This window comes from Heloderma suspectum, chromosome 4, assembly GCF_057233095.1.
Source record: "Heloderma suspectum isolate Gila_16-S chromosome 4, 16-S_ref, whole genome shotgun sequence".
Taxonomy (NCBI): domain Eukaryota; kingdom Metazoa; phylum Chordata; class Lepidosauria; order Squamata; family Helodermatidae; genus Heloderma; species Heloderma suspectum.
In genome coordinates, this window is record NC_139461.1 from 311,357,746 (window position 1) to 311,426,959 (window position 69,214).

The window sequence follows — 69,214 nt, forward strand, 5'->3', positions numbered from 1 at the left end:
ATGTGGCAGGATTGAGCCTGCTTGAATTTTTGCAGGAAATAAATGCAATAAAATAAACACCCCTCTCACATTTAGGGCGGGAACGGGGTTGTGCCCTGCAGCCAGGCAAACTGGCCAGGGTCCTAGCCCCACTTGCCAAACACAGGGCTGGGAGGGGGCGGTCAGCACACGTGCCGTGTCCAAAGCAGGCAGCTGGGCCAGCACTTGCTCTGTGGTTTCCGTGCCAGGGATGTTCCGCTGAGTGCCCCTCAAGCAGCCCTCTTGATGGGTTGGGCTACAAGGCCCATCATCCAATGGCCGTGAAGGAGAGTTTTCCTTCATGGCATCCTCCCCGTTCCTGGCACCCTCCAATTGTGCTGGACTACAAGTCCCAGCATCCCCAGCCAGCATGGCTGGCTGGGGATGCTGGAGCGTGTAGTCCCAACACATTTAGAAGGTGCCAGGCATGGCGAGGCTGCCAGATGGGGCAGCGAGCCCATGTTAACAGCTGATCTGAGCTGCGACCTGCACTTTCAGTTTCTGCTGCCCTAGACAGGTTCGGCCTTTTGTGGACTGGATTAGCTTCTATTTATGCTGCAGGCTCGGGTCATCCGAAGTTCATTCTCACCTGTTTTAAGTCTCTGTGTTAACAAATTATTGGCCAACTCTTCATTCTCGCCGCCGTTTGCGCAACCCTTTTTTGCTTTGGTTGCTTCCACCTGCCTTGTCCCTCCCTTCTGCAAAGAACTCCGAGCCAAGCTGCAGAAGAGAGGGGCCGGAACGGCAGGAGGGTCTCCGATGGAGCCGGCTTCAGCAGCACGCTCGGGATTCCACCACCTTCCTTCAGTAAGACCCTGCCTGGGGGCATCTTAAGCAGTGTGTGTGTGTGGGGGGAGAGGCTGGAAATACAAGTGGGAACTGTAGAAGTCGCTGCTAGGTGGGAGCTATGCCAAACTGTGTCAAGGGGGAGGGTCCCTATGCCAACTTGGCCCCTCCCTCCTTTTGTGTTATGGGGCAACTTCCATACCCCAGGTTCACATCTTTTGCAGTACCTTTCCATCTAGTCACCACTTTTTCCCTCCTCCCCATTTCCCCTGCCCCCCAACCTGCCTTTTACCACATCTCACCTGAACAAGAGACCTGGGGAATTCGAAAGCTTGCACAACCATCTTTTGGTTGGCCATTACAAAGCTATTACAGCAACATAGAATCATAGAATAGCAGGGTTGGAAGGGGCCTACAAGACCATCGAGTCCAACCCCCTGCTCAGTGCAGGAATCCAAGTCAGAGCATCCCGGACAGATGGCTGTCCAGCCTCGACTTGATGCTTCCAGTGTGGGAGAGCCCACCACCTCCCTAGGTAATTGGTCCCATTGTCGTATTGCTGACAGTCAGGAAGTTTGTCCAGATGTTCAGCCGGAATCTGGCTTCCTCATGTCCTGCACTCTGGGATGATCGAGAAGAGATGCTGGCCTTCCTCTCTGTGACAACCTTTCAAGTACTTGAAGAGCACTATCATACCGCCCCTCAGTCTTCTCAAGGCTAAACATGCCCAGTTCTTTCAGTCTCTCCCCACAGGGCTTTGTTTCCAGTCCCCTGATCATCTTTGTTGCCCTCCTCTGAACCCTCTCCAGTTTGTCTGCATCCTTCTTAAAGTGTGGCACCCAGAACTGGACACAGTACTCCAGATGAGGCCTAACCAGTGCTGAGTAAAGGGGAACTAGTACTTCCTGGGATTTGGAAGCTATGCTTCTATTAATGCAGACCAAAAGAGCATTGGCCTTTTTTGCAGCCACATCACATTGTTGGCTCATATTCAGCTTGTGATCGGCAACAATTCCAAGATCCATCTTGCTTGTAGTGTTGTTGAGCCACGTATCCCCCGTCTTGTAACTGCGGATTTGGTTTCTTTTTCCTAGTTGCAGAACTTGGCATTTATCCCTATTAAATGTCATTCTGCTATTTTCTGCCCAGAGCTCCAGTCTGTCAAGATCACTTTTAATTTTGTTTCTGTCTTCCAAAGAATTAGCTATCCCGCCCAATTTTGTGTCATCTGCAAATTTGATCATCATTCCCTGCACCTCCTCCTCCAAACATGGATTTTGGAGGCTAATAGTTCCCTGACCTTTTCCAATATTGCCATGGGCACCACGGTACAAAGAGGGCCAACAGTTGCCACACACAGTTTGCTTTATGTGGATGCAAAATTAGTAGGATGACAAATCAGGGGAACAACTTACTCCAAAGCAATGTTAATAACTGGAACAAATGGTTACCTCAGTGCTGTTTCTGCTTACAGGACTTACCTGGACTTGTTTGACTAGCTTGGCCTGATGTCGCTTATCTGCAGGCTTTGGGTTCATTCACAGTTCACTTTTACCTGTCCAGGTATCCCTGGTAACAAACTGATGGCCATTTACACCTCCTGCTTCTGCAAGATATCCTTTTGTTAATGCTTTTGTTTCCAGGCTGCAAGGTCATCTCATCCCTGCCTTTTGCAAGGAAATCTTAGATTTCACATGCCTCACCTCTGACTCCCCCCAGCCCTTTGCAAATGAATATAGGCTTACATGACCCCCAACCCTTCTTGGTGAAAGCCTGTAGGAGCAACAGTAGACCAGCGGTTTCTGTTTCAACAGTCAGGATTGGTGGAACCCATTCCCTGTTCTCAATAACCCCCCCCCCCCGGGAATTCGAGCTGGATACACTATGCAGGGGGTGGGTTGCTTGCTGCATTCTGTGCCATGGTGATGTGGGGCTGCTGTTGGCCGGTTTCAGTGCCAGAAGGACTGGGTTCATTTCTGTGTATGCATCCAGCAGTTGTGCATGTCCCCAGTGAGTTTTGTGGGGTAATTTTGTATCCCATGATAACAAAAAGGTTATGATTTAAAGGCTGGGTATCTTTCTAGAAAGGGCAGGGCGGGGGGAGATGACACATTTTTTGGCCTGAGGGCTGAATTGGTTGGGGGCCACATGCTTGAATGGACCATCCTAAGATTGGTATGTGGCCCCACAACGTGACTGTGCCTCCCCCCGCGCACGCCTCCATTGTTATCTATAGAAGCTTTTAAAAAGTCTGATGGGGGGGTTGAGGGGGGTTGCATTGTTGGAATGGGGATCATTAGCCCTTCCCTCCCCAGCCACCACCCCTCAAAAGTGCCCCCCTGCAATGAGGCTTTTTTTTTTTTTTTTTTAAGCCTCTGCTGGCACCATTCTGGAATGTGGGTGGGGAAACTTCTTAATGTCAAGGGCAGCGTTCCCGTGGGAGCTGCATACCAGGGTAATGGGGCCTGGAGGTGGCAGCAGGCAGGGCTGAAGCCAAAAGTGGGTGGCCCAGAGCTGGCAATGGGCCACTTACTCCCTATCTGCCACCCCATCTCTCTTTTCCTCCCCTTCCCTCCCCATCAAAAATCTGTCCCATATTAGGATTCCAAAAAGTGTTTTTAAGCCTAACTGCTGTGTGTGTGTGTGGGGGGGGGGAGTGAATGGGAAGATGGTTAAATCTTCCCTCACCAGCTGCCACTCATCTGAAACTCATCCCCACCCCCAGCATGCAATTAAGCTTAGAAAAAGGTCCCATTTTTGCAAATGGGACCTTTTGGGGTGTGGGGGGGAGACTAATAGCCACACAGGGGCAGGATTTTCAGTGGGGAGGGAAGGAGAGATGAGAGTGGCAGAAAGAAAATGGGAGAGGGGTGGGGGGGTTGTAAAAAGCTAAATTGCTACATGGCCCCACATGGGGTGGGGCCACGGAGGGAAAGCTGTGGGACAGATCCAAAGGTGCCATGGGCTGGTAGTTTGCCACCCCTAATCTAGAACCAATAGGTGGGAAGTGCAGGGAAACAGACTTTGGCTACGCATTAGGAGAAATGTCCTAAAGGGAAGAGGTGTTCAACAGTAGAACAGTCTGCCTTGGGAGGTGGTGGGTTCTCCTTTACTGCAGGTATGTAACCAGAAGCTGGATGGCCACCTGTCAGAGATGCTGTAGATTTCTGCATTGATCAGAGGGTTGGATTAGATGACCTCCAAGGACCCTTTCAACTCTATCATTCTATGCTGCATTTTTAATAATTATTTTCAAAAGTGGCTCCCACCTCTCTAAGTATCCAGCAGCAATCAAGGCAGTCTTTTCTTCTTTCTCTGTCCTGCAATCCAGGGTGACAAGCAAGGGTCTGTTTAAGTCATTGATAACTGAAGATGACTGTGACCCTGCCAGTGATGAGCACTTGTCCAAAGGCAGTCAAGATGGGGGGTTTGTCCCAAATGTGGGAATTTCTTCTGAAAGAGAAGATCATCTTCCTCAGGAGAGTTCATCCAGCTCAGATGAAGAGGTGCTGGTGCCAAGGATGGAAGAGATGACAGGAGATCATCCCGAAGCCATTGTGGAAGAGGTGGGAACCTCAGGGCTACACAGTCAATAGAATGGTTGCCCCGACCCCCAGAGAACATTCTAGATGCTAATGCCATGAGAAGTAAAAATGGCAGAAGATGGCAAAAAATATCCACTGAGAATTCACCATTGGAGCAAAGCCGCCCTTGGAGATGCCAGGCAACTCGCAAAAGCAGAACAGTGTGGGAGGAAATTTCAGCTTCCATGTCTCAAAAAATATTCTGTCCACTGTCATACAGGAAACAGAGAGGCAGCAGAATGAGAGCAATCCTGCTGATGCCAAGCCATGGAAGCAACTCCATGAAACCAAGCTGAAAATACATTGGCTTCCTACTTCTGAGTGGCTTGTATCATGGGAATGGTGAAGCACGGGAGGAATTGTGGGATCAGCACCCGGGGTTTCTGTGTGACTGTGAGCCTGGAGAGATTTAATCAGATCTCATGTTTTGGCAAATCTCAGATTTGCTGATAAAGTCTTGCTTGAGGGACGGAGAGGAATGGAGAAGCTTGCTGATGTTCATGATGTTTGGATGCTGTTCGTGGGGCAGCTGCAGAACTGGTATGTTCCTGGGATGACCCTAACTGTAGATGAGCAACTTGTTCTGTTCAGGGGTTGTTGCCCTTTCAGACAGTATATGGCCAGCAAGCCTGCACAATATGGCATGAAGGTTTGGTGGTGCTCTCATGCAGCAACATCATATTCGCTGAACGGAGATAGCTACCTGGGCAACCAACCAATTTTGTGGTTTTGATTTTTGTGAACCGCCCAGAAAGCTGTAGCTATTGGACAGTATAGAAATGTAATAAATAAACCTGAAGTGCCACAAAAAACGTGTTGAAAAATTCCTGACTGTTAGAGCAATATGACAATGGAACCAATTCCCTAGGGAGGTGGTGGGCTCTCCCATACTGGAGGCATTCATGACGAGGCTGGACAGCCACCTGTCAGGGATGCTTAGACTTGGATTCCTGCACTGAGCAGGGAGTAGGACTTGATGCCCTTATAGGCCCCTTCCAACCCTACTATTCTATGATTCTGTGATACTTGTACAGTAGAACAACTGGTTTGATCATGGTACAAGTCTGGAGGGAACATAATTAGTGACAACTTCTTTACCAGTACAGAACTGGCAGAAAGGTTGCTAAGTCAAGATTTGACATATGAGAAAATGAGGCTGATGTTCCCAAAGAAATGCAACCAAACCCTGAGAAAGAAAAATGACCACCCATGTTTGGTTTTGAGGGGGGATGCACCTTGGTTTCCTACGTTCCCAAGAGGTCCACAGCACTACTACTGTAATGTGTCAGTGGGTGGAGAGCATGAGAAACTAGATATTGTTATCAATTGTAACGAAAACAAAGCTGGAGTAATCTGGAAGGCGACCTGCAGATAGGAAGTCAATAGATGGGCAGCGCTGTACCAACTCCATCTGATACGGCAGCTGCGCCCCTACCTTCCCGACCATCTGTTCCCATTGGTAGTACATGCCCTGGTCTCCTCTCGTCTAGACTGCCGTAATGCACTCTACGTGGGGTTACCCTTGAAGATGGTTTGGAAGCTGCAGCTGGTGCAGAATGCGGCAGCTCGCCTGATTAAAGGCAGCCACCGGCATGATCACATCACTCGAATGCTGAAGGAGTTGCACTGGCTACCAGTTGTTTTCCGAGCCAAATTCAAGGTGTTGGGTTTGATCTTTAAAACCCTATATGGTTCCAGCCCAGCCTCGCCTATCTCAAGGGGCACCTCTAGCAACACCAGACAGGCCGCTCAAGAAGATCAGCCTTGGATGGCCTTCTCTCTGTCCCATCAGCTAGGGTAGCTAGGCTGGTGAGGACAAGGGAGAGGGCCTTCTCTGTGGTGGCCCCCACCTTGTGGAACTCCGCTATGCCCCCTCTCTAATGAGCTTCCACCATGCACTGAAAACCTGGTTGCTCAGGCAGGCATTTGGGGTGGGTTAGGGTATTTTAGAATATAATGTTTTAATGTGTAATTTTAATGTTTATCTTGTGTACATTGCCCGGAGTGGCTGGATGACTGGCCAGATGGGAGATTAAGAAATGTAACAAACAAACAAACTGGACAGCCAATGACACCGTTCTTCAACATGCTTGATGTTGCCTTCATTGCTAGTTTCATTGTGTGGTTTGGCCACACCCCGAACTGGGAGCACACGTCTCCTTATAAGGGCTGGTGTTTGGTCTTGGCTGATGTAGGTGCATCACTAATTGATGAACAAATCGAATGAAGGATGCAAGAATTCTGTTGTTTCAAGAGGGCAGTCAAAGTAGCGATGATTTTCCTGAGCTACCAAGTCCCACAACCTAGCACAGTAGAGAAGGCAGCAAGCATGGATGGCCATTGTGCTGTTTGCCCAAGATCAGCTGACCGGAAAACTCACAAATGCTGTGATGCGTGCTGGTGATCCACTTGCCCAGAGCACACAGTGGGTCTGTGCTGCTCCGTCTAGATGGCGCTGACATTTATCGACAGGAAAACAACAACACCGATTTGAACAGCTGGATTTCTTTGTGTACAAAGTTTGTTTGTTTGTTACATAATATCTTAAGTTAAAGACATCATAAATACTATTTCCCAGCTGTAACCTTTATGTTTCACAGGGGTATTGGGATTTGCCGGGGGATCGGTAAGTGGGTGGCGCTATTAATATTGTCACTGGTTTCTGGCTATGCAGGCCAGCTGGGATACAAAGTTATCCCATGATGGCAACAGTGTGGTTTTATGAGGTGCAGAATTACCCTATAACAAAACGGAGCCTTGCCTTCCTTACGCCAAGGCAACCCCTCAGTCCATCCAGCCCCACATTGTCCACATGGGTGCCAGCAGCTCTCCTAAGTTTCCGGCAGAGTCTTTCCTGGAGATGCTGGGGCTGAACCTGGGACCTTCCGCAGGCAACGCAGGCGCTGGTGCCCTTTCCAAAACCATCATTCTAATTGTATTGCCTGTTGCATTAGAACTGCAAAACAGGCTGTGTTTTGGGAAGTGTCATAGAAATTGAGAGCCGTATATGTTGGTGGCATACATTTGTGATCAGAGGCTACTTTGTACATAGAGCCACGCCACCGGATCCTGTGCCTATTTCCTTGGAAGTAAGTCCTCCTGCGTGCAATGGGGCTTTCTCTCCCAAGTAAGCATGCATAGTACAGAAGCCTAAAGGGAGGTTCTTCAGTAAGGGCCCCTGCCTATGGGTGGTTCTGCTCCAAGTGGGCAGCCCCAGTGCAAGCTCTCCTGCATCCGGCCCCGGGCTGCGCATTCACGCCTTCCTGCTGCTGCATTGTGCCTCCACCGCATTGTGACAGAGGGCTCCCTGGAGAGTTGCACTGACCAGAGGACATGGCCAGCATGGCTCTCCAGGGAGCCAGCCGAAATGCCTGGCTCTGAGGGGGTCCTCCCTCAGAGCCAGGCATGGGAGGGGTGTCCCAGGAGATTGCTTGTATCACCGATCTCCTGGGTCCCCCCACCCACAATACCAGGCTCTGAGAATGGCTCTCCAGAGCGCCCACCCTCTGGCTGATGCTGAGATTCTCAGCGCGAGCCAGAGGGCGGGGGACTGAGGGCAGTTGCCTGTCCTCTGTTTCACTCTGAGGATCCCCCCAGAGCAAAACGCAGGAGGGTGGCTACTCTGGAATGCCCCACCGGCTGCTCTCTCACGGCTGCGCTTTCTGAAGCACCACTCCATCGCCAAGCGGGCAGCTGCACTGGAGAGCCCTGCCAGACCTGCTTTCCCACTGCAGCCAGTGCCACAGCATGAGAGCAGCTGGCAGGACTTTCTGGAGCACCCACTGGAGGTGGCAGCCTGCGGTGCGGAGGCAGGAAGAGTGGCACAACTCACTGCTCCTCCAGCTCCACCGCCCAAGTCAGGGACTTCATCCCACCTCATGGGAGGGCCGGCCCTGTAAGTAGGTATTAGAAGCTGGACAGCTCACTGACTATCAGGAATGTTGTAGTTGCAAGCAAGAGGTTGGATTAGATGCCCTCCAAGGACTCTTCCAACTTTAACGTTCTATGTTTCTAAGGCTGGGAGTAAGCTCCATTGAATTCGATGGGGCTTACTTCTAAATAATGGAGGATTACGCTGTGAATGCCTTCAAGACATGATGGCTATACATGACCTCCATCGCCAGAGGCAGGATACCTCTCGGTTCCAGTTGCTGGGCATCGTGAGCGGGGGGATGCTGAAGTGCGCTTGTGGCCTGCTTGGGGGTTTCTCATTTGGGGCACCCGGCTGGCCACTGTGGGAACAGAATGGTGGACGAGATGGGCCGTTGGTCTGATCCAGCACGGTGCTTCTTGCAAGTAGACATCTGTAACACAGCTGTGTCAGTCTTCCATTAGAGTGAGATAGGGACTGAGATGAAGGCTATGCTCAAGCACGCTCCCCCGCCCCTCCCGATGTACACTGTTCTTTTGCAGCAGTAGACAGTGGAAAGTGTGAAGTGGGGCTGCACATTCATCCGCCTGTGGAGATGCCTCTTCTCCTGCCACTTGGAAAATCAAAACACAGATTCTGCATCCCTGATTAAAGGCTGGGTTCAGAATGTAAAGCATGCAAACAGAAAATATGTGAATACAGCCGTGTGAGCTGCCTCCTCTTTTAAGCAGGTAATGTGAGTTTTTCTTGGTACAGAATCTAAGAGAGGATTTTCAAGACACCAGTGGAGGCTGGTGGCTCCGATGTCAGTGGGGCTGTGAATCTGCTCCAGGTTAGAGTTCTGACTGAAACCCAGAGTGGATTCACTGCCTCACTGACATCGGAGCCACCAGCCTCCTCCGCATGATGCTGTTTTTATAAATTTATAGTCAGACCGTTTGATCCATTTTGCCCAGTACTGCCTACACTGGCTGGCACCAGATGTACAGGGTCTTGGGCAGAGAAGGGTCTTTCCCATTATCCTTTTAAGTAGAGGCAGCAGGGATTGCACTCTGGATTTTCCACATGCAAAGCAGGTGTGTTACCACTGAGCTTTGCCCCTCCCATAGTTACAGGCTGAAGCTTTGTTTTCCGGCGGATTGGGCCCAAACTGTGATTGGCTTTGGGTTAGCTTTGTTAGCACAATTCTAGGTTGCTCCTCCAGGGGTAGAAATTTACCTTGCCTGTAATGGAATTTGAGTGGGACAGACAGTGTCAAAATCTAAAGAAAAGGTGCCATCTTTTTTATTATAATTTTAATCCATCCCTGCTCATCTGCCATTAACAGGCACTTGATCAACAGACATTCATGTTTTATCACCTGTTGCCTCCGTGTCGTAAATAACCCCAGGAGCAGATTGGGCCATTTTTTTCTAGTCAGGTGGCAACCCTAAAGAACATAACGTAAGAACATAAGAGCCCTGCTGGATCAGACCGAGGGTCCATCTAGTCCAGCCTTCTGTTCACACAGCGGCCAACCAGCTGCCCATGGGAAACCCACAAGCAGGACAAGAGTGCAATAGCACTCCTGCCCATGTTCCCCAGCAACTGGTACACATAGGCATACTGCCTCTGATAGTGGAAGTAGCGTTTAGCCATCAGGGCTAGAAGTCATCTATAGCCTTCTCCTCCTCCATGAATTTGTCCAATCCCCTTTTAAAACCATCTAAAGTGGTGGCCGTCACTACATCTTATGGGAGAGAATTCCATAGTTTAACTATGCCCTAAAAAGGAAGGATGTGTTTGGGTTTCCAATATATCGACACTGGAATTGGTGAATTATCTAAAATTCCACACATTCTACTCTCTAGCAACTTCTGTGTGCTCTTCCTAAGGGAAGATCCAGAGGTAGCCATCTCAGGAGAACCTGTGTTAAAATAGACACTGGTGTGAGTTCTTGGATTTAGAGAGACTCCTTCTGTCCTTGCTAAATCCAGCAATACCTCTATTCCCAGTGTACACGAGAGTATGGGATAGCCAGTCATTCCCAGCATGAATTGCAGGAAACTGTACACGGGTAGTAATTTACTACAAGGGTAATTACAATGAGCAGAAGAAATAGCCAAGTAGCTACCATGGAAGCTACTGCAGAGGCAGAATTGGATGTAATTACTCAGGGGAGAGTGAAGGAGGAATGGGTGGACATGCGTCCTATGAGTGGATGGCTGGTAAATGACAGATGGCAGAGGTATTACTGTAATGGTTCCTGGGCTTTGCTCTGAATAGTCTGGGCAGAAACCCTATCCTCTGCATGTTGTATGTGTTTCAAAGTTAAACGGTAAAGGTAATTTTAAAAATTATTGTTACGAATCTGCTATGCTTATAAATGCTATGCCAGGCATATCTCACTCAACTTGCTAGGGAAATGAGCTCAACTTCACTTGGAAGACCTACATCTGAGCTTAAGCAGCAGCTCAGGTTTAGCCCAGTTCATCTTGTCTTTCCAAGGAGCTGAGACCTTGCAAGGAGCTCCCAATCTGAGTGACCACCCCTCTGGTTCTACAGCGTTTCTTTTCATGAAAAAAGGAGCTGAACCACCTTGCAAGGTGCTTTAATTTTGCAAGCTCTGTCTTGCAAAGAATGTTTAGCTTTATTGCTGATTGATACACACACACACACACACACACACACGCGCGCGAAGCAAATATCATTGAAACTAGTCAGGACAAAGGCAGAGTCTGGAGTTCTGCTTTCAAAGCACGAGCGCGGGCACATCTGTGCCTACAGGGAGACAGAGCTGCGGGGACGGGCTGGTGAGCGAGGGCTCAGTCTCCCAGAAGGGCCCTGCATGCCTTGTGTGGTCTCTCCAGAAACCTTGTTCTGAAGTGCCTATACAACTCCAGGCCTTTGATATCCACCGCTGCTGGGCAACCTCTGCGCAGGCCAGAGGCGGCGGGAGGGAGCTGCCAGCAATTCCCGGCTTAGCTCAGGGCGAGTGCCATATGGCTGGGGATGCTGGTCCCGCAGACCTCTCCTGTTTCCCAGAATTCACATGGTAATGAAGCTGTTCCCCTTGCACGGGGACCTGGGTCGATGTTGCCCAAGATGCTGGGAGGGAAAGTGCTGCTCCTCTGCAGCCGTTCTGCGCTGTCAATGGCCTTTAAACCACCTGTTTGATTTTCCCACCGTGGGGCATAATGGGGAGAAAGGGGGCTCTGCACAGCCTTCCCTTCCACTTGGCTCTTCTTTTCCTCCCCCCATCTGTCTTGCTCTGCAAGGCCATTCTGCTGACTCCGTTTTCTGCCCAGCCGCTTCACAACAACACGACTTATCCATTTCGGCAGCATTCGCCAGCACTTTTCATGTCACTGTCTCAGCGATCCTCGCCAGCGGAGGCTGGTGGCTCCGATGTCAGTGGGGCGGGGAATCCGCTCCAGGTTTCAGTCAGAGCCAGTCAGAATTCTAAAGGAACTCTCCAAGGTGCTTCGCAAGGTGCTTAGTCTTAGTCTGTCACGCTTCACACCTTAGATGGTTCCTTTACAGTTCTGATAGGTTTTCATGGAAAGTGGAGCAGATTCACTACCCCACTGACAACGGAGCCAGCACCCTCCACTGATCCTTACACCAAGGGTGCAGTAGTCTTCGGGGGAACCCTCAGGCAGGGTTCCCCGGAAGACCAGGCATCCTTTCCCCAGAATGCTCAACATCTGGAGGTTTCCTGGCTGTTGTGCATAGAGAGAGTTCTCTTCCCAGCTCTGCAAACTGAGATCCCTTTTGTTTGAGATGTTGGGGATTTTAAACCTGGAGGTTTCCATTATCACTTTCAGTGTTGGCAGCAACAGTCTTGCAGCAGAATTCTCTTCCCTGGGAGGCTTACAAAGCTCATTTGCTTCTCTCTTGTGCATTTAGACTCCGGTCAAACTATTGTTACTCCCCAAACTTTGGGCCTGCATAGGGGAAAGCTTTGACTTTCGTATCTGCCATCTGCTGTCTTTAAATCATGGCTTGTGATGAACAAGAAGATACATCTGGTTAAGAACATAGGAAGCTGCATTATACTGAGTCAGAGACTTTGGCCCATCTAGCCCAGTACTGTTGACACTGACTGGCAGCAGCAGCTCTCCAGAGTTCCAGGCTGGATTCTTCCCAGCCCTACCTGGAGATGCTGCTGGGGATTGAACCTGGGACCTCCTGCATGCAAAGCAGGGGCTATACCACTGAGCTATGGCCCCTCCCATAACTCAGTGGTAGAGAAGTGGCGTAGACCTTCAATAAGTGTGATGTGATAAAGCGAAGGGAGAGCCCTTCTAAGCATGCGCAGAGAGTCTTTTCCTCCTCCTGAGCCACCACTGCCACGCTACAGCATCAGGATTTATGAAGGATCCCCAAGGCAGAAATGAGAAGGGACCCTCAAAGCTCAAGGAACAAGGAACCCTCAAGGCACGTTTGAGCCCTGATAGCTCCCAATCTCAAAAATCAAAAACAGGATATGCCCCCTCCTCACATTTTAATGGCTAATTAGAGGAGTTCCAGGAAACAGGCCGAAAAGCTGCACTAGCTGACTAGGGGAGGCAGGGCATGAACTGCCCCATCATAGATTTATGACCACTCATTGGAATGCCTTGGTAGTGCAGGAGAAATGCTCTGAACATGCTCAGAGGCACTGATGTTATTACTCTGCCACATATTCTAGGACTGAGTATTGCTTCTAAGAAAAGGTTCCAGAGCTAAGCCCCAAGGAACTCTGGCTTCTTATTAAGCCACATCGAGTAGAGGTTAGTTCCCTGTGTATGTATCCCATCATTCCTCCAAGGAGTTCAAGGACTGCATGCATGGTTCACCCTGGCTTTTTACCCACACAACAGCCCTGCAAGGCATGTTTATCTGCGAGACTGGTGCCTGACTCAAGGTTTACCCAGTGGGTTTCTTAACTGAGTAGGGATTTGAACACACCTCTCCCTGGTTTTACTGTAGCACCCTGCCCACTGTACCAGACTGCCTCTCTCTAAGGCAGCTTTAGTATGCACTTTACAGGTTTTACCAATGTAGTCCCCCTGCCCCTGAGAATCTGAACCCATTTGCAATGATCTTCTCTGTCCAGCTTAAAACTCTCCGGATGCCCTTAGCACTCTGCATGTGCTCTGAGGCACGGCTTGCAAGGCTTGCATGCTGGGCAATTCATCCCTTGGTCTGCTCCATGAGAGAAGCGGCCTTCCGCCGTTGCCTCTTGGGCTCAGTCAGGCTTATCTCGCAGGCGAGCTGGGTCAGCGCCGGGTCTCTGCCTGCAACCCCAATGGCTACTGCCTCTGCAGTGGCTTCAGCGCCGTGGCCTCTGACCCCAGGAGACCTGAGCTTTGACATCGGGCTAATCGGCACAGAGAGCCAAGCCACAGATATAAGCGGAGGCAGCCGAGGCTGGGGGGGCGCGGGGGCATCGGGGGGCCCCTCAGATTGTTCTACAGAGCTCCGGCTGCGCAGCCTGCCAAGAGAAAGGCATTCCAGCACACACAGCCCCCCGCCCCAGCCTCTCAATAGAGCCTCACATGCCACCGGTGGCGGCGAGGGGGAGATGAAGGGGGGCGCCAGCAGCAGATGGGGGCTAATTAGCTGCTTTGATAGCCCGTGTGGGAACAGGGCGTCCACAAGGCGCTCCTCTGGGGGTGGGGGCCTGAATGGAGGAGCCAACCTGCAGCCAGGGCCCACCCTGGGAAAACTTTCATCTGACGGAAAGCAGTGGCAGCCACAGCCGAGGAGGCAGCGATCAGGGTGAGCGCAGGCGCGGAGAGAGAGCCCAGCATTGCCAGCTGCGCGTGGGTGGGGGCCCTCCTCCACCTCTGGCCCAGCGGCCCCCACTCGATGTGAGCCACAGTTCCCAGTCCCTGGATGAGGCTGCTGCAAGAAATCAATGTCATGACATGACTCCTGGTTCTTCTGCGCCCAAAATACTCACCTCTGTGGAGGAGGCTACCTGTTGTCTCTCTGTGTGGTGCCCCACTCTACATGCTCACTGTCCATTCTAGTCGGGCTCTGTTGGGATTCTGTGGCATCTCTGCATCAAGCAGGGCCAGATAGTTCCATTGCTCTTGATGCAGCAGAACAGCCTTCCTTGGGGAAGGTTATCCGCTGAGTCTGTGAATGCACCGCTTTTCTGGGTTTGGCTTCTTCCAGTTGGAAAACTGGTCCAGATCAGTAATGTGCAAAACCCGGGGGGGGCACTTGGGGGAGTGGGCTCCTCTGAGGTTAACACCCTCTCTCTCTCTCCCCCTCTCTAATACCAAACACAAGTGGTGAGTGCTGACAGAAATGGGACCACTGGGAAAGAAGAGGGGGGCGCTAGCATACTCAGGTGAGCCCCAAGGTAACTGCAGAATTACAAATAATGGTTTTAAAAACAAACAAACAAACAAAAAACACCCCAGACCGTCCAATGAGGGGACTGAACACACTCAGTGCTCACAGAATGCCAAATGTCATGTCGGTTGGGAAAGAGAAACAGAAGCCCAGCGGGGTTGTAATTTCTTACCATCATGGCCTCTGAAGGTCAATATTTTTCCATTACAAGAATGAAGCCTCCAAATTTCATTTGGAAGGAAAAAGGGTCCCCAACTCTCAGAGTTTTGAACTGAAAAACTGACTTGGAGATCAACACACTGCAGGTCCAGACATGTTGGCCCCAAAAGAGGTCTCCTGAATACGTGCAGAACATAATTCACATCCGATTTGGTGACCACAGTGTTGGGCTTCCAGAGCATCTGGCTTCCCTGATGTCTGAGGCTGGGTACCTCCCTCCTTTCCAACTGGAAGGCCCTCCCTTCTGCTCTGCCTGGTCACCATTTCGATTGAACCAGCACATTCAAAGGGAACTGGCTTTGCACAAGGGGGCAATTAGCTCTTTAAAAGCTGGCCGCAGCTGCATCACATCCATCTTGCTGCCTTCTCTTGGGATGCTGCAGTCTGGGGGCTAAACTTGGCCAGCACAAGGTGTGTTGGCTGCTTCCCGACGGCTGCCCCCGTCCTGGAGACGATTCCCACCACAGCTGTGCTCATCACGCCAAGGACATCTCCTGTGCGTGCCACGGGCCCTCTCATCTCCATCCGGCTGGCTGATAGGCATCGGTCAGCCAGCAGCAGGTGTGCGAGCTGAGGGGGCTCAGGTGTGAGACTGTGGGAAAACTCTGCCGCTTGTCACGGAGCCAGCAAAGGGCCGAGAGTTTGGGAAACAGCCCCGTGGGGCCGACTGATTCATCTCTCGGCCACAGGACTTTTTTGTTGGTGAAAGCGAGCGGGGTACAATCAGGGGTGGAACTCTGTGGCGCATCAGGTTTTGTGCTGGTACAGGAGCACCCTGAAAAGTCATGTGCGTTAGAAGTTCAAAAAGATGTTACTGCAGCCCTCTGATCAGCCGGGGTGGGGGGGCATTGCAGCTCCATTTATATAATAACAACCAACGACATACTTCACATCCCTTATTCTAAGCCGGGGTGGGCGACCTTTTTGCCCCCAAGGGCCCCATGTTGTGATGGGCAGTGACTTGAGGGCTGCACCTCCACGTGTATGTTATGCACGCACACACACTTGTGCTGGTAGATGAGGGGCGGGCAATCTTTTTTATGTTGAGGGTAATCTGTCGGGGGCTGCATGTTGGCAGTGGGGGGGGGGCAAAGCCAAGAAAGTGGGTATGTCACCCTCTTTCTCTTTCTTCCACCCTGTTTTCTCTCTTTCCCCTCCTCCCCCCATTTCTTCCTTCCCACCCTGTGAGCGGCCAGGGAATGCACAGGCTGTTCTTGCCAGACATCTACATTGATCTCTTGCAGAGGGCTTTTAGAATTAGGCTGAAGGCTGCTGGTTGCTCACATTTCTTCTAAGCAGCCCTTACAATATCCCTGTAAGGTAGATCAGTATTAGCTGAGGCTGAAAGATGATTGGGACCAAAAGCCACCCACTGACTTCACTGCAGAAGTGAGATTTAAACAAAGGAGACCGGTCGCTCCTTTTTTCAAATGTGTCTGTTATTATTTTGACTTACATTTACATCAAATGCTTTTGGTCTTCCTTCCTCCTTGCCCCCCCGTGGACTCCAAATTCTGCGTGCTGCCCCCTTCCTTCCTGCACCAGTCTCCCCTCGCTGACTGGAGTAGAGTCCTCCTCCTTCAAAGGGGACCAGACGAATTCACGGAGGGGGCTCTCCCAACCGCTTCTAGTCCTGATAACAATGATGTGGAACCTCGAGGATCCGAGGCAGCCTCTCAAGGCCTGGCTGTGGGGGACCAGCAGCGGGGAGGGCTGTTCTTCTCGTCCCACTTGTGGGCTTCCTGGAGGCATCTGGTTTATTTATTTATTTTACTTAAAGACTTTTTATCCTGCTCCCCAGCCAAGAAGCCTCGTGGAGTAGCCTGCGTATAATCAGTAAAACAAGACCCACATGGTTTACAGTGTAAAAAGCCACGACACACAAGGAAACAGGAATGAGGAGGGAAGAGCGGGGGAAAGCCTTTCAGCGGGGCTGGTGGAATGGCCCCACTTCCCACTCTCATTTCCCTCAGTACAGCCTGCTGGATGCTGGACTAGAGAGGCCTTTGGTCTGATTCAGCTTCAGGGCTCTTTTTGTGTTCTTATTGGCCACAATCATTACGAATAGAACCTCCATGTTCATAGGCAGTTGACCTCAATGGGAATAAAATTGCTGTGGGATAAAGAGGCTGTGCTAGATTCGAAACTTGCTCCTGGAATCTAGATTGTGCAAAATGCCCTCAAAGGGTCTCTACCCTGCATAGGCCCATCTCTCCCTCACTGACATCTCTGCTGCCAAGCTCACTTGCCCTCAGCCCCTGGGCCCAGTCCATAAAACAGTCTGGAGGGGGAGTGCAAGACAAGCGGAGGATGTTGCCCTGCCTCGCTCCTCGCTGTTGTTGCAGCTTGCAGGCTCTGAGCGGCAGCTGAACAGGCGGCAGCAGGCAGCAAGGGGGACAAGCAGCAGCCCCAAGAGGAGGCTCCAGGGGTGGCACTTGGCCCACTGCCAAGGTATGGGCCTTGGTGAGTGCCCCACAAGGCCTGCCTTTGGTGCTGGCTCCCCTTGTGGAAGCATCTGGCTGCACCCTGTGGGACCTGGAGGCTGGACCTGATGGATGTTTGGTCTAGTCCAACAGGGCTCTTCTGAGGAGCAACTAGAAAACAATGCAGCAGCCTTCCCCAATACGGTGCCCTCCAGAAGTGCTGGACTACAACTTCCCTAAGCATAGCTTGCTGGGGATTATGGGAGTTGCAGTCGACATATCTGGAGGGCACTGGGTTGGGGAAGGCTGCAGTGGAGGGAGGGAGGGAGGGAGGGTGGAGGGGCAGATGCACTCCTGTGAGAAGTTGATTTTGTCCGCTTGCGCCAATCGACATCTTTGCGTGCCCCTCTGTGCTGTGTTTCCCAAGCCTTTGACACTTGAGTTCATTTCGTGGATTGAAAGTGAAGTCACACCTCACTTTACATACAGAGATGGGTCTGCATCCCTCCCTTTGCCCCCCCCCCACACACATCTCAGAACAATTGTCCCACTCTTGCATCTGTGGGATAGCCCAGTTGCCTCCTGGATCCTGCCCAGGACTCCTTTCACTCAGCCAGTCCTGGTGCGGGGACCCAGCCTGACTCTGTGGGATGCAGCAATGCTCCTGTGCCTCTTGGCGGCACCTCAGACGGCATCAAGGGGTGCCCCACCCCGCCCTCAAGATCGGCCTTCCCCAACCTGGTGCCTTCCAGATGTTTGGAGAAAAACTCCTGGCATTCCTGATCATTGCCCATGCTGGCTGGGGCTGATGGGAGTCAAAGTCCAAAATATCTGGAGGGCAGCAGGCTGGGGAAAGCTGCTCAAGATGATGTCATGCCCAATAGAGGAGTGAGGGTGTTCAATGAGACATGCCACCCTTCAGTGGGCAGAGTGGGGTGGGTGCCTCCAAGATGGCGGCTTAGCTCTTCAGAGGGACCTCTTCACTCATCCGGTGGGAGGCTGCAGGGCCCCTGTGCCCACTTTGGGAATCACGTCTGTGCAGCACAATCCTGTGCACTTAGCTTGAAAGCGAGTCCCAATGCGTTCAATAGGATTTACTTCTGTGTAAGTGCCTGGCACTCCGGCCTTTGTCAATGCATTGCCAGTGCAACATCTATAACTTTCTCTGCTTTAATCGCAATGTGGTTTTTACTAGCCTGATCGGGAACTGACTCATGCTTCTTTCTGAAAGTCAAGCTATTTTAGATTTTGCTGATGTGATATCAGTGCAAGCCACCTTGAAAAAATGTGTGTTTTGAAAGGCGGCATAGAAATTCTTAAATATATAAAATAAACTGTCGTGAGAATGCCATTAAAATGCCATGTTTGTCAGGAGCTGCCCCTTTTCAGCATGCAACTCCTTTGCTGAGGGAACTGCACTGGCTGCCTATTTGCTACCGAACCAGGGTTAAGGTTTTAGTGCTAGTGTACAAAGCCCTAAACAACCTGGGACCAGAATACCTGAGAGAGCGCCTTCTCCCTTACCAGCCTGCCCGGTCACTGAGGTAATCAGAGGGCATGTTCCTGGTGATTCCACATGGATCCATGGCTCGATTGGAGTCTACCAGGAAAAAAGCCTTCAGTGTGGTGGCCCCCTTCCTGTGGAATTCCCTGCCTTTGGAGGTCAGGCAGGTGCCAATGTTGTGTCACTGTTGGCGCCTCCTAAAAACATTGTTATTTCAGAAAGCCTTCCTCGAGTGACTGGCCGCGGTTTATCAAACTTGGTTTAATCAAAACTGTTTCTTTCTTTAACAAAAATTAAATTATTTTAACATGGTGTTCTTTATCCTGTCTGCTGTTCACTACTCCGAGATCTTTCGATGCGGAGCGGTATAAAAATACTGTAAATAAGTAAATCAGTACAATACATTAAGTCAGTACGTATCCCTTATACATCCCAACACAATTAATTTTCCCATGGTGCAGTGCAGGGTACCACTTCTCACTCACACTCCCAGAATTCATCCTGCTGCTTTGATCAGCAGTCAGGTCATCAATAAACACCAGTGACCCGGTTCGATTGGCAGCCATACATGCCCATGCCATAACACTGCCTCCACCATGTTTGACAGATGATGTGGTATGCTTTGGATCATGAGCTGTTCCTTTCCTTCTCCATACTTTTCTCTTCCCATCATTCTGGTACAAGTTAATCTTGGTTTCATCAGTCCAAAGAATCTTATTCCAGCACTGGGCAGGCTTTTTAGGTGTTTGCTGGCAAAGGCTAATCTGGCCTTTCTGTTCTTGAGCGTTACTAGTGGTTTGCACCTTGTTGTGAAGCCTCTGTATTTACATTCATAAAGCCGTCTCTTGACTGTAGATGTTGACAATGACATGCCTACCTCCGCAACAGCGTTCTTGACCTGGCTAGATGTTGTGAAAGGGCTCCTCTTCACCGTGAGCAGAATTCTGCAGTCATCCACTTTAGTCGTCTTCTGTGGTCTTCCAGGCCTTTTGCTGTTGCTGAGCTTGCCAGTTAATGCCTTCTTTTTCAGGATGTTCCAAACTGTTGTGTTGGCCACTCCCACTGTTTTTGCTGTCTCTCTGATGGGTTTATTTTGTTTCCTCATCCTAATGATGGCCTCCTTCACTCGCATGGACACCTCTTTGGACCTCATGTTCGGAGTTCCAGTGTTGTTGTTGTTCAGTCGTTCAGTCGTGTCCGACTCTTCGTGACCCCATGGACCATAGCACGCCAGGCCTTCCTGTCCTGCGCTCTCTCCCGGAGCGTGCTCAGGTTCATATTCATTGCATCCGTGATGCTATCTAGCCATCTCATCCTCTGCCGTCCCCTTCTCCTTTTGCCTTCAGTCTTTCCCAGCATCAGGGTCTTTTCCAGGGAGTTTTCTCTTCGCATTAGGTGGCCAAAATATTTCAGCTTCAGCTTCAGTATCTGTCCTTCCAATGAGCACTCAGGGTTGATTTCCTTTAGGATGGACTGATTTGACCTCCTTGCAGTCCAGGGGACTCGTAAGAGTCTTCTCCAGCACCACAGTTCGAAAGCATCAATTCTTCGGCGCTCAGCCTTCCTTATAGTCCAGCTCTCACAGCCATACGTTACTACTGGGAGAACCATAGCTTTGATTAGATGGACCTTTGTCGGCAAGGTGATGTCTCTGCTTCTTACTATGCTGTCTAGGTTGGCCATAGCTTTCCTCCCAAGGAGCAAGCGTCTTTTAATTTCATGGCTACAGTCACCGTCTGCGGTGATCTTGGAGCCCAAGAAAGTAAAATCTGTCACTGCTTCCATTTCTTCCCCTTCTATATGCCAGGAAGTGATAGGGCCAGATGACATGATCTTAGTTTTTTTAATGTTGAGTTTCAAACCAGCTTTTGCACTCTCCTCTTTCACCCTCAACAAGAGGCTTTTGAGATCCTCTTCGCTTTCTGCCATTAGGGTGGTATCGTCTGCATATCGGAGGTTGTTGATAATTCTCCCAGCAATCTTAATTCCGACCTCTGATTCATCCAACCCGGCATTTCTCATGATGTACTCTGCATATAAGTTAAATAAGCAGGGTGACAATATGCAGCCTTGTCGTACTTCTTTCCCAATTTTGAACCAATCGGTTGTTCCATGTCCGGTTCTTACTGTTGCTTCTTGACCCTCGTACAGGTTTCTCAGGAGACAGGTAAGGTGGTCTGGTACTCCCATCACTTTAAGAATTTGCCACAGTTTGTTGTGATCCACACAATCAAAGGCTTTAGCGTAGTCAATGAAGCAGAAATAGACGTTTTTCTGGAATTCTCTTGCTTTCTCCATGATGCAGCGAATGTTGGCGATTTGATCTCTAGTTCCTCTGCCTCTTCGAAACCCAGCTTGTACTTCCGGTAGTTCTCGGTTCGCATACTGCTGAAGCCTAGCTTGTAGGATTTTGAGCATCACCTTGCTGGCATGTGAAATGAGCGCAATTGTGCGGTAGTTTGAACACTCTTTGGCGTTGCCCTTCTTTGGAATTGGAATGTAAACTGACCTTTTCCAGTCTTGTGGCCACTGTTGAGTGTTCCAGATTTGTTGGCATATTGAATGCAGCACTTTAACAGCATCATCTTTTAGGATTTTAAATAGCTCGGCTGGAATACTGTCATCTCCGCTAGCTTTTTTGTTACTAATGCTTCCTAAGGCCCACTTGACTTCACTCTCTAGGATGTCCGGCTCAAGTTTAGTGACCGCACTATCATGGCTAACAGGGACATTCAGATCTTTCCTGTATAGTTCTTCTGTGTATTCTTGCCACCTCTTCTTAATCTCATCTGCTTCTGTTAGGTCCCTGCCTTCTTTGTCCTTTATCATGCCCGTCTTTGCACAAAACGTTCCCTTGAGATCTCCAATTTTCTTGAAGAGATCTCTAGTCTTTCCCATTCTGTTGTTTTCCTCCATTTCTTTGAATTGTTCATTTAAGAAGGCCTTCTTGTCTCTCCTTGCTATTCTCTGGAACTCTGCATTCAGTTGGGTATATCTTCCCCTTTCTCCCTTGCTTTTCACTTCCCTTCTTTCGTGAGCTACTTGTAAAGCCTCATCAGACAGCCACTTGGCTTTCTTGCATTTCTTTTTCTTTGGGACGGATTTCGTTGCTGCCTCCTGAACAATGTTACGGACCTCTGTCCATAGTTCCTCAGGCACTCTGTCTATCAGGTCTAATCCCTGAAATCTATTCCTCACCTCCACTGTATATTCATCAGGGATATGATTTAGGTCATACCTGAACGGTTTAGTGGTTTTCCCGACGTTCTTCCAGTGAACAGCTACCAAATGCAAATGTAACACTCAGAACCCCCTCCAGGCCTTTTATCTGCTTGACTGGTCATGGGGTACCCAGGAAACAGGCCACACCTGGCCATGCAGCTGCTTGTCAGCCATTCGTTCCATTACTTCTGAGCCACCAACGATGGGTGTGTGCGTATGCCACTGGCTGTACTTCCTGAATGGTTAGTGCCCACTTTTGTCAAACCCCTTGAATACAGCTGAAAGTCCTGACTTCGCTCCCATCTGGGTGTGTTTCCTTTCAACTTCAATGTGGTGGTGTACAGAGGCCAACTGCCAAAACAGTTATCCTTGTTCCAATATTTCTGGCCCTGACTGTAAGAACATAAGAAGAGCCCTGCTGGATCAGACCAAGGGTCCATCTAGCCCAGCATTCTGTTCATGCAGTGGCCAACCAGCTGTCGACCAGGGAACCACAAGCAGGGCATGGGTGCAACAGCACCCTCCTGCCCATGTTCCCCAGCAACTGGTGTACATAGGCTCACTGCCTCTGGCGGTAGCACATAGCCATCAAGACTAGTGGCCATTGATAGCCTTTTCCTCCAGGAATTTGTCCAACACCCTTTTAAAGTCATCCAAACTGGTGGCCATCACTGCTTCCTGTGATAGCAAATTCCATAGTTTAACTCTGCGCTGTGTGGAGAGGTCCTTCCTTTTATCTGTTCTGAATCTCCCACCAATCAGTTTCATAGGATGACCCCGGATTCTAGTATTTTGAGAGAGGGAGAGAAATGTCTCCCTATCCGCATTCTCCACACCATGCATAATTTTGTACACCTCTATCACGTCTCCCCTTATCCTCCTTTTTTCCAGGTTAAACAATCTCAGCTGTTGTAACCTTCTCTCATAGGGGAGATGCTCCAGCCTCTTGATCATTTTAGTTGCCCTTTTCTGCACCTTTTCCAGCTCTACAATAACTCTGTTTAGGTGTGGTGACCAGAACTGGATACAGTATTCCAAGTGTGGTTGCACCATAGATTTGTATAGGGGCAGTATGATATTGGCAGTTTTATTCTCAATCCCTTTTCTAATTATGCCTGACATGGAGTTCATCTTTTTTACAGTGGCCGCACACTGGGCTGACATCTTCATTGAGCTGTCCGCCACAACCCCAAGACCTCTTCCTGGTCAGTCACTGCTAGCTCAGATCCCATCAGGCTATACTTGAAGTTGGGATTTTTTGCCCCAATGTGCATCACTTTACACTTGCTTACATCGAACCGCATTTGCCATTTAGATACCCATTCTCCCAGTTTGGAGAGATCCTTCTGGAGCTCTTTACAATTCCTTTTTGTTTTAACCACCCTAAATAATTTGGTGTCATCTGCAAACCTGGCCACTTCACTGCTCACTCCTAATTCCAGATCATTTATGAACAGGTTGAAAAGCATTGGTCCTAATATACATCCCTGTGGGACCCCAGTATTGACTTCCCTCCATTGAGGAATTTACCATTGATTCCTACTCTCTGCTTCCTGTTCTTTAACCAGTTACTGATCCATAAGAGGACTTGTCCTCCTATTCCATGTCTGCTAAGTTTTCTCAGGAGTCTTTGCATCCACTTTCCAAACCAATGTCCTGCACCCGGGTCATTAGTTGTGATGTCCAAATTCGGCATTTAACCCATGAATTGGCATTCATGTGAACCAGGTCTTAGGGGACAGGATCTCCAGGGAGGCTGCTGGTCCATCACTTAAAAAAAACCAAAAACAAACAAACTGCACAGCAACACAGAGATTTCATATAGTGGTAGTCAGGGCACCAATTTGTCAGACAAATATTTCCCCTTGATCAGATAATTTACTGGGGTGGGAACAAGTCCCTTTCTTCTTTCCTCCTCCATCCAGTCCATCCAATCCAGCTACATAGCATTTGCAGCCTTGTAACAGAGGCTCCTCGGAACAATTCCTATCCAGCTGTGTTCTCCCATATGTGGGTCACTGCTGTTGCACTTGGGATCTGGAAGGCAGATTCCTGGTGGATGACAAAAAGATGCCTGTGGCAGGAAGTGACCTACCCTCTGCCCCCACCCCCACTGCATGCATGCACACGCGTGCGCACACACACACGGCATGACTGCGGGTCCTCAGCTGCGTGGTGACCAGCCTAAACCAGGCCAGGATGGGAACACCCCGGGACGCCACTGGAAGCAGGGCCCAGTCCCTCATTTTGTTCAGTCGTTCAGTCGTGTCCGACTCTTCGTGACCCCATGGACCATAGCAAGCCAGGCCCTCCTGTCCTCTGCTCTCTCCCGGAGTGTGCTCAAGTCCATATTCATTCCATTGGTGATGCTATCTAGCCATCTCATCCTCTGCCGTCCCCTTCTCCTTTTGCCTTCAATCTTTCCCAGCATCAGGGTCTTTTCCAGAGAGTTTTCTCTTCGTATTAGGTGGCCAAAATATTTGAGCTTCAGCTTCAGTATCTGTCCTTCCAATGAGCACTCAGGGTTGATTTCCTTTAGGATGGACTGATTTGACCTCCTTGCAGTCCAGGGGACTCGTAAGAGTCTTCTCCAGCACCACAGTTCGAAAGCATCAATTCTTCGGCGCTCAGCCTTCCTTATAGTCCAGCTCTCACAGCCATACGTTGCTACTGGGAAAACCATAGCTTTGATTATACGAACCTTTGTCAGCAAGGTGATGTCTCTGCTTCTTACTGTGCTGTCTAGGTTTGCCATAGCTTTCCTCCCAAGGAGCAAGCGACTTTTAATTTCAAGGCTACAGTCACTGTCTGCGGTGATCTTGGAGCCCAAGAAAATAAAATCTGTTACTGCTTCCATTTCTTCCCCTTCTATATGCTAGGAAGTGATGGGGCAAGCTGCCATGATCTTAGTTTTTTAAATGTTGAGTTTCAAACCAGCTTTTGCACTCTCCATTTTCACCCTCAACAAGAGGCTCTTGAGATCCTCTTCGCTTTCTGCCATTAGGGTGGTATCATCTGCGTATCTGAGGTTGTTGATAATTCTCCCGGCAGTCTTAATTCCGACCTGTGATTCATCCAACCCTGCATTTCTCATGATGTACTCTGCATATAAATTAAATAAGCAGGGTGACAATATACAGCCTTGTCGTACTCCTTTCCCAATTTTGAACCAATCGGTTGTTCCATGTCCGGTTCTTACTGTTGCTTCTTGAGCCTCGTACAGGTTTCTCAGGAGACAGGCAAGGTGGTCTGGTGCTCCCATCTCTTTAAGAATTTGCCAGAGTTTGTTGTGATCCACACAATCAAAGGCTTTAGCGTAGTCAATGAAGCAGAAATAGACGTTTTTCTGGAATTCTCTTGCTTTCTCCATGATCCAGCGAATGTTGGTGATTTGATCGCTAGTTCCTCTGCCTCTTCGAAACCCAGCTTGTCCTTCCGGTAGTTCTCGGTTCACATGCTGCTGAAGCGTAGTTTGTAGGATTTTGAGCATCACCTTGCTGGCATGTGAAATGAGCGCAATTGTACAGTAGTTTGAACACTCTTCGGCATTGCCCTTCTTTGGAATTGGAATGTAAACTGACCTTTTCCAGTCTTGTGGCCGCTGTTGAGCGTTCCAAATTTGTTATCATATTGAGTGCAGCACTTTAACAGCATCATCTTTTAGGATTTTAAATAGCTCAGCTGGAATACTGTCATCTCCGCTAGCTTTGTTGTTACTAATGCTTCCTAAGGCCCACTTGACTTCACTCTTTAGGATGTCCGGCTCAAGTTCAGCACAGTCAGCTCCAGGACTTGTTTTTACTGACTGTATAGAGTTCTCCATCTTTGGCTGCAAAGGACATAATCCATCTGATTTCAGTATTGACCATCTGGTGATGTTCATGTGTTGAGTCGCCTCTTGTGCTGTTGGAAAAGAGTGTTTGCTATGATCAGCGTGTTCTCTTGGCAAAACTCTGTTAGCCGTTGTCCTGCTTCATTTTATACACCAAGGCCATGCTTGCCTGTTATCCCGGTGATTTCTTGACTTCCTACTTTAGCATTCCAATCCCCTATGATGAAGAGGACATCTTTTTTTGGTGTTAGTTCTAGAAGGTGTTGTAGGTCTTCATAGAACCGATCAACCTCAGCTTCTTTGGCCTCAGTGGTTGGGGCATAGACTTGAATTACTGTGATGTTGAATGGTTTGCCTTGGATTCGTACTGAGATCATTCAGTCGTTTTTAAGATTGTACCCCAGTACTGCTTTTCCCACCCTTTTGTTGACTATGATTGCTACTCTATTTCTTCTAAGGCATTCTTGCCCACAGTAGTAGATATGATGTTCACCTGAATTAAATTCGCCCATGCCTGTCCATTTTAGTTCGCTGATACCCAAGATGTCGATGTTCAATCTTGCCATCTCATGTTTGACCACCTCCAGCTTACCTTGATTCATTGATCTGACATTCCAGGTTCCTAAACAATATTGTTCTTTACAGCATCGGACTTTCTTTTCACCACCAGACACATCCACAGCTGAGTGTCCTTTCGGCTTTGGCCCAGCCGCTTCACTCTTTCTGGCGCTACTTGGAAATTCCCTCTGCTCTTCCCCAGTGGTGTATTGGACACCTTCCGACCTGAGGGGCTCATCTTCCGGCGTCATCTCTTTTAGCCTTGTGATACGATCCATGGGGTTTTCTTGGCAGGAATACTGGAGTGGGTTGCCATTCCCTTCTCCAGTGGACCACATTTTGTCAGAACTCTCCGCCATGACCTGTCCGTCTTGGGTGGCCCTGCACGGCGTAGCTTATGGCTTCACTGAGTTACGCAAGCCCCTTCGCCACGACAAGCCAGTGATCCATGAAGGGGCCAGTCCCTCATGCAAAGCCCTAATTGAGAAGAGAGTCTCTCTAAACATGTTCGGAGTGTTTCCTCCACTGAGTAACCAGAGCTGGCCCTCATACCTCATGTCAGGGTTTTCTAAATGTTCTTGACTTCAGACACCCTGAAAGGGGCAGACCCTCTGATCTGGAGCCCTTCTCCCTGTTTTTATATGCTCTTATTTGAATTCTAGATACTTTTATATACTACTTGTTATGTTACTTTTGTTATTGTGGCTCTTATTGCTGTTAGCTGCTGTTGGCATATTTGATGGAAAGGCGGGTCACAGACAATAAATTAATAGACCCTAGATGAGTAAGGTTGGCTGTTGCCTATTAAATCAGGGGAAAGGGGAAAGCACTTTGCACATGATCAGAGGCACCACCATCCTTATTAGTACTCCACTTGCTCAGGAAGGAGCCCTGGCGGTGTGTGGAAAAAAAGGTTCCTGGCCTGAGGTTTGGCGAGCCCAACTGTACAAGCGGCCTTGCTAAAAGCTTGGGGAAAACCACTTTCTGAGAGCACGTACCGCCAAGGCCACCAATGAAGCACCTATAAAGCCTTGAAATAACCAACCTAGAAGATACTTTTGAGATTGGTACCTTGTTAGAAAATGGATGGAAATACTTTGAAACCAGAAAAATACACTTTTTCAAGGGAATCATTAGATAAATGTGCTTAATGCATATTGTAGAACTGTATGTGACAGCCCTTCAACAAAGCAGATGGTGGAAAAGATTTAAAGGAAAATGAACCAAATCATTGCCCTTGGCTCTAAATGGAATAATTTGTAAATGAATATGTTTTATAAAGTCTATTTCGATAATGCCAGTGTAGTATTTTGATATTGTATTTCAAGTATGTATTACTGGGTGGCCTGGATATAATAACAATAGGAGCAATTACTCCATGCCAATGAGTATGTCTGTATTCTTCTACTGTAGCACCCTTGAAAAAGAGCAGTGAGTTCAAAATGCACTGGGCACTTCTTTAAATATTAAGCTAGTTCTCTCCAGCACTTTTTGGATACCTTCTGCTTGTTTCAGCAGGGATTTCTGTCGCTCTTTTGTTTCCAGTGTGCTAATTAAGCACTTGGGAGTTGTGTGCCCCAGTGCCCTTAGAGATCAGCTGTCTGGCCAGGCTGGTGAAACAAGGGTACTTACAGCCAGATATCAATTTGCTCAGAGGCTTAGTGAGGGCAGCTGACCAGGCAGAGTGGCAGACATGCAGTTTCTCACTGGCCCTGTGCCTGCAGCCCATGAAAGGAGCTTTGGTTATTGACTACGGATGGTGGAGGAAGAAAGAAAAATTAGAGATATTGGAAAGAAGTAACCAGCAGGTTTTCTTTCTTTTTTGGCAAGAGTATCTGAGCACCAGCGCCAGCAGCAATCTCTCTGAAAAGGGAAAACATGGCATTTCAGGAGCAGGAAGACCCTTTGGGAGCCCACACCCACGCTTAACTCACACTGGCGCATTTCACTTGCACTGCCTTCTGTTGCTCTCTTTTGCACCAGCTCAGACCTCTGGTTTATGTGTGTGTGTGCTTTGATAAAGCGCACACACGCTCACACACAGGCTGCCCTGGGAAAAGCCGGTCCTGAAGGTGTGGGGAGCCATGCTCCCTTGGGCCTGTGCCATCCACCTCCTTTCTGTTACCTTTGCAGGAGAACAGCAACACCTTTTAACTCTCACATCCTGTTGTCTTGGCAGCGGGCATCATGCAGGTCATTCCTCAGAGAGCTGAGGGCAGGCCAAGAACAATGGGAGATCAGTGCGGGATTGTGGGAGAGAGGCGCGCTGGAGCCGCTCTGTCTGGGCTCCCCCATTCTAACCTCTCCAGGCTTTGTTCAGCTATCAATGCTTCCTGCTGACGCCAACAATAGCCACACACAGCTGGGCCCTGTTTCATCTGGCTTGCAGGCCACACAGCCGAGGGAGGGAGGGAGAGGAGAACGGAGAAGAGGGCAGGCGCATAAGTGAGGCTTACACTGGCGCACCACACCATGTGCAAGTTTGCAATGGCTGAAGCGGGAGCAGCACCATTTACGAGGGGCAGCAGGAGATACCACTGAGCTCACCTGTGTTTCCAAAGCCTCAGGATTTTGACGTGCTTATGTGCCAAGGCACATGGACTGAGAAAGCCTTATGTGCAACTTTGGTGTCTGTTTCTTTTGGCTGCAAGCTATAGCAAGTACATGGGCCAGTGTGTTGTGGTGTAACGGTGGCAGTGTCAGAGTAGGGATGGGAGAACCTGGATTTAAATCAGCATTTGGCCATGACACTTACTAGGTGATCGTCAGCCTGGCCTACCCCCACAAAGTTGTTATGATGATGAAATGGGAGGGAGGAGGCAATATAAGCACTTCATTTGAGCTCCATGGGCAAAGGATGGGAACTAACACTAACCCTGCCTGGTAGGGGAAAGAAAAGGTTAGATGTTGTCTTGGGGTGGAGGTGTTCATCTGTTGGGCTCAGGGCCCTGAACCCCCCCCCCCTTTTTTCCCTCTGACCACATGTAGCACCACATGACTGAAATCTGAAATGGCACTTCCGGGTAAAAGGGAGGCTTTGCATTTTAACATTTATAATACTGTTAGCATGTAAATATGACCAAAAAAAGACAATTGCTTTCAATAATAATCAACTAACAACTTGTGTTCCACTGCAATATAAATGGAGCACATTTGTCTGCCGCTGAGCCAGCCAACGGAAGTCTGATAGATCTGAGCCATAGGCTTCTCAACTTCAGTGTTGTCTACTATTTTAATCCTCTGCTCCTCGAAAAAAGGCAAAAAAAGCAGATTCCCAGTGCGGTACATACACCATATTAGCAGCTTAAAAGTAAATTGAAAGTAAGCAATCTGGTAGGGAGTAAATAATTATCTCGGCCTTTGACCACATTTTTCTGAATGGCTCTCCAATATTTGATATCCTTCTTTGTGGCAAAAGTTGAATCCAGTTGTTTATTAGCTCTGCCACTTTTTCCTGGCCATGATTCCTGTCCCTTCAACAGCTGGGTGATGGGCAGAATTCCAGCGATGCTGCCCTGGAAGGAAAAGTTCCACAAAGACTTTCATAGTCATCTCAGATGTGTAGACAATGGTTCAGGTAGTAGGAAAGGAAAAGCACTCTGCCCATGCCCAGATGATCTCTTATCTTTTCTGTATGACTTGAACAGGATTGTGGAACTGAGCGCCCTGCTTCAAAACAATATAAAATGTAGGGGAGCTGTTCAGAAAGCAACACTACTACATACATAGACATTCTCAACAAAAGTCATGACAGAGCCATATCCGGCTCACAAAAAAAGAGGGGGGGAAAGAGTTCAAGATGGGAGCAGTAATGTTGTTTTGTGTAACTTGCTTTTAAGAGGGTTTTTTTGGTTATGTAGTTGTCCCATGTCTATATGGTTGGATGAATTACTACTGTATTGAATGAAATTAGCATTTGTTGTAGCTTATATTACGCAGTGACAGTGCAATTCTATGCATGTTTACTTAGACACAAGTCCCACTGTGTTGAGTGGGGCTGACTCCCAGGAAAGCATGCCACCTATGTAGTTCTTGCATCTGTTTTTATCGCTGCCCCCAAGGCATCTTAAACCCCTGAGGCACTTTTGAAGTTTGCTCTCTTTTGTTTCCTGGATTGATGCCTCCCTCTTTTTTGTCAGTGTAAAATTAGACTACCCAATTCCGCAGCAAGACATGCCAGTCAGTCCAATCAATCAATCTTCCATCTTGAGCGCCAACAAAAGCTTAATGCCACCAGCATGCTGCTGTCCACCGATCTCTCAGCCTGCCTACCTCACAGGGTTGTTAAGAGGATATGTGGAAAAGACTGTGATGTTTGCTGCCCTGACTCATGTGCCCTGGGATAAAAACACAGTCCCAACAGACTCCTCCTCTGAGCCAGAGCAGAGAGGGTTGCTGGTTTTCCTTTCCAGACAGCAGCTCTGCATGACATGAGCAGAGGTCTGACTGCAGCCCTTTGGATCCTGCCCTGTATATATTTATTTGTAAGGAGTTCAATAATTGGAGAGACGGTGAGGTTTAGTGTTTAGAGTGCTGGACTTAGGCTAGACTGAGCAGAGTTCACATCTCCATTCACCCATGAAGCTTCCTGGGAGACTGAGGGCCAGTTGCCATCTGTCGGCTTAACCTTACCTCACAGGGCTGTTGTGAGGACAAAGTATGCATGTACAAAGCTTTGAGCTCCTTGGAGGAACCGTAGGGTAGAAATGTAACAAGCTGGACTTGCAACAAAATGTGACACCATACCTTCCTTTTTATCACGGGAGCTGCTCAGGGTTCCAGCCACTCATCCTTTCCAAGTATTTCACCCCCGCCCTGCATCCCGCTTTTTTTTTGGGGGGGGGGGTGATTTTCTTTTTCAAGGACACTGAACATTCCGTGACTAGTGAGCATGCTCAGTCCTGATAAAAAAATTGGGGGAGGGGTTCGCCTAAGGGTTGTTGCTTTTTAAAACTCTCTTGTAAATCAGCAAGCCTTGGGGTTCTGCCCAGCAGGCTGATACCTCCCTCTGGTTTCTCGGTGGCCCCGTTTACCATCGGCACTCACCACCCGTGTGCGGAATTAGAAGGAGTGATGGGAGAAGGAGGTGTGGGTGGATGACCATGAGAGCGGCACAGTGGTCCATGCAGCCTGTGAGGACCAGGGAGCAGCTTCGTCGCGATGGATGAGCCGACAGGAAGGCTCCTTGGATCCGCAGGGCGGTGAGCGGCCCTGGGCGTCCCCTCGAGCAATTGGTCGGGTTCCTCCCGACATGCCGAGCCAGCCGGGGAGGGAGCTGCACCAAACGCGGCGGCGGCGGCGGCGCGGGGGGGGGGGGCAAGCAATTGCACCCCCCGTCCCGTCCAATAATCCCACACCGACCCCGCTCTATGGGGCCGGAACAGCTGGCGTCTTGTTTTGGAATTCCAGTGTTAGATTGTGCCGGGTGAATCGGAGGGGGAGAAAAGATGGCAAGAAGCGGGCGGGGGGGCACACCAGGCTCTCTCGCAGGTGCCAGGGAGGGGGCGGAACCTCCTCCTTGGACGGGGGAGCGGGGGGATCCGAAGTGATAAAAGAGCCAGGCTGGGTTCTCAGGGTTCTGGGGGCAGCTTGCAGGTGGATGGGGGAGGCGCGGAGCTCCCCCCCCCCGGCGCTTGTGGTCTCCATGGGCACCGGCCGCGAGGCGCCAGGCTGACAGCGCTCAGGGTTTTATGAATGGGTGACATCACAGGCCTTGGCGTCTCGCGGTCTGAGCAGCTTGTTGAGACGCAGAAACAGCCCGAGGGGGGGGAGGGGGGAGGGAGGGGGCGGGCTGGGGGGCGGGGAACCGGCTCGCTTGCGACTGCGGCTGCTGCTGCTGTGGGAACAGCTATAAATGGCAAAACTCCAGGCGACGGCGGAGAAGGCGGAGGGGGGGAAGCCAAGCGCCCTGGGAAGAGCGCGCTGCTCCCGCGGCAAGGAACTTCAGAGCCGCAAAATGGGGATGCGGGCGGGGGCGAGAGTGTCAACAGCCCGAGGAAAGCGATTCCTTCTTTAGAATTCAGAACAAAAAACAAAACCCGGTGCAATCATTGGGGAAATGACTAGCTGGGGGAGAACTCTGCAACCCTGGAGTTGCAGTCTTCATGAAACACCCACACGAGCTGTGCGCAAAGGGATACATTTCGGGGCCAAGTTCTTGCTGGGTTGTTCGGGGTTTTCTGCTAGTGTTTCGGAAGGAGGAGAAAGCGGATTGCAAAAACGTGTTCATGCCCCAAGTTGCTTTGGAGTGGCGCAAGCCTGATCCTAGGCAGAGTTAGGCGCTCCTAAACCCCTTGAGATCAAAGGGATCTAAACTGCGATCCCACCCGCTTGTCTCGCTCCACTATGTTGAAGTTGATTTTCAACTCCATGGATTTGCAAGTGCCGAATGTATGGATTCTTTAGTGCGGGACTCATCCTGGAACATCTTCCAGAATCAGCTCGTATAAACCGTGATCGTGTGAATCCCTGTCCGGAAGGATCACACGGTTCTCACCATGCTACGGATCAAGAAAGCAGAAAAAGGAGGAAAGGGATGTCTATTCGACCCGGTATTTGCGCTCACCGAGACTGAAGGGAAACCAAAAACGAAAAGGCAGCAACTCGAGCCCTGACATTTCTTAGGCCGAGCAAACCATCACAGCAGCCTGCTATTGCTTGTGCTCAGGGAGCGCACCCCTGGTTCGTGCAGCGCAGTGTTCCCCTTTGCTAGCTTGAGAGCCCATGTTGTGTAATTAATTGTCCAGTTTAAATGTTGATGGTGATAGATCCCCCCCGCCTGCAGCACTTAACTGTGAGGTGTAGGCCTTAAGCCCTTCACCCAAATTTGCCTCTGGGGACCAGCTTAACGTCTGCACAAGGGAGGTGTGCGAACGTATCTTCCAGAGAAATTAAATTTGTTTTAAATAAATAAATAAATAAATAAATGCGTGCGCTTGAGGGGCGGCAGTGCGGAAGAGGAGGTGATAAAGGGAATTTAAGACCACGTTTGTTTCCGCGTATGAATGGATGTGGAGAGCGGAGGAGGGGAGAGTGTCAGAGTTGTCGTTAAAAGCTATTTATTTTCAAGTGCTTGTCACATTCCTTTCATCCTCCTCTTTTTTCCAGATAAAATGCCCCCGAGCTCCCTCCACCTGCAGTTCTCCCCCCCTCTCACTGTTTAAAAAAACGGGGGGGGGATCCTCATCGCTCCCGGTGTCTGACTGTGAAAAACACGCACCCTACAAAAGCCGCACAATCCGGTTTCAATTCGGGCCAATGACGCCGCGGGAGCTGTGGAAGCCGCGCCCCGGCCCCCCGAGCGCCTCTGCGATTGGCTTCCCCGCCGGCGCCCGGCTCCGCCCCCCGCCCCCGGACTCCAGATAAGCCGCGCGCCGGGCCCGGCGGCGGGCGAGCTGCGGGTCGCCGGCTGCTGCGTCCAGGGCCGGGCCGCTCCTCGCGCTTCCCCGCCGTCTCCTGCGCTGCCGGCTCCTTCGGCCATGAAGGTGGCCGCCGCCGCCGCCGCCGCGTCGTCGCCGCCCCCCCCCGGCCCGAGCTGCGCCCTCAAGGGCGTGCGCCTGGGCGCCGGGGGCGCGGGCGAGCCGGTGCCGCGCTGCCTGTCGGAGCAGAGCGTGTCGCTGTCCCGGGCGGGCAGCCCGCCGCCGCGGGGCTTGCCGCTGTGCCCGGAGCAAGCGGCGGCCGCCGCCTCCCTGCTCATGGACATGAAGGGCTGCTACTCGCGGCTGGCGGCGCTCGTGCCCACGCTGCCCCGCCACCGACGGGTCTCCAAGGTGGAGATCCTGCAGCACGTCATCGACTACATCTGGGACCTCCAGCTGGAGCTCCAGCACCCGCTGGGTGGCGGGCCGCCGCCGCCGCGGGGCGCGGACGAGCCTGCCGGAGCCGGGCCAGAGGTGAGCTCCGCCGGCTTTCCCGCCGCGGCGGCGCCGCGGGCCGGTTCCTTCGGGGTTCCCGCCGGGATCGCGCTTCGCCCCGCTTGTGCTCTGCCAAGGGGGCGTGCCAGTGGCCGGGCCAGTGTGCCCCCAAACCGGCCTGGCTCTCGCCCGGCCGCCCCCTGGGCGCGTCCTTTCTCCGGCCCCCGTGACTGGGCCACCCTTTGCCTGGAGTATCCTCACCTGGCTCGCCACGGGCTGCTGCTTCCCCGGGGAGAATCCCCCGCCCCAGTCTTGCCAGCTGGTTGTGCGGTCTCTCTTCTAGGCAGCGGGCTGTCTGCGGGCGCCTCTGCCTCCTCCTGCGTCTGCCTCCTCCTGCGTCTCTCCAAATAGTTTGTCCTCAATCTTGTGCCGCTAAGGGTTTGCTGGGGTGCATTCTCTGTTGTGGTTCTGGGACTGCGCCCCCCCCACCACGCACAAGCCCTACGATGCTCTCTAGTTGTGCTGCTGAGTCACCCCTCTGCATTTTCCCCATGATGGGCATCATCTTGGCTGCCCTTCCCCAACCTGGTGTTCTCCAGATGTGTTGGACGACTTGGACTACAACACCCATCATCCCCAGGCAGGAGGGCCAATGGGCAGGAATGTTGAGTATTGTAGTCCAAACCCTGTGGAGGGCCCCGGGAGGACGACGACAGCTGGTCGAGGCATTCCCCACCCCAAACCTTCTACCTGACCTCTGCATTCCTCTTTCCCTCTCCCTGGCAGTTCTTCTTTCCCTCTCCCTCCCCGAGAGTGGTGCTCTCTTTCCTTCCTTCTGGAGACGTTTCCCTCGGTGTCCTTGCCGGTTTGAGGCTTCTCCTGGGCCTGCCGTGACACCACTCGGTCCTTTGTGATGGCGCTCAAGCGGTCCCCCCCTGCCTGGTAACCTCCAGTTTTGTTGGGCTATGACACCATCACCCCAACCAATGATCATGCTTGATAGGGGTTGTAATCCAACCGTTTGGAGGGCACCAGGTTGGGGAAGGCTGCACTGAAACCAACTGTGCCGGCAGTTAGTTGGATGGGACTTCTGTAGGACTGCTCTTGTCTTGTTTTCTGACTCTGCCACCTCCAACATGCTATTTTCTTTTGTGATGCATCCCATGTTACTAAGTTTGGCTTGGGGTCAAGGTAGGGTGTCCCCTGGACTTCACTAAGTAGCAACACCCAAGGGTGCAAGGCCTGTGAGCAAGGGGGTGTCCTCCAGACTCCGCGTACTCACAGTCAAGAGGACTTGGCTCTGTATCCTGTGATTCTAACTTAAACTTGATGGAATGGGCCAGTAGAGATGGAACACAATTCTCATGACTAAAAATGTTGTTTGGAGGATGCAAGCTTCTGTGTTTTACAGCAGTCTTTAGCAGGGAGTTGGCTTTAGCCTTCTCTGAAGTATGTGTGAGCTTACCTCTGACAACAGACTTTCTGTTCTTCTTTTGGGATCAAAACAGGAGTAGTCTACTGAAGAGGGACTGCGGAGGACTTTGTGTTTTAGAGATGATGAACGGGTGCTGAACTGTGTGCTTCCTTTGCAGGCTGCTTGTGTTAACACCGATGACCGCATCCTGTGTCGTTGAGGGCTGGCATGGGCCTGCAGAAATTCCTTGGAAGAAACAAGTTGCTCGTTGGCCCTCCAATGGTAGGGGAAGGGATGTCTGGATGGTGCTGGGGTTGCAGCTCTGCACACTCCCCCCGCCCTTCTGCTGGACTTGCTGTGGACAATGGCTACAGACATTTTACTGGAGGCAAAGGAGAGACAGGAGGTGGAAGGGTGGGCTGTGGCTTCTTGCCCAGGAAAGAGGAACCAACAGGAGAGAACCAGAACAGAACTCCTAAGCAACACCCTCTCAGCGGTTTAAGGCTTCCCCGGGGCAATGGTGCTTTTGTTTTTGTTTAAAAAGCAGAATGTTAACTCTCCAAATACTTCTCAGATTTCTGAGAATAATTCTTGTATTGTATATTACAATGATATGTTTTCTGAGAATATTGTTCTACAATAGTCTGAGTTTTCGTTATTAAACAATGCATATTGCTATTTGAATAGAGGATCTTCTAGACCCTGCGCCTCTCATTGGGTCAAAGGGGCACTGCATTTGGGCAGCCGAACAGGTACGCAGAGGCATGCGATGGTCCTCAACTCAGGATGAGCGGGAAGGCACCCAAGGGCCATCTAGAGTGCAACCCTCTGTGGAAAAAGGAGCACTGCTCCTATGCCATGTTCTGGGAACAGCCTCTCCAGAACTGAGTATGGGGGTAATAGCTATGCTGAGGATGCAGGGGCATAGTTTAAACCTGCAAAGATTCCTGCCTGTTTAAGTGATGAGGATTTGCTGGTCTAATTCCAGACCTTGATGAGTTCTTTGGAAAAGTTGGTTGGCTGTCTAGGATGCTCTTGACACAGGTTAGGTAAAGCAGCCTTTCCAAACTGGTGCCTTCCAGATTTGTTGGGACTACAACTCCCATCATCCCTAGCAGGCCTGGTTGGCTGGGGATGACAGGAGTTCATATCTAGAGATTGGCTAGGTTAGAGTGCCCTCTATAGTGTTCTGTACATGATCTGTCTACAGAGCAAGGTAAGCAAATGCAGGTTCTCTGCTTCAAGGAGGTTATAGTTCATATAAAGACCTGGCCACAGCCACCTCCAAAAGGACCCTTCTGTTCTTAGGTTTCTAGCATGTAAGCAAGGTTTCACATCTCATTTGCCCTAATTAATAAAGACCCTGTTTGGCAGGGTTTATTTTATTCCCATTCCACAGCCTGGGGCACCGAGGTTGGAGGAATTGCTTACTGAAGCAATTGGGGCCAGGTCCTGCTGGGCGTCACATTTTATAATGAATACAAGAGCCTGCTGCGTTTGGGTGGTTTTCACAGAACTGGGCGGGACGGCATTTTGCTTGGGCGTGATGTCATTGCTGTGGGTGGGAAGAACGTGAAGTCTTGCCAGTCCTTGGTGTGACAGGAGAAAAGCAGGCTGGCCTAACATAGCTAAGTTATTAGTCCCTAGTGTTCAAGCCCTGGCAAGGATCATAGCTGGAGGGGTGCAAGGCTTCTCTCTCCTGGGCAACTGCCATGGTTAATTTAAGCTTTAAGTTTAGTTCTGGCATGTGATGGAAGACCTAAGGTGTTAGATGGTAGATCCTTGGGAGAGCGATAGATCACCCGATTGTTTAACAAAAGCAACAGCAACAAAACTGCGCCCCCCCTGCATCCAGTTGCCTGAGCCACAAGCCTCGTGTTCCCGCATCTGTAAAATAGGACTTAAAACTTAAGATCATGCTGACACAACTTGCTCTTCCTTTAAAATGCCAGTTGAAAAGTAATGCCACAGCTGGCCCTGTGTGAATCCCTCCTGTCTGTCTTCCTCACCTGTAAGATAGGAGCACTGAGTAGTCACTTTTGACCAAGTAAGTCCTGTAGATCTGCACTTATATGTGCAGGTCACTGCTCTGCCCCCTGAGCTGCTTTTGCAATGGGCTCCCCTGCCGCCTCAGCCATTGCTTTCCATGTGGATCCAGTGGGTGGACCCTGTGCTTCTAGTTCACTCATTCCACAAGCCCGCCCTTGCCCATGCGCAGAGTGCACCTCTTTTTCAGTAGCAGCTTGCCACAAGAAATGGAACAGGGCTGCCAGGCCAAAATGTGGCTTCAGCGGGGTTTTAGTCCCACAATGTGCCCCTTTGCAGAGACCCCCTTATATTCTGGCATGTCTGAGATGCTTGAGGTTTTGTTAGCTACGCTTGGGAACTGGGGTGAGAGTCCTCCCTGAACTGTGTCACTTCCCTGCATGTAGAAAACACATGTGCCAGTTAATGATTCCTTTCCCCGATAAGCTAGTTTACTATAATTGGGGGGGGGGATCAGACCATTAGAATGGCGATGATCCACAGGCCATGGGTACCATGCCAGAAGGAATGCACCACCTGACCTTGCTGTGTGAATAGGTCTGCTGTGGTTGGCTTTTGGCAACTGATTGCGCCTGCTCAAAAACATGCATAACGATTAAGTTCCAAAAAAGTTCAGAATCGGCTTGGATCTTGCCTATGCTCCAAATGTATATTGACTTTATACCCATTTAATTGTAATGGCTTTCCCCCAAAACATACTGGGAATTGTGGCTTACTGAGAATTCTCTTGAAGTTGCTTATCCTCCTTGTCACAGCTGTAATTTCCAAGGACCCCCACCCCCAGGCAGAGGGAGAAGGGCTGGGCTGGTGGTCAAGAGGTAGCTCTTCCCCAATTGCAAACAAGCTGCTCTTGGCTCTGTACCAGCACATCTGCCCTAGTGTAACTGCAGCTGTTTGGCCCATGGGGGAAGGTGAGTGAGCCATGCTGGGCAACCGTATATACAGGAACAGAGTTAAGTCATCAGTAACGATTTTAATAGCAGGGTGGTTAGTATTCCTTCACCCCACCCACAGCCATAAGTCCATTGGTGTGGGTCTCGGATTCACAGCATGCACCCAAGAGTTCCTGCTTCTGTTCAGAAAGTCAAGTTTCTGGCCCTTATTGTTGTAGTAATAATCTCCAAAACAAAACCCATTTGTTAAAAGCAGAAGTGCCAATGAGTGCCTTTTTGCATATTGGCAACCACTGTCATACCATTCTGGCAAACTTGGAAAGTGACACTATCTGTCCTGGAAGTCCTCTTTGCCCCTCCACTACTTTGATATTTCAAGTAGTGGTTGTGGTGGGACAGGGGATGTTGTGCTCAACAGTGTGGGCAGAAGCTGCATGTACCTAACTCCCTTGTGTGATCGGGGAGCCTGTGGACAAAGCTTTGGGGCACATGCTACAAGGATCTCCTCGGTCATCTTGAGCAAGAAGAAAAAGCTAAAATGAGGCAGGAAGAGGAGTAAGTACCCCCCTGAAAAGAGCAGTACAGTCACCGCCGCCTCCCTGCTTGTTGATGATGCTTGCCATCTGAGCAGGAGCCTCTGCAGTTCTCCTTGAAATCTCTTTTCCTTCCACACAGGAAACAATTTCATCTAGAAAACAGAGCAGAAGGATTCACTGAAGTGGAAGGAATGTACTTATGAATATAAATTTTCATGAAACTGCATAAAAGGTCCTTACCCTGCAGAAATTCCTCATGCTGTTTGCCTGTGCTCATGTGAATATGCTCTGGTCCAGGGTCCTGGTGCCCTCTAGATGTTTTGGACTACAACTTCCATAATTCCTAGCCACTGGCCATGCTGTCTGGGGCTTGTGGAAGTTGTAGTCCAACATATGCTAGGCTGGAGTGCTGGGCAGAAAACAACAGAATGAAATTTAATAGGGATAAATGCCAAGTTCTGCACATAGGAAAAAGAAACCAAATGCACTGTTACAAGATGGGGGATACTTGGCTCAACAATACTACAAGTGAGAAGGATCTTGGAATGTTGTAGATCACAAGCTGAATATGAGCCAACAATGTGATGTGGCTGCAAAAAAGGCAAATGCTATTTTGGGCTACATTAATAGAAGCATAGCTTCCAAATCCCGGGAAGCACTAGTTCCTCTCTACTCGACACTGGTTAGGCCTCATCTGGAGTACTGTGTCCAGTTCTGGGCACCACATTTTAAGAAGGATGCAGACAAACTGGAGAGGGTTCAGAGGAGGGCAATGAAGATGATAAGGGGACTGGAAACAAAGCCCTATGAGGAGAGACTGAAAGAACTGGGCATGTTTAGCCTTGAGAAGACTGAGGGGAGATCTGATAGCGCTCTTCAAGTACTTGAAAGGTTGTCACAGAGAGGAAAGGCCAGGATCTCTTCTCGATCCTCCCAGAGTGCAGGACACAGAGTAATGGGCTCAAGTTATAGGAAGCCAGATTCCAGCTGAACATCAGGAAAAACTGTTAGAGCAATATGACAATGGAACCAATTCCCTAGGGAGGTGGTGGGCTCTCCCACACTGGAGGCATTCAAGACGAGGCTGGACAGCCACCTGTCAGGGATACCTTGACTTGGGTTCCTGCATTGAGCTGAGGGTTGGACTGGATGGTTTTAAAGGCCTCTTCCAACTCTACTGTTCTATGATTCTGTGTTTCTATGATATCTGAAGGAACCTGGTTACCTACCCCTACGGGTCTGTAAAAAGAAAGAAGCCTAACTGAATCTCTACTTTGTTTGATTTAGGATGCAATCCTATGCATGTTTAGATGGAAAAATGTCCTCTCCCAGCATTCCCCAGCCAGCATGGCTGGCTGGGGCGTCTTGGGAGTTGGAGGCCTTTTTTTCTGTCTAAACCTGCATAGGATTGCACCCTCAAACCCCTGGTAAGCAACTTTTGTTTAAAAATGGGCCATCTTTGGAATGGGGCAGGGGCTGAAGGGCTCTTCCCACTGAATCCCTAAGTTTCATGCAAACCAAGAAAAAGCCAAAGGACTGTTAGGCCCTTCGCACCCAGCATGAAGGAAACAGAAACTTTAGCTCACTTTGGTGGGCTGAAATCTTGTCTCACAGTGAGCAAGTAAAGTGAGGATGGAGAGATGCTGTTGCTGCCAAGTGACGGTGGGTACGTGGGTGTTAAAGGAACCCTTTGCCAGTGCATCAGCTCAGTGGAGAGGGGCTGAGGCACATAACGTTGCTGGGGCCCAGATGGCACCTGCTAGGAGCTAGCGCTGGCCCTTTGGGGACAACCAGCTTCCCGTCTCTCACTGCCCCTCATAAAAGGCACAACCCTATGGGTGTTTAGACAGAAAAGCTCCTACATCGTGAGCTTTCCCCAGCCAGCCATGGAGAGATGTGAGACTTTTTTCTGTCGGAACATGCATAAGGTTGGCCCTAAGGCCGTCTTTCCCCAAACCAGCACTCACCAGATGCATTGAACTACAACTTCCATCATCCACAGCCAGTGCAGCCAACTGACCTGCTGGAATTGTAATCCAACCCATCTGGATTGGATTACAATTGGGCAAGGGCAAGGCTGCCCCAAGTGATCACACCGTGGTGGCGGGTACAGGAGCTCCTTTTAGGGAGGGCTGGAGAAGTGTGTCCCTGCAGCTTTCAAATCACCCGTGGCTATTCCTCTGGGGCGCCCCCATCATGCCAAAGGCACGAAGCCCTGTGACCTCTTTGCCCTGTGCCGGCCACCTTGCTGGATCTTGCACAAACCCCTTGCCCACCCCTCCAAAGCCCTGCCTTGCCTTCCACCCTCTTAGCTCTCCATGCCTCAGGCTGCTGTGACTGTTGCTTCTTCCACTCCAGCACCCTCTGCGGCCCAAAGGCCTCCCCCTGCTGCCTTGCTGTCCCTTCTCCCTGGAGCGCTCCCTCTCTTCCCCAACCTGGACCCCTCCCAGTGATGGGAGCTGCACTCCCACACATGGGGCAGGCACCAGGTTGGGGCAGGCGGGCCTTCCCGACGCCGTCTCTCTTGGCTCCGTCCAAACCCCACTGCAAGAGCTGCCTTTCCACTGAAGCCTTTGGCCCATATTACGCACCCAGTTCCTATCTTCTGTGCTGAAGCCGAGCCGAAGCAGGGAGAACTGAGCTGAACACCGCTGCTCCCCCCATTCACCCTTCTCTTGCCTCCCTTCTAGCCAGCCTGAAGACGGCAAGCTCCTTGGTGGCAGGGGCCTGCCGTTTTGCCAGTTTCCTTTCTCCGTGCGTTGGGTCCATACACTGTAGTTATTGCGCAGGATGAAAAGGTAACCACAAGAATTGCTCTTAAAATGCGCTCCTTTTTTGGTGGGGGTGGGGAAAAGAACATAGCCTAGGACATCTCCAAGAGGAAGAGGCTTCTAAAACGTTGCGGAGACCTCTTTGCTCCCCACCTCCTGACACGGCACCCCTGCTGGCGGCAGGGGGGACACACACGACCACAACCACAACGTGGTTGGTGGTATTTGCTGTATAGCCCTGAATACTGACGCTGTTAGCGGGAGGGCTTTCCTCTCCCTCCCTCCCTCCTGGCTCCCACCCAGCCCATCTGGAGCCTGGCTCGGCCTGCCTGTTTGTTAATGTTTCAATCAGCTGTATGCTGTGGAATGTGCACGTTATTTAACCTGGACTTCTCCAGGTGTACAGAGGCGCCACACTGTCTGAGGCGCCGAGCCCTTCCCAGGCCGCCTCGCCTCCCTTTGGCTCCAAACAGTTATACAAACACGCCTCCCCCCCCAGCGCGACACACTCACTCACTTTCTCTCTCCGATGTGCGTGCACGCGCACACACACACACAGACAGCTGCCTTCTGTGGCTAATGAGCCCCCCCATCCCTCCCCCACAGCTGCAACTGGGCCCTGGGAACAGAGTTCCATTGCACAAGAAAGAAAAGGTGGGAGGAGGCAGGCAGAGGGGGAGACAGAGAGACAGAGAGGGGGAGAAATATTGCACACATGCGCGCGCACACACACACACACACACACACACACCTCCTTTCAACTTATGCCTGGAAAATAATTAGATTAACCTCTTCTGAGCCAATTTTGGATTGGAGTGGGTGCGTGGATTTGGCACTGGAAATGTTATCTTGCCAAACCAACTTGCATCACAGAAACCGAGTGCTGATGAGCTTTTAAGGCACTCTCCCCCAGCTGGGTGACCTCCAGATGTTTTGGCTGGGGGAGGCAGCTTGAAGGCAACTGATTTTGGATACAGTCAGAAATTGTTGTTGTATTATTGTTGTTGTTATTTTCATAAAGACATAAGAAAAGCAGTGCTGGATCACATCAAATACCCTTTTAGTCCAGCATTCTGTTCCCACAGTGGACAGCCAGATACCTAGGGGAAGCCCACAGGCAGGACATGTCCCACTCATGATCCCCTGCAAATGGCATCGAGAGGCATGCCTCCTCTGAGACTGGAGGTAGCATAGAGCCCTCATGACTAGTAGCCACTGATGCCCTCCTCCTCTAGGAATTTGTCGAACCCCCTTTTAAAGCCATCCAAACTGGTGGCCATCAGTACGTCTTGTGGTAGTGAATTCCACAGTTTGACTCTGCACTGTGTGACGAAGTCCTTCCTTTCCTCTGTCCAGAATCTCCCACCATTTAGTTTCATGGGATGACCCCTTTGGGCTCTAGTATTATGAGAAAGGGAGAAAAACCCTCATCTGGGACTATTTGACATTAAAAATGCCCTTTGTCACTGTCTTGGTTGTCCTCATAACACTCCAGGGAGGGAGGTCTCTGAGCTGCCCACACGCCCATTTTGACGCCTGGACGCTCCCAGGTTATGTCCAACCAGACACACCAGAGGAACAGGTCCATATTTAATCTGGGAGGCTTCTGGGTTGACCCGTGTGGGGAACAACGTGCTGTACAGATTCCATCATCTTTGCCTGCCCCACAAGCATTGTCACAATTGGTGGTGTTGCTGGAGAGCACCCAGTCCTGTCATGAGGTAAAGTGAGGCAGCCGCCTCAGTCAGCAGATTTAGGGACACCAGAGGGACCAGAAAACGAGAGCCAGATCTGATACATGGGGCAGAATCAAGTGCAGAGAATTGGGCGGGGGGAGTTACCTGAAGTTTGGGAAATATTGGGCACTATGAGATGTTGCCACTTTGGAAAATGGTGCTTCATTAAAAATAATAATCCATTTTAAAAAAATCCACTGCTTGGCCTATTAACTGGGGCAGCTTTCTAGTTGGTCAAAATGTTTTTAATCAATTGATCTAACCAATTAATTGACTGAACACTGCAGTCTTAGGGTTAACGCCCCATTCATTTAAATGTGTCTACTCGAAGTAGGACTAGTGTTTATGTATTTGTTGTGTTTATATTCCGCCTTTTTTCCTCTTCCAAGGAGCCCAAGGTGGCTTACACCATCTTCCTCCTCTCCATTTTATCCTCACAACAACCCTGTGAGGGGGGTAGGTTAGGCTGAGAGTCAGTGACTGGCCCGAAGTCACCCAGTCAGCTTCATGGCCGAATGGGGACTAATACCCAGATCTCCCAAGTCCCAGTCCAACACTAACCACTACACTGCACTGGCTTTCTGGTTAAATGCTGGATTTAACCCCTAATTAAAAAATAAATAAATTAGGGGTTACATGATAAAACCTCCAAAAGTTTGCTTTTTTGTGGGAAGAGCGCTTTGAGAGAAAGCTTGTTCCTGGCTTGTTTGCAAAATGTGTGCAAACTGCAAGTGTAAATCTGTTTTAGGGAATTAAAGTAAGAAAGGGTGCTCACTGCTTGTTGAAATAAGACCAAAACCAAAAAGCAAAGAAAGAAGGGCACAAGAAAAAAATCCAGCTCAGACTGGTTTCAAACTAGGCGAGTGGCAACTCTTCCGAGTCCCCTTGGGAAAGGGCTGCAGCTGTTTTCCCGCAAGGCCGCTCTTGCCCAATTCCCCAGCTGGCCTGAGGGGAGGTGTGTGTGTGTGAGTCGGTTTGGTGATCTGTGAGAAGTCACCCCTGTGAGTCAGGGGTTCAGCCAAGTTTAGCTTTTTGCTGCATCCGCTCCCAGCGCCCCAGCCACCGCGCCCTCCTCTTCAAGGAGGGCAAAAGGGCACGGGTGCTGGATGCGGGCGGAGTGGGGGCAGAAGGACCGGCTGGGTGGCCCCCCGTGCTCCTGCTCCACATCCCCCACAGAAGGAGGCCTCTGTGCCATGCAGGGCGCCGGGGAGAGGGCAGCTTCTGAGAAGCAGCGCGTTGCATCACTAGGGCTTGTGCAACACCAGACCAGCTGCAGCTGCAGGCAAACCTCACAGGGCAGTAAACAGACAGAGCGGAGGGCATGAGGGCGCCCAGCCAAGCTCCAGCGCATCCTGTTCAGGGTGACTCAGCCTGCTGCTGCTGCCTCCGCCTTCCGGGGCCCACTTCACTGCTCCCAGGAAGGGGCGAAGGCCTTTGATCTCTCCGAGATAGGAGGCAGAGAGAGGGGGGCTTAGCAGGGGAAGGTGGAAGCAGACACCGTCTACCCTGGCACAGGGCCTGGGAGGCTGATGGATGAATCAGGAAGGCCCCCCTTTCAATTTCGCCTCAGTGGGTGACCCCAAGCCAGCTGCTCCCTCCCTGTAGGACTCAGGTTTCCCTGTGCAGTCTGGGATAATCACACCGGCCTACCTCAGAGGGCTGTTGTAATGTAAGGACTTCTGAAATAATGTATTCAAATACATTATGCATCATCTTGATGATGATTTCGAGTCTGACTATACCAGCCTCCCCGCAACTGGGGGCCCTCCGGATGTTGTGGACCTGAACTTCCATCAACCCCTGCCAGCATGGCCAATGGTCAGGAATGCTGAGAGTTGTAGTCCACAGCATCTGGAGGGTTGGCACCAGGTTGGGGAAGGTATCTCTAAAATGTATGCCCCACTGTCTTCTCCAAGCAACTTACAATCTAACAAATCATTCAGATATATATCCATCAAAAATTACACGTTGTCTGAAAGCTATTATGGTATAGAAATATCTCTGCTCTTTGTCTGACAATCTAAGCCTCTCTTAGACAGCCAGTGTGATGTAGTGAAAAGTGTGGTGGATCTGGGTTTCAGTGCCTCCCCCCCCCCCAATATATGGGCAATGACACCATCCATGCATCATAAGAACATCAGAAGAGCCCTGCTGGATCAGACCCAGGGTCCATCTAGTCCAGCATTCTGTTCACACAGTGGCCAACCAGCTGTCAACTGGGAACCACAAGCAGGGCATGAGCGCAACAGCACCCTCCCACCCATGTTCCCCAGCAACTGGGGTACATAGGCTCACTGCCTCTGGTACTGGAGGTAGCACATAGCCATCAAGACTAGTGGCCATTGATAGCCTTTTCCTCCAGGAATTTGTCTAATTTGTGCAACTTCCCAAGGATGCTCCGCTGAGATTCCATGACCCAGCCCATGAGATATCTCTCTTCAGCTGAGAGATACTGGGTAGTTCTCAAATCATCAGCATGCCCTCTCTCCCCGCACAAAGCATGGCTTGAATCTTGATGAAGGGCAAAGGCAACATAAGAACATCAGAAGACCCTGATGCTGGATCAGACCAAGGTCCATCTAGTCCAGCATGCTGTTGGCCAACCAGCTGCCGAATGGAAACTTTCATACAGGACTTCAGTGCAACAGCACCCTCCTGCCCAAGCTCCCCAGTGGGGAAGGGGAGGCACAGGTCTCAAGGAGGGAAGATGAACTGAGCTGTTCCACAGTTGTCTTGTTCTGGGATCCAATAGAGAAAATATATTTGCGGACGGCCCAAAACATTTTGTTGCCTGAGGCAGAAGATTCAAATGGCTTCTCCACATAGTGGTGGTAAATAATAATAAGCAGCAGCAGCAGCAGCAGCAACTAAATAATTGATTGTTTGCTGCCCTTTCATGGTACCCTAAACGAGCTCACAGCAATATATTGTTGCTGGGAAAATCCATCTCCCTCCCAGCTACTGCGAGGATTGCATCTAAGCTCAGAGGCAACAGGGAAGTTGTGTGTGTGTGTGTGTGTGTGTGTGTGAGTGCATGCACGCACGTGCGTGCACCTGTGTAGCAGATGACATCATCGTCCCTGTTATTCAAAAAGGTTTGGGCACTTTGACCCTATGAATCCTAGTTCCATCACACAGATTAACAAGAATTAATCTTGTTAATTCTAAGAAGAATTAAAGCACAATTCTATGCATGTTTACATGGAAAAAAAAGTCCAACAATCCCCAGGATTCACCAGCCAGTCATGCTGGCTGGGGAATACTGGGAGTTGTAGGACTTTTTCTAGTTGAAATAAGCATAGGATTGTGCCTTTAGTAAGGGGGAAATATTTTGATCCATTTTTTAAAAAATAGAAATATACTTGTACCATCACATCAAAATATAACTTACATAAATGACATAAACACATTTTTTGTTGTTAAAGAGAGCTTTGTTAAAGAATCTTAGATCTTAACATGACAGAGAGTTTCCTAAACATTTCTTGTTCTTGGACTTCTAGTCCTAATTGCTTAACAAGGAGAGATCTCATTCTAAGTACCAAGTTCCACATTCAATACTGAATAGGCAATTCAGATGACAGGTACACAGGCCTGGTGAGCTTCTAAAAAGAAGCTTCCACATTCTAAAATCACCACGTATTTATACTTTTTTGTGTAGAAATTACCTCATAGCTAATACTATCTACTGTGCCATAAATTAGGGCTCACAGTCTTAATTATCTCATTGTTATTAAGCATTCCTAAAAAAATAGAATGTACAAAAAAGGCTTACACATACACCTTTCAGGCTAGATATGATCCATTTTGAATTATACCTTTGAGAAGATAACTCCTCCTTGCTCAAAATTTGCCATTTCAACCCTATGGCCACTAGTTAGTGGCTAGATGGCCACAGGATAGATTGGTTCCCAGGAACTGACTTCCTATGAGGCAGCGCAGATCAGCCCTGGATTCTGCGCTCGTAAGAGCAGCACGAAGCAGTGAAAACAGGGTGTTCCTGGGGCGGGCGGACATGCCTTTCTGACCCTTCCTATGTGTTTTCCAGCGTCTGCCCCACCCTGCTCCGACTTCCTGCAGCCAATTTCGGCTGTCTAGCCACGAATGCAGGGTGGCTGAAGCGCGGAGGGGAAGATCCCCTCTGCGCTGCTCCTGCCCAGCACTGGATGGGTGGTGGCCTCCAAGTTCGGAGGCGGCAGCCTATCCTGATAGGATTGCGCCCTAAGTCTATAAATTTTTCTAGACACTTATATATCAAGCTTTTGATGTGCATATCTTACACAATATTTTTTTGCTCATTAATTGATAAGCAAAAACTTTAAGTACACTTTTGACCTGGAATAATAGTCCCTCACCTGTTCATTACTCAAATAACTTTTTCCCCGAGTGACGGCTCTAACTCAAGATTTTCTCTTTCGATACTATCCAGGTCACTTTGACCATTAGTTTTTATGCCAGTTACCCAGAATTCATTGTGAACCTGCTTGTGAACCTGTATCTTGCCTTTAGTACAATTACTAATTTTTACTTATTTATATTTTAAAATTCTTAATTATTCATCATTAACATTTGGTATTTGCATTTCAAAGTAAGACATCCTATATTGTTTTCCCCTTCATGGATCACTGCCTTGTTGTGGCGAAGGGGCTTGCGTAACTCAGTGAAGCCATAAGCTATGCCGTGCAGGGCCACCCAAGACGGACAGGACATGGCGGAGAGTTCTGACAAAATTTGGTCCACTGGAGAAGGAAATGGCAACCCACTCCAGTATTCTTGCCAAGAAAACCCCATGGAACGTATCACAAGGCTAAAAGATATGACGCCGGAAGATGAGACCCTCAGGTTGGAAGGTGTCCAATATACTACTGGGGAAGAGCAGAGGGTATTTCCAAGTAGTGCCAGAAACAGTGAAGCAGCTGGGCCAAAGCCAAAAGGACACTCAGCTGTGGATGTGTCTGGTGGTGAAAAGAAAGTCCGATGCTGTAAAGAACAATATTGTTTAGGAACCTGGAATGTCAGATCAATGAATCAAGGTAAGCTGGAGGTTGTCAAACATGAGATGGCAAGATTGAACATCGACATCTTGGGAATCAGCGAACTAAAATGGACAGGCATGGGCGAATTTAATTCAGGTGACCATCATATCTACTACTGTGGGCAAGAATCCCTTAGAAGAAATGGAGTAGCACTCATAGTCAACAAAAGGGTGGGAAAAGCAGTACTGGGGTACAATCTTAAAAACGATAGAATGATCTCAGTACGAATCCAAGGCAAACCATTCAGCATCACAGTAATTCAAGTCTATGCCCCAACCACTGATGCCGAAGAAGCTGAGGTTGATCGGTTCTATGAAGACCTACAACGCTTTCTAGAACTAACACCAAAAAAAGATGTCCTCTTCATCATAGGGGATTGGAATGCTAAAGTGGGAAGAAATCACCAGGATAACAGGCAGGCATGGCCTTGGTGTACAAAATGAAGCAGGACAAAAGCTAATAGAGTTTTGCCAAGAGAACACGCTGATCATAGCAAACACTCTTTTCCAACAGGACAAGAGGCGACTCTACACATGGACATCACCAGATGGTCAATATCGAAATCAGATTGATTATGTCCTTTGCAGCCAAAGATGGAGAAGCTCTATACAGTCAGTCAAAACAAGACCTGGAGCTGACTGTGGCTCAGATCATGAGCTGCTTCTTGCAAATTTCGGCTTAAATTGAAGAACGTAGGGAAAACCACTAAACCATTCAGGTATGACCTAAATCATATCCCTGATGAATATACAGTGGAGGTGAGGAATAGATTTGAGGGATTAGACCTGATAGACAGAGTGCCTGAGGAACTACGGACGGAGGTCCGTAACATTGTTCAGGAGGCAGCAACTCAATCCATCCCAAAGAAAAAGAAATGCAAGAAAGCCAAGTGGCTGTCTGATGAGGCTTTACAAGTAGCTCACGAAAGAAGGGAAGCGAAAAGCAAGGGAGAAACGGGAAGATATATCCAACTGAATGCAGAGTTCCAGAGAATAGCAAGGAGAGACAAGAAGGCCTTCTTAAATGAACAATTCAAAGAAATGGAGGAAAACAACAGAATGGGAAAGACTAGAGATCTCTTCAAGAAAATTGGAGATCTCAAGGGAATATTTTGTGCAAAGACAGGCATGATAAAGGACAAAGAAGGCAGGGACCTAACAGATGCAGATGAGATTAAGAAGAGGTGGCAAGAATACACAGAAGAACTATACAGGAAAGATCTGAATGTCCCTGATAGCCATGATAGTGCAGTCACTGAACTTGAGCCGGACATCCTCGAGAGTGAAGTCAAGTGGGCCTTAGGAAGCATTAGTAACAACAAAGCTAGCGGAGATGACAGTATTCCAGCTGAGCTATTTACAATCCTAAAAGATGATGCTGTTAAAGTGCTGCATTCAATATGCCAACAAATCTGGAATGCTCAACAGTGGCCACAAGACTGGAAAAGGTCAGTTTACATTCCAATTCCAAAGAAGGGCAATGCCAAAGAGTGTTCAAACTACCGCACAATTGCATTCATTTCACATGCCAGCAAGGTGATGCTCAAAATCCTACAAGCTAGGCTTCAGCAGTATGCGAACCGACAACTACCGGAAGGACAAGCTGGGTTTCGAAGAGGCAGAGGAACTACAGATCAAATCACCAACATTCGCTGGATCATGGAGAAAGCAAGAGAATTCCAGAAAAACGTCTATTTCTGCTTCATTGACTACGCTAAAGCCTTTGATTGTGTGGATCACAACAAACTGTGGCAAATTCTTAAAGTGATTGGGAGTACCAGACCACCTTATCTGTCTCCTGAGAAACCTGTACGAGGCTCAAGAAGCAACAGTAAGAACCAGACATGGAACAACCGAGTGGTTCAAAATTGGGAAAGGAGTACGACAAGGCTGCATATTGTCACCCTGCTTATTTAACTTATATGCAGAGTACATCATGAGAAACGCCGGGTTGGATGAATCACAGGTCGGAATTAAGATTGCCGGGAGAATTATCAACAACCTCCGATATGCAGACGATACCACCCTAATGGCAAAAAGTGAAGAGGATCTAAAGAGCCTCTTGTTGAGGGTGAAAGAGGAGAGTGCAAAAGCTGGTTTGAAACACAACATTACAAAAACGAAGATCATGGCATCTGGCCCCATCACTTCCTGGCATATAGAAGGGGAAGAAATGGAAGCAGTGACAGATTTTACTTTCTTGGGCTCCAAGATCACCGCAGACGGTGACTGTAGCCATGAAATTAAAAGACGCTTGCTCCTTGGGAGGAAAGCTATGGCCAACCTAGACAGCATAGTAAGAAGCAGAGACATCACCTTGCCGACAAAGGTCCGTCTAATCAAAGCTATGGTTTTCCCAGTAGTAATGTATGGCTGTGAGAGCTGGACTATAAGGAAGGCTGAGCGCCGAAGAATTGATGCTTTTGAACTGTGGTGCTGGAGAAGACTCTTACGAGTCCCCTGGACTGTAAGGAGGTCAAATCAGTCAATCCTAAAGGAAATTAACCCTGACTGCGCGTTGGAAGGACAGATACTGAAGCTGAAATATTTTGGCCACCTAATGCGAAGAGAAAACTCCCTGGAAAAGACCCTGATGCTGGGAAAGACTGAAGGCAAAAGGAGAAGGGGACGGCAGAGGATGAGATGGCTAGATAGCATCACCGATGCAATGAATATGGACTTGAGCACACTCCGGGAGAGAGTGCAGGACAGGAAGGCCTGGCATGCTATGGTCCATGGGGTCACAAGGAGTCGGACACGACTGAACAACAACAACTCTCTATGTGTGTATAAATGTATCTTATGCGTGCATGTGCTGTATTATCCCATAGCTGGAGCTAATGTATTTTGAAACATTTTTCTTACGTTTTTGTGTGTGCCCAGATCTGCACTTCAGACAGAGACCCCGGTGTCCACAGTAATTGAATGTATACGGAGCCAGACCATTGGTTGATCTGCCTGCTAGCGCTACAGCCTGCGCCCTTCAGATGCTTTGGACTACAACTCCCAGCAGGGAAAGCTAGCTTTGTCCAACATGCATTGAAACGTCCACTTCTACCTTACCCCGTTGTTCTGGCCCTGAAAAACAGATCTCTCTCATCCTCTTCCCTTCATCCCCCTTTCCTTGTGTGTCATGAGAACATCAGCAGAGCCCTGCTGGATCAGACCCGGGTCCATCTAGTCCGGCATTCTGTTCACACAGTGGCCAACCAGCTGCCAGCCAGCAACCCCAAGCAAGGCATGAGTGCAACAGCACCCTCCCACCCATGTTCCCCAGCAACGGGTGTACCTAGGCTCACTGCCTCTGGTGCTGGAGGTAGCACAGAGCCATCGAGACTAGTAGCCATTGATAGCCTTTTCGTCCAGGAATTTGTCCAACCCCCTTTTTAACTATGCACTGTGTGAAGAAGTCCTTTTTATCTGTCCTGAATCTCCCACCAATCACCTTTATGGGATGACCCTGGATTCTAGTATTTTGAGAGAGGGAGAAAAATGTCCCTCTCCACATTCTCCACACCATGCATCATTTTGTAGACCTCTATCATTTCTCCCCTGACCCTCCTTTTTTCCAAGCTAAACAATCCCAGCTGTTGTAAACTTTTCTCATAGGGGGATGCTCCAGCCCCTTGATCATTTTAGTTGCCCTTTTCTGCACTTTTTCAAGATCTACAAAATCTTTTTTAGGCGTGATTGTCATTTTAGTGTGTAAGCCCGCTGGTGGGGCGTGCCGCACGCACACACGCTCTCTCTCACTAAGGTGAGCCACTTCGGGAGACAATAATTGTCTGAAAAGCAGGATAAAAATGAAACAAATAGATGAATAAACTCCTACTATTTCTGGCTGGGGCTGATGGAAGATGAAGTCCTAAACATCTGGAGGGCACCTGGTTGAGGAAATGTGTGGGAGCAACTCCAAGGCCTGGTCTACACATGCAAAACAATGAGGTGGTAGAGAATGTGTAGACCACCAGATGTTGGTGGACTGCAACTCCCTTCTTTCCTCACAGTTGACTCAGCTGGCTAGGGCTGCTGGGAGCTGAAGTCCAACATCTGGGGGCATACATTCTCCACCCTTGTGGTTGAAAATCCTGAGGTGATAGAGTGGACAAAAGTACCTCAGACTGCAAGTGGAAGATTCCATTTTTTAGTGTGTGTGTGTATATTGTTTAGTAGCCCTCACTTTTTAAACAGCTTGCAAGTTAAAAGGCAGCATATCAGGAGGAAAACATCTAGCCCAGGCCACTCCCTGTTGTGCTAATTTTCTATTTGCAAGGGTTTCTTTTTTAAAAAATGCGGGAGAACATCCATAAATGTGATTCCACACTTGCTGTGGTATGGTCTGTTCTGCCAGCTCAGGATTCTGCTACACATATAGGCCAGGGCCCAAATCTCAGGCAGGGCTCTTTCCCAGGCCTGCTTCCCAAGACTCTTTTAACAGGGAGAGGTAGAGACCAGTAGTGTAAGGCAAATTCAGGAGTGCAGGGTCCCATCGTGACAGTTACAGCCACGCCCCCTCACAGCCACGCCCCTTCTAAGATTATACAGCCTTGTAAGATGTGCAGCCTTCAGCTGGGATCCAAAAACAGTGCAGCTGAGAGCAAGGCAGTGGTATTTCAGTTGGACGTCTGCGAAAAAATGCAGGGGTGTTAAAATCTTTTTCACTCACTCAGACACAAACATTTCAAAATATGATACTGTATGGAAGCTTCACCTCTCAACTCAGCCCTCATGGACAGATCCCTTGTCATTTAAACAGCCCCCTTGCACACTCCCTTAGCGCCACAACATTACCCATTAGCCTTCCCCAAGCTCCATTATATCTCCTCCCCTCCCGCTCCAACAAAAACATCCACACACCCAGCTGGATTGAACTACACACACACACACATACACACACACACACACACACACAGTGGTGTAGTGGTAAATTTGGAGATGCAGGAGCTCTTTGTGACAGTCTCCAAGAGCAGTCCAAAAATTTCCGGCAGCTGTGTTGATCCATATCAACAAACCAGTTCTAGTTTTCATCTCTACCAGGAGCAGGTCTTTGGTAAAGGGAATAGGTCTTAATTGCCCATTCCAGACCAAGTCATCCCAAATACTTTGCATTCCAACGTGGAACAATATAGTGTTGCTTGGAAAATCCATTCCCCCCACAGCTACAGTGAGGATCGCAGCTAAGCTCAGAGGGAAAAGGGAATTCTGAGGGGGTGGCAGGTGACATCAGAGTCCCTGCTAATGAAAAAGTGCTGGGGCTGCATCCCTGCGAGCCCGGCCTCCACTACGCCGCTGGTAGAGGCAAAATCTGGGACTTTCTGCCTGCAAGCAAGGCAAATGCTTCACCACTGAGATATGGGCCTCAATCTAAGGCTGGCGGTCTCACAGTTGAGGTGCTCAACCTCTGCCTGGGCTGTACCATTTCGGACTGTTGTGGGTGTGGTGGGCTTACATGCTTCAATATACAGGAGCCTCCCCCAACTTAATGCCCTCCAGATGTATTGGACTGCAACTCCCAGCATGCCAATGGCCATGCTGGGAGTTGCAGACCAGCACATCTGGAGGACACCAGGTTGGGAAAGGCGGTGGAGGCTGGTGGCTCTGTTGTCAGTGGGGCAGTGAATCTGCTCCGGGCTTCAGTCAGAATCAGTCAGAACTCTAAAGCTGTGAAGCACCTTGGAGAGCTCCTTTAGAGTTCTGACTGGTTCTGACTGGGGGAAGGCTGCACATGAACCCTCCGACGAGTCAGAGTGAAGGCGTGCTCCTACAATGCTAGCTTTCTGTGTGCAGAGATGTGTTTGTTTTTGTGTGGCGGTGTGCCCACTCACCTGTCCTGTGGTACAGCCCAGACAGAGGTGAGGAGAACTAGACCTCAGATTGTGTCTGGGCAGTATCCTGGGTTCCCTGTCAGCACCTAGATCAGCTGTGCTGGCTGGGGATGGTGGGACTTGCAGTCTGACACATCTGGAGGGTGCCAGATTGGGGAAGGCCGACCTAGATAACAGACGGTGTCCATCAAAAGAAGAGCGCAGGGCTGCTATTCACATCCCGGCTGGCCTGGTTGCTGCCGCTGTGCTTCCTCGGCCCTGAGCACCAATGCAGCATTGAGGAGAAACCTCCAGTATCCCAGAGCAACCCGGGTTTCAGAGAGCCTAACCTGGATCAGTTGTGACCCCTGGTGGATTCTCGGTGCGTGGCTCTCGAAGGGCTGGTTCGCACTGTCCAGTTCCACCTGCAGTCCTGAACGCGTGTGAAGCCTGGCTTCAGCCCATGAAAGGGGCTGCTCTTTTGCTAGCCTAGAGGCCACAGATCCAGAGACGCCAGCTGGCTCTGAGTCCGTGCGTTTGCCATCTGGTTCACGCTCACTTTTGTCCACATGGTGGCAGGAGAGCTGGTCCCTTCCCTTCTGAAAACCTGCCCTGACTCATGAGTGAAGGGCCCAGCTTCAGTCCCCGCCCGGCATCTCCCAGTAGGACTAGGAAAGGCTCCTGCTGGAGACCTGCTGCTGGTCAGCACAGAGACAATCCTGAGTGGGTGGCGCAGTGGTCGGACTCCGCGTAAGGCAGCTGCCCGTGTTCCTATGACTGTACTAGACACAAGCGCTGTCACCATTATTTCAGTATTGATTTCTGCCAATTTGGACCTCAGGGTACGTTTAAAAGGAAGTTCTCCTGCACAAGCAAATGGGAGGCAGCCGACCGGCCTGCTTGTCTCCTCCCTTCCTTCATTATTTTTATGGGATTCAATCCATTTAAAAGTACAATAAAGTATACATTAAAAGAGGTGGCTGTAGTGGGCCTCCATTTTAGCACATGGTCTCCTGCAGAAAGGATGGAACCCACCCCAGGAATAGCTTTGCCAACTTGGGGAACATCTTCAGTCTTCCATTCTTTGCCCTGGGACACGCTTCGTTCTGGCTGAAGTTGTCATCCATGTGTAGTTCTGGAACTCTCCGTTTGCAGAGAAAACGAGACCAGAAGCCGACAGTTCAAAACACCCGCGTCCGCCTTGGAGCACCTATCTGGGTGGGATTCTGCTTAACAGTTCCCCAAGTGGGGAGGGGTCCTCTTCCGAAGATCACACCTCTATCTAGAGCTGTGTTGATGCTCGTGTCCACGTCCCCCCACCCCAGTCCAGGTGAAGCAGTAAGTCTTCATTGGAGCTGCCCCCTGTTCTCGGCAGCCGTTTCTCCCCAGCTGAGCCACTGCCCCCCAAAATCTGGTTAACTGTAGGAGGAAAAAACCTACCACCCCTTGTGACTCACTTGGCTACGATGCAAGAACTGAGGCAGGGAGTTCAGGGCGCTTTGCAGCGGTCGAGTACCTCCTGCATACTGGGAGGCCCTCCAGTGTCCGTGTCCCATGCATTCCGGAAGGGCGTCACTTTGTCAGAGGCCGATTCCTCCTGCAGGGCACAATCCCATGCAAGTTTAGACAGGAAAAAGTTATCCTCTTCCCAGCATCCCCCAGCCAGCATGTTTAGACAGAAACAAAGTCCTGCAGCTCCCAGCATCCCCCAGCCAGCATGGCTGGAGCTCTAGGGCTTTCCCCCCTGTCTAAATATGCATAGGGTTGCACCCTTAATACACATTGGGCTTTAGGACAGGCATTTTGTACCCCTTTCAGCCTAAGGACTGAATTCCATTTCAGAGAACCTCTTGGGGGCAGCATTCTAGTGGGGGGAGGCCAAGGGCAAAAGGGACAGAGCCAACGCTGGAAACGGTAGGGCCCCAAATAGCACCAGCCTATTTTAGCTTTAGGACGCAATCCTATGCAGGTTTAGACAGAAAAAAAGTCCTACAACTCCCAGCTATGCTGGCTGGGGAATGCTGGGAGTTGTAGGACTTTTTTTCTGTCTAAACCTGTATAGGATTGTGCCCTAAAGCTCTTCCTGCCAGTCACGAAGCCCTAGGGGAGGCATTTCAGCCTTTGAGAAGGAGGGGAAAAGTGTAAAAGGTGGCATACCACCCAAAGATTGGCAATGGGGAAGGCGGCTGCAGGAAGGAGGCATGGCCTTTTGGGAGTCCCCAGTGGTGGGACTGGGACCCCAGCTGGGCTGAATTTGCCTGAGGTGTAGCCCCCCTGCTTTGGGGAGCGGTGCTTATGGTTGGAGAAATGTAGGCAACCTAGTGCTCTCTTCTTCCTTTATTTTATTTAAAGAATGTATGTGCACCCTGCCTCATCGAAGACCTTTCTGAGGGTCACGCTTCATAAAAAGCAATACACCTAAAACAACTGACACCGGCAACTGAGCTAACACAAGTACAGAGAAAACAAATGGGCAAAAACGGAACAAAGCAAGCCAGCACCGCAGCAGAAAAGGACAGGTCCAGCAAACATTCTCTGAAACTCTTAAAGCAGCAACCAATAAAACACTGAGTTAAAATGCCCGGGTACTTACAAGCAAATATACAGGGCTCCTGCTGTACTTTCAGTGCACACACGCACACACACACACACACACACACCCTCCAAGGTCGATGCCAGTTCAGGTGTGGGCCATGGGGAGCTTTCATCTTGGCCAAATACCTTTCTCAGTTTCTCCCCAACCGCCCCATCCCGCACTGCTCTGCCTACCTTCCACCTGCAGGCTGCCTGGATTTCATACAAACTGGAACGAGGGTGGGGGGCTTCCATCCCCTTGGGCTCTGTTGACATCAGAGGTGGAGAAAGACAAGGCCCTGCACCTGGCAGAAAGGTTGAAAGAGGCTGGTTGTGGTGGCAATGATTGGGCTCCACTTCAAAAGGGGATGCTGTGCCCCCCACCACCACCTTTTCTGGCCTTCCCTTTTCATCAGGCTGAAACTGAGGGAATGGAAACATCAAACATGTCTCTAGTGCCATCACTCAGAGCCCCCCTGGGTGTAAAATACTCTCTCCTCTCTCTCTCTCTCTCTCACACGCTGTCATCTTTCCTGCAGGTGGAGACCTCTGAAGATGGGGCAGGATGGCCAGGTGCCCTGCTTTGCAGCAGACAGTCCTCTATTTGAAGGGCCATCCAAGTCCAGTTTAAAGATAAAGGACCACAAGAAGGGAAAACAGCAGGGGCCGTGAAGTTGCCCATCAACAGTCAGCACCACTTGGACAGTGGACTGTGCAGGCACAGACACCATCCAGTGAGTCTTCCCCATTATGGTGGGATGTATTGTATTTCTATTTATATTATAGTTATTATTTATAAATTTGCAGTTATGCTAAATTAGCATATGCAAATGTGATGCAAATGGGTCTCCCCTTTTTTTTAGTGATACATCCCTTCTCTTTTGGCAATGTAAGTGACATCCCTAGATGGGAGAGAGGTTCCGGCCTCTGTGGCTCCTGCACAAAAGAGTGAGGGAGACATGCACACGTCCCCTCCCCTGACCTCCAAGGGTGGTGCAGCTGCACAAACAACCCAAGTTGTTAGTTGAGTGATACATTCAGGGGCAACAGTAAAGGCAGCAAACGTTCAGGAAGGGTGGCCCATAATCCCTTGTAATGCTGCAAAGGATTCTGGGCTGTGGCTCTTGGACTGCACGCTTGTCTGGGAGACTTAAATTCCAGTTCACGGTGTGTATCTTGGTCACCCTGGGTCTATACGTTCCTCCTTTCACATAGAAAGAGAGTGCGTGCTTACCAGGAGTGAGGTGTGACTGAGAGATCTGTGGAGTAAGACCACTTTCTGACCCATCCAATGCCACGGCAAAGCTCCAGGCCCCGGTTCTCAAGTGCCCAGCAGGCTGGAGCAAATGTCCATTTTTTGGCCACCTCTCCTCAGACGTTGCTGGAACGTGGATGGGCTCTGCTGTTGGGGGTGGGGGGAGGTGTTTCCTCCCCATTCATCTTGTAAGAATGGGGGTGTCACTAAATCTTGGAAGTCAGGTAGGTAACTGTCTGAATTGAGTCTGCTAAACTTTGGGGGTAAGAGTGGTGGCATCTAGTCACCTTTGGGCATCTGTCAGAATTCTGTGCTGTCGTTAAGTATGAATGTAACGTGTATTGTTGATAAGAATTAATGGGTCTGTGACAGTACAATAAATGATGATGATGGTTGATAAGACTTCATTGTATTTCATAGGAGTGTTATTCATTATAATCTGTGGATGATAACTCTTAAGTACAGAGTGATTATCTATGTATGCTGTAAGCCAGCTTTAAGTGCAAAAATGTGTTCTTGGAACTGGGGCAGAAAAGCTTGCCACAAATGGGTTGGTGAATTCCTGGACATGAAAAGCTCATTACCTCATGAAGGGATGGACCTTCACAAGGTGCATGGAATCATAGAATCATAGAATAGTAGGGTTGGAAGGGGCCTACAAGGCCATCGAGTCCAACCCTCTGCTCAATGCAGGAATCCAAGTCAGAGCATCCCTGACAAATGGCTGTCCAGCCTCGTCTTGAAAGAAAGACGCTTCTGAAGAAAGCTCCAAGCCCGGCTGCCTTATGGATGGAGAGGCCCTCCTGAGGTCATGAGCAGGAGCTATGACTCAGTCCAAAAAGTCAAGGTGCATCAATAAGATTAAGGTAAAGGAACTCGAGCTATTGCTCGGTAGAGTGTTATCAGTAGTAAGATTTTGACATGGTTGACCAGAGAGGTCCTGGGAGAATGAGAAGCTTACAAAACATGATGACTTAAGCTCTGCCAACCATGCCTGCCAGATAACTATAAGACCTTAATGATGACTGCTTTGTTGGTTGAGAGTAATAAAACTTTAATTTTACTAAGGAAAATGCTGGCCACTCTTTATGCCTCTGATCACCCTAACTGCATTGTATGTAGCAATGTGTTCTGCTTGTTTCATCATTGCAAAGTTTTGTTCTTCTCTAATACTGTTTGAGCAAAAGTATCTATTTTGTGGTATCACTTTGTGTTCTTTGGCTTGAGGGGTGTTTCAGGGACCACAACCCATCAATTACTTCTTGAAGCCCAGAACACTCAGCTGGGATTTACACATCTGTTGCTGGGTGGGGTCTGTCTGGGCAGCTGCAGTTTCCGCTCTAGGTCAGGTGAATCACAGAGACACCTGTTCAGGGAAGAGAAACAAGGTAGTTGGATGGAGCGGGAGTGGTTTACCCAGCTCAGTGCCTTTTGCGTATTTACACTGCTTCTTCACACCAACGCAATGAGAAATTGCTGGGCCAGCGCCAAGTGCTGGCATCACGGGGGACCTGCTGAGACCAACGCCCAGCAGGGGGCAGTGCCAGTCCCAGGAGCCTTCTGGGCTGCTGCTTCTCCTCCTTGCCCTTGCTGCTGCCATCTGCCCTCGGCCAGTGAGCAATAACCTCTGTGCACCTTTTCTCCTCTCTCTCCAGGTGCTGGATATCGATCGGCCCCACAGGATAAGGGCAAATAAATGGGCAGCGGCAACAGCAGTGAGGAGGAAGAGTTTATATCCCACCATTCCTCAAAGGAGCTCAAGGTGAGTATATGGTTCTGTCCCCCCGCCCCATTTTATTCTCACAACAACCCTGTGTGGTAGGTTAGGTCAAGTGCTGAGTAGGGATTTGAACCTGCGTCCCTCAAGTTCTAGTCTGACACTCAACCACTACCCGTGTTGGCTCTCGGTTCAGCCCTACGGGGCAATTTCCACTTCATTTATTATGAAAAGAACCAAGATGTCCTTAAAATAATGGCACGCTTGCTAGGACTTGATATGATCTCTTGTGATAAGTTTGAACCAGAAGCAGCATGGAAGTTTATGGACCCTGTGCTATTACATTGTGCTCCTTGGCGCTCATATTGCATAAGGGTGGGGGAAGGCAGGGAAACGTGGTAATTGTATAACTGAAGATCGTTCAGCAAAACAGCGAATCATGAAAATGTATGGAATAATTAATCACCCTTCCCCCCATTTTTCATCGGCATTGAGTCAAGATGTGATTCCAAGGACTCAAAGAGAGAATTGGATGGTTTTATCCAGATTGGGGGAACGTTTAAATTCACCTTGACCCCTCTTGTTTGTAGGCACTCATAGATGACCTAGAAATCAATACCTTTCATATATAAATTTTGAAACTATCATCACCCTGTGATACATTGTTTAATTCATGCATTCATGAATAAGTCAGTATACAAAATGGGTGAAATGACCAAACTCCTCTTGAGTTTCTGCTGATTTAGCAGTATTGTCATACACACTTTGGGAATTGTTATTTATATGTGGCCAAGATCTGGCCCTGTTTATATAGGACAATGTTATATTTTGATCATACTCTGATCATAGTTGTTTTCTATGCAGTTTTGTACGTGAGGAGATGATGCTTGTGATCCAGCACATTTCTTGTTGGAGACTTCAGTAGTGTACGAATGCATTTAGTTACTGTGCCCAACCTGGGGCCCTCCTGGGCCACACTGGCTGGGGATGGTGGGAGTTGTAGTCCAACACATCCAGAGCCAGGGGGCACCAAGTTGGGGAAGGCTCCTTCTGGGTCTCTGGCAAGACTCGCCTTAAGCCACGTCCCTGCTTCCCTATTGGCTGAATCTACTTGCACCCATTCTGGGTATTTGTGGTTCTGGTTCCATTCGGAGCCTGCTGGGTTGCCTCCCTGCTCTCTCCACTACTGATGGCCCTGGAATCCCTTGCCTTTTTGTGGCCCTTCCTTGCAATACTCCCCAGCGCATCTTCCATCCTTCCCTGCCTACATGTGCCAAGGTGGGAAGGGAAAGCAAAGCTCCATCTATTTACTGCTCCTGCCAAAAAGAAGCACAGATGCCCCCTCCAAATTCCAAAGTATAGCCCAAGATTGCCATCTAGTGTTGCCTCATCATGGTCTGGAAGGCTTCCACCCAGAGAGCAGCAGGTGTGAAAGCAAACACCATTTTATTTCTGTAGTCATGATGGTCCTGTGATTTAAGTGAGTTTAAGTTGCAAAACTGCACATGTTCAAAGTATATATATAAGATCAGGGTTGGCGAAGAATTGTTTTTATCATGAAATGTATCTTATTTTTAAATAAAGTTAAGAAAAAGAAGACAACAAAAAGCAACAAAAAGAACATATATAATAATAAATCAAGATTACTAAAGAAACAAAGAAATTCACTAGTTATAATTCTTAGTCTATAACTGTTATGCTTATGGAACATCAATAGGAGCTCAATACCTAATGAAAGAGTAAAAATACAATTTATACAGCATATAAAAGGACTGTGTGTGCGTGTGTGCTATTTTGTGTGTATGTGTGTGTTAGTCAGAAAAAAGTGTAGGTGGCTGTGCTTGGTTGGAATTTGATCAAAAGTTTGAAGAGCTTTTGGAAATAAATGGAAACCATGGTGCCATCATGTCTTTCTTAAAGTTAGGATTCCTTGCTCATTGCACTTGCTGAATAAGTTTATACATATTCATAGTCTCCTAAATGTTATCAACAAACTGCTCTTTAGTTGGTTGCTTTGGAGGCTTCCAATTACACGCTATACATGACTTTGCAGCTGTATACAACTGCGTAAGAAAGTCTTTCTTTTTTTGAATCTATTTTTATTTTATTTTTATAAATTAAATAAACAATACCAACAACATAATCAGAATCTTCAGTTTCCAATATTACAGTATTCTGGGGTGGGGGAGGATAGCAAAAGAAGGGGGGGAAAGGATTATATTAAACTTCAATAAGAACAAACCAAATATCCAAATAGAAATCCAATTGCAGATTATACCTACTGCATAAGAAGGTCTTTATGCAGGAATCCAGGATCGTTAAGTTAAAAAAGATGAACCAGCATAGCTTTAGGAGTTACCAGTGGTCTAACTTGAAGAAATTCCTGACAGTAATCAGCCACCATGTTCCAAAACTCCTGCACTGTAGAACGTTCCAACCAAAGATGAGAGTATGAACCAATCTGATCACACCCCTGCCAACAAAATCGACTATAATGTGGCTGTATTAGGTGAAGCCTTGCAGGAGTAATGAGATCTCTCATTACTCTACAGAGAATCGACTGAGAACTTTGTATGGTGCTTTCTCGAGACCAGTGTTGGTTGATAAAGCCCCAATACCCTGGCGGTGCCAGTCGGAAGAGTTTTGTTGTTGTTCTAACGTATCAGTAATGTAGAAGGAGTTGTAAAGCATGGACTGGCAATGGGAGGGGGTTGGAAGAGAAATCTTGGCTGTGTGCTTCATAAATGAAATAATAATATCTAAAGCCCCCCCCCCCCCCCCGCTCTCCATAAGACCGTCAAGTCCAGGGTCTAAAATTACCTCACTGCAGCAATGAGCCCTGAAAATATGTGCTGGAGGGCCATTGCACAACTGCCACCTGTTCCCTTCTGTTCCCCTGGCCAACTGCCACTCTGACTTCATTGGGATGTGACGTCTTTTCAGTCCTGTGAGGTCAACACTAGTAAGTTAAGAAATCCGCCAGGCGATCCCTGCTCAGGGAACAACCATGAACCCGCTGCAATTAATCTCTGATGACATTGAAGACCACAAAGTTGCAAAATGAGTAGAGAAATATTTGTGGTTGACTCAGAAACCGCAGCAGTTTGCAGGCATGTAAACTGCACCCCTCCTGAGTCAGTTCCGCTGCTCAACATGGGTAGCAGCAACATTTGTGTTCTGCTGCAGCCACGCGCCCAAAGGCTCCAGATTGCAGAGGGCCCTTGGGCAAGGTGATCCCAGTGGGCCCCCCTCTCTGAGGGGCCCCCCTTCTTCATTTGCTTGCCCTCTCTCTCGAGACCCAGGCCATGCAACTGCCCAGAAGGAGAGTGTGAAGCAAGTGGAGGTGAACAGGCCGTGAGAGCGAGGAGGGGCCGTGGCTCAGAGGTGGAGCCCCTGCCTTGCACGCAGAAGGTCCCGGGTTCAATCCAGGGCAGCATGTCCAGGTAGGGCTAGGAGACAATCCTGCCTGAAACCCTGGAGAGCCATGGCTGCCAGTCCCCATCGACAAGACTGGCCTCGATGGACCAAGGGCCTGACTCCATAGAACGCAGCTTCCGATGTTCCTAGAAGTAGGAGTCTCTGGCCATTGAGAGTGGGCCGTCTGCAAGGGTGCGGGCCTCTGCCGCTGCCCACCAATGCCGACTTCCTGACACCGGTCCTGGGAGATTAAAAAAAATAATGTGCTCATTAATTCTTGAAATCCCTAGCCCGCCGCATTCTGGATGACCAGGAAAGGGAACGATGACTTTAAAACCCACACCTACTTTTAAGATAGATCTGTTACGAACAGTCAGAGAGATCAATCATGTTGAAATGCATTCTGTTTATTTATTAAGGGCACAATCCTATGCATGTTTAGACAAAGAAAAGGCCTACAACTCCCAGCATTCCCCAGCCAGCTTTGTTTTGCTGGCTGGGGAATGCTGGGAGTTGTAGGCCTTTTCTCTGTCTAAACATGCATAGGATTGCACCCTAAGAGAATGTATAGCCTGCCTTTCTCCTTTGAAAGCAGAGCACTCCAGGCAGCGAACAATACATCCATATGAACAGTGTATATAGCATGTAACGGCCATCCCCAACTGGGAGCCCTCCAGATGTGTTGGACTACAACTCCAGGGAGTTCAACAGATCCGGAGAGCACCAGGTTGGGGAAGGCTGACATGCACTCAACCAACAAGAATAACATTATGAAAGCCAAGGCGAGAGTGTGACAATAAATCGTCACCGTGCAGTGGAACAGGGCTAACATAGGAAGCTGCCATTTACCAATATATGCCACATTTTGGGGGGTTGATGTAATATTAATGTAGCGACGTGACCTGAATGCTTGTATGACTGCAACACACACAATGGCATTACTATAAATGCCTCATTCATTTCCTTGACCTCTGAGGGACCGCGACACTGCTCTGTTTTATTGTTATTGCTGCTGTCATGTTTTGCTGCATATTGTAATGTTTCTAATGATTTATTATTTTATATTTTTTATAGATGCATAGTAAAGTGAACCACTTAGAGATTTCATTATATTAAGCGGCATAGAAGTATTATAAGTAAGTAAGTAAGTAAGTAAGTAAGTAAATAAATAAATAAATATAACCAGCACGTCAAATTCCATCTGGATATGTGTGTATTTGTAACCAATGCAGCTGTTCCAAAGCGACCATCGTGTGCTCCCACTGCCCTGTTCCTGTGAGCACCAGAGCTGCCGCAGTCTGGAGCCATTGCAAGAGCACAGAATCATCGAATCGAAAGGCACTTCAGAGAACATCTAGTCCAACCGCCTGCTCCATGCTCTGGAGGCTCTTCAAAGGCAGCCCCATGTACAGCATGTTACGGTAGTCCTGTCTCAATGTGACCAAGCCATGTGTCCCCGTTGCTACATCTGATCTACCCAGAAACAGGCACAGCTGCTGTTTGGGCGTCCTGAAGCAAAGCTGGATCCAGAAGAAAATCCCCAGAACAATGAACTGGATCTTTCAAGGGGAGCACTACCTTGCCCAAAACCACTTGAAGGGTATTGTGTTACCCCAACCAAATTCCCACTCAAACCTGCTTAGTCAGGGTTACTAAAAGCTAGCCCAAATAATTTAAAAAGCCACTGAAATATTTAAAATGAATGAGGCATTTACAGTAATACCATTGTGTGTGTTGCAATCATACTCCAGTCATTCAATTCATGTTGCTACATTAACAACATTAACAGAAAAAAATGTGGCATATCTGCGAGCGCATGAATGTGAAACTTTTTTTATACCCAGTAGCATTGCAAGTAACCCGTTTTCTATGGTCACCACCAGCAGCACTAAACCAGAGAATCAGAATCTTACGGTTGGAAAAGGAGTGAGCAAAACACCCACCATACAAAGGGCAAAATAACTGTGCAAATAGAGACACCAATACACTCATCGAAGGATCTTTCCTCTTCTGGGCCTTCACACATTCAAACTTTCATCTGCTTCCTTGAGGTCTAGATACTTGGTTTTAAAGTTGGACCTGAGCTCCTTGGACTCTGAGGCTTGGGGGAACCTTTGGGAGCTAAGTCCGATCCCTCCCCCCTCCCCCCTGCAAAAGAGAGGGAAAAAAGGAAGCAAACTGGTGAGATTATGGGAGATTCTTTATGGTGAATATGTTGTGAACTGCTCAGACAGCTTCAGCTACTGGGTGGTATAGAAATGTAATTCTCTCTCTCTCTCTCTCTCTCTCTCTCTCTCTCTCTCTCTCCATTCACAGCAATGACATTTTCAGCCGATGTCTCTCTCCATAAAGATGCATTTCAACAATATTACCTAGTATTCTAATGTGTTTTTTAGCCCAGGGGGGCTTTCCAATAATTGCAAACAAATGACACCATTTTTCAAGGTTTCCGGATGATGCTTTGACTTGCCTTACCATGGCTTGGGGTACTTACCGCACATACTTAAGCCCACTGAAAGAACTGCTTAACAGTGCAACCCTGCACATGTTTACTCAGAAGTTAGTCCCACTATGTTCCATGGGACCTACTCTCAGGTATGTCTGGACCGGATAGCAGCCTGTTGTGGATTGCGATCCAGTATTTTACCAGCCTTATGTCAAAATATGGGATGTATTTATTTTTATTTATTTACAACATGTACATGCTGCTCCCCATCTAAACAGATTCTGGCGCAGTGAACAATGAAAGAGAAAAACATAACAGAATAAAACATGATATTAAAAATGTGTTATTTAAAAAAAACAGAATACCAGTAAACACCCTGGCTGGTCAATCAAGGAAGGCTTCCTGAAATAAAGATGTTTTCAGGAGATGCCAGAAACAACACAGTATTGGCACCTGCCTGACCTCCAGAGGCAGGGAGTTCCACAGAAAGGGGGCCACCACACTGAAAGCTCTTCTACAAGTGGACTCCAGGCAGGCCATAGGTCCTTGTGGAACCACCAGGAGCACTTCATCTAATGACCTCAGTGACCAGGCAGGTTGGTAAGGGACAAGGCGTGCTCTCAGGTATTGTGGGCCCAAGTTGTGTAGGGCTTTGTATACTAGTACCAAAACCTTAAACCTGGCCTGGTAGCGAATAGGCAGCCAGTGCAGTTCCCCCAGCAAAGGAGGTACATACTGGAAAGGGGCAGCTCCTGACAACAGCTGAGCTGCTGCGTTCTGCACTAGCTCCAGCTTCCGGATCAGCCTTAAGTGCAGCCCCACATAGAGCGCATTGCAGTAATCCAGTCTTGAGGTTACTAATGCCTGTACTGCCTGAGTGGTGAACGTGGCTTTCCGAGGCTTGGCTCATTCAAAGATATCTTTGATGGACAATGGCTGACATCGCTTGCTATTTTATCCTTTAAAAATGCGATAGGCCTGACTTTGGATATCCAGCCTCCAGTGGGCTCAACAACCCTTGAGGAATCATAGAATCATTGAATAGGGTTGGAAGGGGTCTATAAGACCATCGAGTCCAACCCCCTGCTCAATGCAGGAATCCAAGTCAGAGCATCCCTGACAGATGGCTGTCTAGCCTCATCTTGAACACCTCTAGTGTGGGAGAGCCCATCACCTCCCTAGGGAATGGGTTCCATTGTTGTATTGCTCTAACAGTCAGGAAGTTTTTCCTGGTGTTCAGCCGGAATCTGGCTTTCTGTAACTTGAGCCTATTCTTCCATGTCCTGCACTCTGGGATAATGGAGAAGAGATCCTGGCTTTCCTCTCTGTGACAACCTTTCAAGTACTTGAAGAGTGCTATCAGATCTCCCCTCAGTCTTCTCAAGGCTAAACATGCCCAGTTCTTTCAGTCTCTCCTCATAGGGCTTTGTTTCCAGTCCCCTGATCATCTTCGTTGCCCTCCTCTGAACTCTCTCCAGTTTGTCTGCATCCTTCTTAAAGTGTGGTGCCCAGAACTGGGCACAGTACTCCAGATGAGGCCTAACCAGTGCTGAGTAGAGGGGAACTAGTACTTCCTGGGATTTGGAAGCTATGCTTCTATTAATGCAGCCCAAAATAGCATTTGCCTTTTTTGCAGCCATATCACATTGTTAGCTCATATTCAGCTTGTTATCTACAAAAATTCCAAGATCCTTCTCACTTGTAGAATTGTTGAGCCAAGTATCCCCCATTTTGTAACTGTGCATTTGGTGTCTTTTCCCTAGTTGCAGAACTTGGCATTTATCCCTGTTAAATTTCATTCTGTTTTCTGCCCAGCGCTCCAGCCTCTCAAGATCACTTTGAATTATGTTTCTATCTTCCAGGGTATTAGCTATCCTGCCCAATTTTGTGTCATCTCCAGATCTGATAAGCATTCCTTGCACTTCTTCATCCAAGTCATTAATAAAAATGTGGAAGAGCACTGGGCCCAGGACTGAGCCCTGCGGTACCCCACTTGTTACCTCTCCCCAGTTTGAGAAGGTCCCATTGATAAGCACTCTTTGAGTCCGATTCTGTAGCCAAGTGTGGATCCACCGGATCGTTGTTTCATCTAGCCCACTTGGAGCTAGTTTGTTCATCAGGATATCATGGGGCACTTTGTCGAAAGCTTTGCTGAAGTCGAGGTATATGATGTCTACAGCATTCCCATGGTCTACAAGGGAGGTTACTTGATCAAAAAATGAGATCAGATTCGTCTGGCAGGACTTGTTTTTGACAAATCCATGTTGGCTTCAAGTACTGCATTGTTTTCAAGGTGCTTCCAGATGGATTGCTTTATCATCTGCTCCAGAATTTTCCCAGGGATTGATGTCAGACTGAGTGGTCTGTAGTTCCCAGGTTCCTCCTTTTTGCCCTTTTTGAAGATAGGGACAACATTTGCCCTCCTCCAGTCATCTGGCACTTCACCCATCCTCCATGATTTCTCAAAGATAATAGACAGTGGTTCTGAGAGCTCTTCTGCCAGTTCCTTTATTACACTAGGATGCAGTTCATCCTTGACCATATGCCTATCAATCACAAGCTGCAATCCTGCTCCTTCAGCCTTTTTGGTGCTTTTAGCCTCCCTTGCTAACCTCAGCTCGTTCTCAGCTTTAGCCTTCCAGACGCCATCCCTGCAATTCTGTGGTACCCGCCTGTACCCTTCCTTTGTAGCTTGGCCTTCCTTCTACTTCCTGTATGTGTTCTTTTTTGTATTCAGGTCATCTCTAAGCTTTTTGTGAAGCCACATTGGCTGCTTCTGTTGCCTTCCACCTTTTATCTTGTTGGAATTGTTTGTAATTGTGCCTTGAGAATTTCCTTTTGTAAAAACTCCCACCCATCTTGGACTCCTTTTCTCATTAGAGTTGCTTGCCATGGGACCTTACTTATCTTTGTTCTGAGTTTATTAAAATTGGCTTTCCTAAAATCGAGGGTACGTGTTTGGTTGCACTCAGCTTTTGCTTCTTTTAGAGCCAAGAACTCAAGTACAACATGGTCGCTTTCCCCCAGAGTTCCCATAACTGCTACTTTATCCACCAAGTCATTTCTGTTGGTCAGGATCAAGTCAAGGATAGCCGATCCTCTAGTTCCTTCCTCTACTTTCTGTAGGAGGAAATTATCAGCAACACAAGTCAGGAATCTCTGGGAGGGGCCATGTTTTGCAGAATTTGTCTCCCAACAAATATCGGGGAAATTGAAGTCCCCCATTACTACTACATCTTGCTTCCTTGAAACCTTGGCAATTTGCTTTTCAAAAGTTTCATCTTCGTCTTCTCCTTGATTGGGTGGCCGGTAGTAGACTCCGACCACCAGGTTCCTTTTATTCTTTGCTCCATTTATTTTAACCCAGATGCTC

At 49.0% G+C, this 69,214-nt stretch overlaps 1 protein-coding gene and 1 long non-coding RNA gene across 2 annotated transcripts; one reads left to right on the top strand and one right to left on the bottom strand.

Moving 5' to 3' along the window:
• Positions 1–33,734: 33,734 nt before the first annotated feature.
• Positions 33,735–37,597, top strand: ID1 (inhibitor of DNA binding 1). Its single transcript, XM_084854532.1, has 2 exons — positions 33,735–34,239; positions 35,793–37,597. Exons 1-2 carry the CDS (start codon positions 33,826–33,828, stop codon positions 35,832–35,834), a joined length of 456 nt encoding a protein of 151 aa, XP_084710658.1. The 5' UTR covers positions 33,735–33,825; the 3' UTR covers positions 35,835–37,597.
• A 1,018-nt stretch (positions 37,598–38,615) lies between these two features.
• Positions 38,616–42,008, bottom strand: LOC146349042 (uncharacterized). Its single transcript, XR_014789945.1, has 3 exons — positions 41,681–42,008; positions 39,330–39,498; positions 38,616–39,241 (listed from the first exon to the last, which is right to left on the bottom strand). It is a non-coding gene; the product is annotated as an uncharacterized LOC146349042 (long non-coding RNA).
• Positions 42,009–69,214: the final 27,206 nt, after the last annotated feature.

Coding starts and splice junctions, on each gene's coding strand:
- ID1 (XM_084854532.1), top strand. CDS start 33,826: ATGAAGGTGGCCGCCGCCGCCGCCGCCGCGTCGTCGCCGCCCCCCCCC. Junction 34,240..35,792: donor CTGCCGGAGCCGGGCCAGAG/GTGAGCTCCGCC, acceptor CTTCCTTTGCAG/GCTGCTTGTGTTAACACCGA.